Source organism: Pleurodeles waltl, chromosome 10 (assembly GCF_031143425.1).
Source record: "Pleurodeles waltl isolate 20211129_DDA chromosome 10, aPleWal1.hap1.20221129, whole genome shotgun sequence".
Taxonomy (NCBI): Eukaryota; Metazoa; Chordata; class Amphibia; order Caudata; family Salamandridae; genus Pleurodeles; species Pleurodeles waltl.
The window spans coordinates 940,755,228-940,827,316 of NC_090449.1; positions in this window are offsets into that span (position 1 = coordinate 940,755,228).

Below are 72,089 nucleotides of genomic sequence, written 5' to 3' on the forward strand. Positions count from 1 at the left end.
GGTCTGTCAGAAAGCAAACCTGGGAAGAAGCCTCATGTGATTTTTCTAAGCAGAATTACCAACTGGTAAAGTTCAGTGTTCCAAGACTAGAGAAAAGGGGTTGCAAGACAATTGGCCCATACCAAATCAGGTGAAACCGAATTTTGTGCGATAATTCTGCTCTACCTGCCCGTATGGTCTCTTAGACCTGTGATCCGTAGTGTGGTCTTCGCCTAAGCTTTTTGCCTTCATTCTTCCTAGCTTCTAAATTTGTTTTTGTTAGCTTTAGATCTCTTTGCACTTTACCACTGATAACCAGTGCTCGAGGTCTTGCGTTCTATCCCTAAAACATGGTTCTATTGGATTACACCTGGTTGGCATATTTAATTCACTTGTATGTCCCTGGTAAATGCTGCTACATATAACCATGCCCTGTAAATTAAATGCTACTAGTGGGACTGCACCACCTACTGTGCCACCCACTTAAGTAGCTCTTTAAAACATGTATCAGGCCTGCCGCTGAAGCCTAGAGTGCATTTGTAAAACTGCCAATTCGAACTGGCAAACTAAATATTTTGTCAGGTGTAAACCTTCCTTTTTAATACATATCATCACCCTAGGGTAGGCTCTAAACAGCCTCTAGGGCAGGGTGCATTGTATTTAAAAAATAGTACATGTTTTTCTAGGTGTTAAATGCTATGGTAGTAAAAAACTCTTAAGTTCATTTTCACTACTGCAAAACCCATCGCTCAAATTGGATAACATTGGGTTACCTTATTACATTTTATATGTGCTAACATTTGCGGGAACAAATAGGAATGTCAAGCAGTTTGAGGTCAAATGAATTGTAATTTAAACTGCTCTTTAATGGTAAAGTCAGATTTTAGGTCACACTTGTGAAAATGCCACTTTTAGAAAGTTGGCCGTTTCGTGCCCTAACAATTTGGTGCCTGCAACCTTTTTCAAGAGGGCAAGAGTTCAGCCTGAAACCCCATAGGACTGTCCTGCTGACTGAGTCCTGCCTTGCTGAAGGAGAATTGGACCATCTACTTGTTGCCAGGAAGATCTGGGTGAATCCAAGGGTCAGTTGGCTAACATCCTGTTCTGAGCTACAGGGACTCAACAAGCCCCAGAGGCCTCCCTGCAACTGCCCAGCAGACCGGATGCAATTGGACCTGCCTTAATCTGCAAATGGACCTGCTGGAGCCCTGCTAGCCTCTGCTAGAGTGAGTCACTGATCCTCAAGAGGTGCCTTCGTGCCGTGACTCTCCTGTCTGAAACGACTGGGAATGCAGAGCTCCAGTGAATCCAACTCTTCACACTATAGCAACTGTCAGTAACGACTGGCAATATGAAATCTGTACTTTGCTCTACATCAACAACAGTTCACGGTGACTGCAAACATGAAACTCCAGCAACGACCGTCTGTGAAATAAAACTGGATCTTTGCTCTACAGAGACTCTTCGCACTACAGAGATGACCATCCGGGATGCTCTCAGTGCTCCTAGTGGCCTCTTCCACTGCAAACTGGACTCTTTGCACCAGAGAAGGTAACTTTTTCAGCAGGACTAACCGGGTCCCACTGTCCGACCCTTGCTCCATCAGACCTGGCTGGAACTTGTGACTTTTGCCCGGTCTAGACACGATAAAATGACCACAAATGACGGTTTCTGTTTTTAGGTGCTATACTTCCCTAAAACTATGAAAATGCATATGCACGGTTCTACTTATTGTATTTTTCTCATTCTGGTATCAACTTATTTATTTAATTGTACTCTATTTTCCTAGAGTGGTGCAGGAATTTTCTTGGGTTGTATTTTCACTGTATTACTGTTTGTGTACTTCATGAACGCTAAACACAGTGCTTCTAAGTTAACCCTGGCTGCTATTGTGCCCACTACCAGAGAGTAGTGTGCTTAACCCAGGCTAATTTTGTGACTTTTGATGTTCTCCCTCACAAGGATTGTGGTTGTTGCTTTACATCTTCCTCAGTAAAAAACACACACAAAAAAAAATCTTCATGGTCCTATGTTGCCAAAACTGGGATGAGGTGAATCTTACAAACCACTCAGCCTTCTGCCTTCTGCCTTCAGCCTTGTGGTTTGTCACCAGAAACCTTCAATTGTAATATAGGCCCATAGTACGCAGTTACCCATTAAGCATTCTCTCTCTTCCTCTCTCTATTTCTCTTAGGACTTGAGAGATTTTATTTCTGCGTAAATAGCAGGGTTGCAGGTAAGCATAGACATTATCAAATCCAAATGCACACAATGAAATACAGACCTTTATATACCTATGTAAAAATGTATTTTCAAATTTAAACTATGCAAACCTCTTCTTATGGTATTTGTTTGAGAGTTACACAATGCAAAGGCCCTTCTAATTGGGCCTGTGACAGAATTATGCAAAAGTAGGACCAAAAAGCTTTAAGGGCCAACTGGACTCATCTGGTTGAGCTTGAACCATGCCTAGGTGCAAGTTAAGGCCAACTGCAATGAAGCCTGGGTCAGAAACAGAGACCAGGTTTGACCCAGTCTAAAGATTTACCTTTTGACTTAGTTTCTGAGATGGAAGTCAAAACTCCTCAACAGAGAAAGGCAGCAAGCTGTGGATGAGATGGGGTTCATGAGGTCAGACAGCCTTCGGACGAAGTCCCAGCGAAGCTGTTGACTTTTGGCCAGAATGTTCTGAGCAGGAGAAATAGAAAATCTGTTCCCAAGGTCCCTTGCCAGCTGGATTCTTTTGGCGCATCTGAGCAATAAAGATTTCTATCTTCAGACTTAGTAACTTATTTGGATCTCAGATTCGTCCAGTTGGGCAGGGTTGCGAGCTGTAGTGAAACAGGGTTCCACAAGCCTGGCTAGCCTCTGCAATGTCACTCTGAAACTGATTTGCTGCTGTGGAAATGCTATGAATAGGAGCAGCCTGAATCTTTAGACCACTGGCAATACTACTTTGTTGGACTGAATTGGCAGGTTTGTCCCAGTCTTCTGTCAGTTTTCAAGGCAAAAATCCTTTAAAATGTTTCTATGTTCCAGCTTGTAGGGATAGGCAGGAGGAGTACACTCTGATATGTATCTAGACCCAGGACCTTAGGGGCACCATTTATAGGTCAGGCATCACTCCAGTAGAAGCTACCAGCAGAGTCAATGTCAGGTCCAAATAGAGCTGGTCAAATGGGCTCTTCAGGAAAGTGCAGTTTTTTTGTCCCTAGCTTAACAGAGATCAGCCTAATGATGACCCTTGGAGTCCACTTACTTGTCCAGGGTACTGGGAGCTGGTCCATCCCTTTGAGTCTCTCTCTACACGTTCAAAAGCAAGTGCAGTTCTTCTTCTGTCTTCCACAGCTCCAGATGTATTCTGAAAAATGTTATCAAGGGGTGCCAAATGTATACCTGACACTAGCCTGTGGGGGGGGGGGGAGAGACTCCCTGACCAATAGGGAAAATGTTCCCCAGGGCCAACCCCAACCACTTTTGCATCATTTCTTGGGGGGTTGGCTTCAAACAATTCCACAGTACAAGGCTCTACAAAAATAAAACATGGCATAACCTTTCTTCCCCTTTGCAGTCTCTCGGCACACCCATGAGGTGTGTCTAGGAAAATTAATAACTCCCCCTGCAAACCAGTTCTGAAACAGGATTCCCCCACTGGATTGGTACCATCCCGGCTTCCTGGAAAAGGGAAAGGGTAGGCCTAGGTGAGAGTTACATCTGCTTGTGACAGGGAGTCAATGAGAGAGTCTGCCTTTCAGCAGTGAAAAACAACTTTGGAGATTTTTCTCTGCCAGGACAGGTGAAACATAAAATATCCATGTTCAGCTTTTTGATATCATGCGTCCTTCCCTAAAGGCCCTTAAGGCCTACCTTAGGGGTGATTTATAAACAGTAAAAAAAGAAGGTTTAGGCCTGCCAAAAAGTATATTTGACAGGTTGAAATGGCAGTTCAAAAACTGCCCAGCTAGGCTACAGTTTAAAGTTGTATTTTCACCTGCCACTTTAGTGGTGGCATAATAAGTGCTGCTGTTTGGTGGTGACATTTAGGTTAAAAGGATTGGCTTATTTGACATGCTTTTCATATACACTGGCCAATGGACAGCAGGGCCTGAGGGTGCAGAGTCCATACAACAGCAATAAAACTCAGAAAAAAGCCAGAAGTGACCACACAAAAAGAGCATTTTTTAACATGTTATAACTAAAGTGTAGAGTCAAAACCCAAAAACAAATAGCAGACATAGCACAAAAAGTTAAGATCTTGTCAAAGTCTAACTCAATTAGAATATTTTAGTCAACGTTCAAATACGCTTTCAATTCTGAATTCCAGTAATGGTGGCTCAGTTGACTCTTGACACATTAGTAGCTAAATGCTTTGTTGGAGATACTTATTTTAGTTTTAGTGGTAAGAAATTCTGAAACAGTTACCAGACTAAGGGCCTCATTCTGAGGCTGGCGGGCGGCGGTAGCCGCCCGACTGGCGGGAACCGCCAAATGGAGGACATTCTGGTTTTCCCGCTGGGCTGGCGGGCGACCGCCAGGAGGCCGCCCGCCAGCCCAGCGGGAAACCCCTTCCCACGAGGAAGCCGGCTCCGAATGGAGCCGGCGGAGTGGGAAGGTGCGACGGGTGCAGTTGCACCCGTCGCGTATTTCAGTGTCTGCAAAGCAGACACTGAAATTCAAAGTGGGGCCCTCTTACGGGGGCCCCTGCAGTGCCCATGCCACTGGCATGGGCACTGCAGGGGCCCCCAGGGGCCCCACGACACCCCTCACCGCCATCCTGTTCCTGGCGGTCGGAGCCGCCAGGAACAGGATGGCGGTGAGGGGGTCGGAATCCCCCATGGCGGCGCAGCAAGCTGCGCCGCCATGGGCGATTCCCAGGTCAACGGAAAACCAGCGGGAGACCGCCGGTTTTCCTCTTCTGACCGCGGCCAAACCGCCGCGGTCAGAATGCCCTGCGGGGCACCGCCAGCCTGTTGGCGGTGCTCCCGCATCCCCGGCCCCGGCGGTCCTTGACCGCCGGGGTCGGAATGACCCCCTAAATGTTTTAGTGGACAGCAACGTCGCTATTGGCATTCTTACCTAGTGCTGTGATGTGGCTGTTCTGGCTGTGGATGATTACAAACATGTCATATCATTCATGATTGCAAAAAGAACAGATGATGGACGGAATGCAGAGCAAATCAAACATTCACCCCAGTCACAAAGATCTGGGTTTAATCGATCGTTCTTTTGCTCACCACGCCACCCCAGTTTGGACCCAGCCATATGCAAATTAGTTTTGACCCTGTTCCTCATGGGAACAGTCCAGCCCGAACTGCCAAGCCAGGTCCTCCCAGGACCGGAAACAAGCGTCCTAGGACCGGTTTCAGGGCATCACCCTTCATCAGCTAGGCTAGCTTGAATCCAGTGGCGCAGTGAGCACGGGACCCACGTCTGGCCATACCCTTCCCACTTGGGGCACCAAATGCAAAAAGAACAGATGATGGACAGAATGCAGAGCAAATCAAACATTCACCCCCAAGTCACAAAGATCTGGGTTTAATCCAGCATTTTTTTGCTCACCACGCCACCCCAGTTGGACCCAGCCATATGCAAATCAGTCTTGACCCTGTTCCTCATGGGAACAGTCCAGCCTGAACTGCCAAGCCAGGTCCTCCCTGGACCGGAAACAAGCATCCTAGAACCGGTTTCAGGGTATCACCCTTCATCAGCTAGGCTAGCTTGAATTCAGTGGCACAGTGAGCACGGGCCCACATCTGGGCATACCCTTCCCACTTGGGGCAACAAATGCAAAAAGGACAGATGATGGACGGAATGTAGAGCAAATCAAACATTCACCCCCAGTCACAAAGATCTGTGTTTAATCCATTGTTTTTTTGCTCACCACGCCACCACAGTTTGGACCCAGCCATATGCAAATCAGTATTGACCCTGTTCCTCATAGGAACAGTCCAGCCCGAACTGCCAAGCCAGGTCTTCCCTGGACCGGAAACAAGCATCCTAGGACCAGTTTCAGGGTATCACCCTTCATCAACTAGGCTAGCTTGAATCCAGTGGCGCAGTGAGCATGGGACCCACATCTGAGCATACCCTTCCCACTTGGGGCAACAAATGCAAAAAAAACAGATGATGGACGGAATGCAGAGCAAATCAAACATTCACCCCCAGTCACAAAGATCTGGGTTTAATCAATCATTTTTTTGCCTACCACGCCACCCCAGTTTGGACCCAGCCATCTGCAAATCAGTCTTGACCCTGTTCCTCATGGGAACAGTCCAGCCCGAACTGCCAAGCTAGGTCCTCCCTGGACCGGAAACAAGCTTTGTTTGCTTTAGATAATTCATGATGGCTGTTTCCTGACCAATGCTCTGTAGATATGGCAATAGCCAATTCAATATAGATGGAATAGGTGAAACAAATGACCTAAACAAGGCTAAAGGAATTTATTGAGAAGTATATCAAAGGTAAGTTTCAAAACCATATTTGGTCTTCCTACGAAGCCTTGTTCTTACCATGTAGTGAATGTGAGTTCAACTCTGAACTTCCTTAGCCAGTATCTTCTCTGATGGTTGTCTTTTTTCTCTGTAATAGATTGCACTTAGTCATATTGTTTCACACCGAGCTCCTTAATCATCTTTGACTTGGGTGCTATATTTGGGCTTGAATAGATTTAACAGATGGGTTTCTTCTTTATTGGCTTCATATTTGATAGTACATTTGACTAAGGTGAAGCTCTACACCAGTTAAACACTCCAGAAGTACACTTTCAATACTAAATCTTTGTCTCATTTTTTGCAAGTGGTTCTCACTCATTTTACTTCTCCTGCTTCCACCGCACCCTTTGCAATTCTCTCTGAAATACAAGAATGGTGTGTCCTAAAATATCGACATTCAACAAGGTATTATAGTCTCTAATTTGTTAGGTCCAGTTAAAGACTTCAGTAATTTAAACCTGCGCTCAACCCTTGTCATCTATTGCTCTCAGCAGACTGACTTAACATAGAGAAAATGTGAAAGCATTTAGAAGTACCAAAACAGTTAAAAAGCCAAAGTAGAGTAATATTTATTGAACAAAAGGACACCAATGCCCTTATTATGACCCTGGCGATCTACTGACTGCCAGGGTCACGGTGGTGGTTTCACCAGCAGGCTGGCGGTGAAGACCGCCACATTATGAGTGTGGTGGGTTAGCCTCTGCCAACCTGCCACATCTCCGCTCAAACTGCCAGGGCGGTCAAACCCGCTGGGCCGGAGATGAGCATCTCCATCCCGGAGGTCCACAGAAGACCACCGGCGGTGGTAGCACTGCCACGAAAACCCTGGCGGAAAGGCTACTGGTGACAGGGAATTTCTTCCCTGTCACTGGCAGATGACTAGGAAGCACAATACTGCCCCACCTCCCCCCTCCCCCGCCAGGTACAGCACCCCCTTTTCTCCACCCCCCATCCAGGTACAGCGTCGACCACCCTCCTATACCCCCTCTGGGAACAGCGCCCCCCAAACCCTCCATCCTCCCCGCATACATGCACACACACCCACACGCATTCACTCACATGCATCCATACACGCATTCACTACATACACATTCATACTCATAGTCACCACAACACTCTTACACGCATACGCATACACACACATATGCACGCTTACATTCATACACGCACTCACCTCTACATACATACACTCATACAACCACACATACACACATACATGCAGACACGTGAGACCCACTCACACACAACACCCCACTCCCCTGTCGGACGATCGACTTACCTGGTCCGGGGAGGAGGTCGTCCAGCAGGGAACAGGCGCTTCCACCTTTGGCAGCACCCCGCCATCAGGACACCGCCAGGCCGTATAATAGCACATAATACGGCAGACGGAGTCCTTCTGACGGGGCGGGACAGAGGTGGGACCGCCCCAGCACCTCCACCCGCCAGTACGACTACTGCTGGATTTCCACCCAATATGTGGCGGAAATCCAGAAGTACTCGTAATATGATGGGAGGAAGACCACCAGCACCAGCGGTCATCTGGCACCCGTGGTTTTGGAGGTCTAGCTTAAAGACCACCAAAGTCATAATGAGGGCCCAAGACTCAAAAATCCAAAAAAGGATGTGGAGATATGAATTTTCCATGGCTTTCAGAAAAATTGTGCAAACATGCACAATGGTCATGGTAGGTCGGGACATAGGCATGATTTCAGGACAACTGCAATAGAGCACATTTGACATACACCAACCAGGTTTGACTATGATGAAAAGTTTTACCTTGGGGCTTAGGACCAGATTTAAGAGTGCAGTGCAGCGTCACTTTTCTTGTGCCCCTTAGTGGCACCCTAACGCCACTATGTGTGCACCATATTTAATATATGGTGCACCATGGCAGTTGTTAGGGAACTAGCATCAAAAATTTTGATGGTAGTTCGGAGCTTTGCAGCAATAGCATAAAAAATGTTGACGCTAATCCTGCAAAGCACCCGAGAACCATTAAAAACAAAGAGAGCAGCCGTTAAAAGTGTCAAAAAAATGATGCAAAGAAATCTCTCAGATTTCCTTGGACCATTTTTTTACCCCCCCATGGGGGAACGCCCCCTTTGCATAAATTATGCCTCATGCAGGCATAATGTAGCACAAAGGGTTACAAAGTGGGGCAAAGCATGCATTGCGCCACTTGGTAAATTTGGTGCAGTGATTTTGGCCTCGTTGGGTAACATTAGCATAAAAAAATGATGCTAATGTGGCACAAGGAGGCGCTAAGGGCACCTAAATCTGCCCCTTAGTCTCTTTTCTGGAAGACAAAATCCCTCAATGGGGCAAAGCAGCAGACAGTATGCAAGGACATCCTCATGAAGTCAGATAGTCATGGGACGAGGTACAGCTGAAGCCATTTTTTGGGGGAGCAAAGATCGGAGTGGGAGAAATTCAAATTTCGCACCCAGGGAAGATGTTGTTCCAGTCAGATATCTTTGGCACATTCACCTGTTCAAGACTTTTACTTTCAAACTTAGCCTCTTTTTTGAAGCTTGGGAAACTTCAACGGGGCAAGGCTGAGGCTGCATCCGACTCTGAGCTTGGCAACACAGGATACCTTCTCACTGAGTGTTCGCTGAATCATATTTGCTGCTGCTGGGAAACTTTGAGCAGGAGGATCCTGGTTTCTTAGCCCTGTGAAATCGCACCTTGGACGGATATGGTGAGGTGGTTTGTCCCAGCCCTCCGGATATCTTGAAATCCAAGCATTTTCTAAATCCTATGTTTTCAGAGATGGGAAAAGCCCAGTTATACAGAACCATGGTCTGAGGACCTTAGGAGCAGCACTTTGTGGTCATGAGTAACTCCAACAGAGGTCAACAGCAGGAACCAGGTCAGGTCCAAGTGCTAATGGTCAGCTGTGCATTTCATGAAAAGGCTTCTTACTGCTTTTTTGTAGCATTGTAGCAACACAAGAGGTCATCCAATTGATCCTTAGAGTCCACTTTTTGTCCTGGGCACAAGGGTGAGCGTGTCCAGTCCTTCAGGGCTGCCCTGTGGTCATAGTCATCAGGTCCAGTCCTCTTCTGGACTTCTGGAGATCCAGAAAGAGTTTTCAAGAGGGAACCTGGGAAGCCACATTTATTTCTGGCACTATCTACTGGGTGGGTGTGACTCCAAGCCTTTCTATAACCAATGTGGTAAAAAGTTCCTGTGGGTAACCCTACCCACTTTAGCAGCCGTTTCTGCTTGCCCTCCTGCAAACAATCTCACAAGACCCTCATTCGCAAAAACCGAGATGGAGAAATCCTTCTCCCCTTGTTCAGAGCCTGTGTGCACAACCAGAGGTGCTGCCAGACCATTGAGCAGTGGCCTCCTCTGTGTTTAAGGGGCAGTGTTCCCCCTGCAGGTTTGGTGCCTGCCTGACTGGGAGGACAAAGGTTTGTGCCTTTTCAGGTGTCACCTAACATTTGCCTGTTACAGGGATGCCCCCTTTGAAGTTAATTAAGTTCCTGGGTGTACCACATTTGGTCTTCTTGCCAGGAAAAGAGTAAACACCTCCCACACCTAAATCGTTGTATTTGCTCTCGGAGCAGTTTTGACACCTCACAAGAGCTAATTACTCACTGGGCTCCTGCTCTAAGCGATAATTCACATTAGCTTAAGAAGCTTCAGGTAGGGAAAAAGTAACTTTCTAAAACTTATTATACCATGACATTTATTAATAATTCGACTTCACCATTAAGTTGGCCTTTTAATAAGTATTAATCATAGATCTAGCTTGGCCAAATCCAAAGATATAAAAATTAATATTTAATCCTGCTTCCCATTGCTTCTCTATAGGCCGGCCAGACTTGCTACAGTGAAAATTGTTTTGGTTGCTCATCACTGTAAGGACATGTTAACTTCAAAATTCCACATTGTCCTACTTTTAAATATCATGTGCTCTGCTTTGTGGGCTGCAAGGTCTACATAAGGGTTACTTTTTAATATTTAAAAGGAAGGTTTCCTCCTATTAAAAAGGTTTTTGTTATTTTGACGTGTCAGGCTCCAGGTTTAAACTTGGTGGTTGGTGGTGAGCTCCGCTCCGCTGGCGGAGTTCAAAGATTTCTTGGCACTCTGCGTTCCAGTCGAACCACAGAGATTGGCAAAAACACTCCATCAGCCTGTGGTGGAGCGGAGTTCATGGGCCTACCCCTTACCCACCCTAGTAACAAATGATAGGCTTGAAGCTGCTCTGTTGTTGGTTTGCATGCTGCTTCCTCAACTGCTTTGCAGGAAACCGGGGGTGGGCCTCCAGACAGGGGGCATAACTCGGCTGCTGAATACATAGGTGAGGGGGCTGGGCCTGTGGCTCAGAGCATTGCCTTCCACCTCGAGAGACAGTGTCTGAGATGCTGCCAAAGCCGGGTTGTACACACAGGGTTGCCTCAACACCGAGCTGCAACACACACACACCAGCTGCAGGGCTCCAGGGATTATGTTGGCTCTGCGCAGAAGGTCTCAGCAAGACAGCAACCTCCCCGAGTGACTCTTCTGAAGGGATGCAATGGCAGTGCACTTTTCCCAGCCTACTTCGGAGGGTTATGTCTTTGGAACTATGTTTCAGAGACCTATGGTGCCCAGGGCTGACAGGTAAGGGGAGAGGTGCTTGAAGCTATCTACTATTGCACTCTGCAACCAGTGTTAGGGGTGGAGAGTTAGATATTACTTTAAAAACCGATTCCTATGGACAAGATAGTTGCTCACATGGGCAGTCTGTGAGACTCTTGCGTATGCGCTTACTAGCCTTCAAGCGCAAACTGATTGAAAAGCGCCCTAGCAGTGAGCAAAGCAAGTGATGTGCTCGGGAGCCTTTGTCATGCCACACACTGCCTCCCGGTGTCCACCCCCAGATGTCTACCTCGGGGCACCGCCACTCCCAACAGGTTCAACTCCACCTCTGTGTAGTGGATGTGGCCTCCTTCAGGCAACAAAACTACTTCTGCCCAGTAGCAACAGCTTGAACCTTGGCGGACTCTGCACATGCTTAAGAGTAGGACAGGACGGCACAAGTAATTAAGCATTCCGCTGCACGCAGAACTCTACGGAATTTCACCGAGTTTTTAGATAACTCCTCAGAATTCCACTGAGTCAGACTCAGCAAGCTCCACCCACCCCTAGTTTAAACCTTCAGCAGCCAGGCTACAATGGTAGGCCTGGAGTCCATGTTTGCCTGGTCACATTAGTGGATGAATCAGTAATGCTATAGTTGAAAGGTGACAATTAACTTTCGATGACAATGGGGTATTTTGGGCATGATGAACTATGACCTTCTAGGAAAGTTAAATATGACAATTAGGAGTTAAAGACTTTTACCATGTTTCAGGGGTCACAGCATATGCACTGGAGCCTGGTTAGCAGTGTCCCAGTGTACAGAGTGAAAAATACAGCAGCATGAGTCCGCAAAAATATGGAAGTGACAACACAAAAAGATGCACTTTGTTACACCTTGTTGTTACCTATGTTGTTGTGGAGCTACATGGTCTGCCCCCATCAATCCCAAGTGGAGAGGAGCAGGTGGCCATATGGCATGATCATTTTATGAATATCATTGAACATAAAGAAAGGACAAAACATTAGTAATTTATAGACTCAAAACATGCTAAAATTACAAGTATTTAATGATCAGATGATACAAGTACCAAACCCTTTATCAACATGTGTTTCAAATGTAACGCAACAACCTATGTGCAATTTGGAATGGTGTCATATTTTTGTGGCAAAATAACTGACAAATGTACTTCTTAGATAACTCCCAAATTAAAAATAATTACTCATTTTAATTTTCAACCATACATATGAGATTCTTGGGTGTTAATGTCAAACCATTAATGAAAGTGCAGAATGAGGTATCTGTTCATCACAGCCCAAGTCTAACATTTAATCATGCCACAGTGGGCCAATTTAATAATTGAAAAGTGTAGTTTCAATGTTGTTTGTTTTGTTCCAGGTTACTTATAATTGTGGCCACGTGGAACCTAAAAATAAATAAAAGAGGGGCAGGTGTTATTTCATTCATATTATCCTCATTATTACTGGCTTTAAAATATAATTAGAAAGGCATATGAAATCTCATCTTGTAACTAGCAGATTCAAAATAGTTTATTTAAATGGGTAATTAGTGACACATCCATATTGAATCCAATGATTCCACATGTGCCTTGGCTTAACTTATACCTGGATTCAAGTTGGTCTAGAAGTAGCTCTCTATTGACACCCCTTAATTTATTTATCACTTAAACAAATTTAAAGTATGTTAACTGATTTCCATCAGCCTCGTGCTTATGCTTGCGTTAAGTGTCTTGTGACAGGCTATGAGAGATCATTGTTAGTAATTGCTTCATTGCTCCTAAATTCTTTTCTGAACAGACTAACTGTATTTCCAATATAGTATTTTTATGTGAACATTCTAATATATTTTCCACATAGGGTATTGTACAATTTATAAATGTATTGCTTCCTATCACTTCTTTTGCAACAGGTAGCTTATATGTGAATTTATCAGCTCCATTATTACATGCTTTGCACTTACGGCATCTATGGTATTCTGCAACCACACCCACAAAGGTCACTGTTCTGTCACGGAGAAAGTAACTTTTTACAAAGGAGTCACTTAAAGATTTTGCTTTCCCATATGGAGGGATTGTTGCCAACAATGGAAAGTTATTTGCTGTTAGAGCACAATAGGCTGTGGCAGATAATGTCCACCATTCCAGATCACAAATATGTTGTCAATATATCTCAACTATAAAGCAATATTCTCAGTACATTTTGACATATCATATGACCAGACCACGTGCTACTCCCACCAGCCCATGAACAATTTGCATAACTTGGGATGAAGCAGGTGGCCATCGCAGTTTCCCTGACTTGCCAATTTAGCATCTCCTTGAAGATAAGTTGTTATTCTCTAAACAGAATTTCAGCATATGCATCAAATTTTCAATATGTTCCAAATACTGTAGAGATGTCATATGCAAGCAATATTTCAATGCAGCTATGCCATGGGTGCTCAAAAGAAGTATTAGGTGTAGTACCATCCATGGTAACCCTGTGGCACTAATTTTGCCAGGGAAGGAATATTATTGAGCTTAGATTAAAAATATCCATGATATCCCTCACATATGATGACAGGCCATGTATAAATGATGTGATGTGATGGTTAATGGATACCGATGTATTCTCTAACAAAATGTAATTAGACAAAACTACTATTCTACCAGGAGGACACCTAGCATTTTTATGGATCTTTGGAAGACAAAATGTCAGTGAAGCTTAGCGTGCACATTGTATGTGGTATGAATTACTAAAATTGCAACCTCTGCACTTCAAACACATAGAAGCAAAAGGTTTACAAGATAATAATCTCAGGGTTGTATGAATAGTGGGCAGGGAGGATACTGTAGAAAACTGGTAATATGTGAGCTAAAAATTCAGATAATATTTGGAATATGGTTGGACCTCCAGATGTAGATCACTTCAAAGTTGTGCTTTTGGTTTGAACCCCAGATGTGGCGTGGATGGCTTTAAAGTTGTGCTTTTCATGACCACTTGTCCAATCCCTTTTGTATCCTACTCTCCTGAAGTGAAGTGAACCAGTCATAGGTACAGCTGTGAAAATGCCCTTTCCTTGTGGTCTGACCCCCAGTATACCCTCATTTGTAGTAAAAGAATAACCTGCCACCTGATGTGACCCTCCAAACCATACATCCAGATCTTAGTCAAATAGACGGGTGGTATGACAGGCTTCACTTTTGCTACCCTAAAGTTATGATATGACTGATGATAGAAACATCACTAAACAATAGAGACAATCCCCTGGAGCATGCTAAGTGTGCTTATAAATTTTGTACATGTTGTGAAAATTGGAAATGCAAAGTTGGATAGTTAAAGAAAAAGTACTATTTGTTTGTTGATAGTACAATCATAGGTATGGCTTGCTTCTTACTAATAATAATGCAGACTTATACATAGCCTCAGCTCAGCTCATGAAAATTGCTTAATTGAGTAAACACAATAAATGTACAGTATTAATACTTGGAAACATAGGTATATCTGCAAATATTAAATATACAGAAGAGAAGCATGTATAAACAATGTAATTAAGTACAGTAAAAATGCAAAGAAAAGCAAGGCATGGTGGTTTAGAAACCTCCACACATCTAGGAAAATGATTACATGAAGAACAAAACAAAGAGTTTAGATAATTTGTAACAGGTAACCATAACATATCTCTTTTAATAGCAAGGGATAAGGGGGAAACATAAGCCCCACCCAACCTATGATTATAACATATTCCGTACCACCAGGCTTGAAAGGATAATTTAGAGGAGTCCTTCCAATTTTTCGTAATTTGTTGAAAAGCAACAGCAAATAATAAATCCAAGATCAAGATATTACTTTTTGGATAACAGGACCAATCATCTGCAAGACTGCCTAAAAAGATATTTGAAAAGGTTAAGGTAACATGAGTGTGAAAAATAGTGTTAATTTGATTCCATATTTTAACCCAAAATTAAAATGTAAATGGACAATCACAAAACATGTTTAAGTTCTGAGACTGGCCCATTACAAGTCCACCAAGAAGAAGAAAGAAGGTTAGAGTTTATTATATGTAAAGATGAAGGTGTAATTAATAACCTATTATATATAAAAAATAAAGTTTGAATTGCATTAGCTACTCTGGAGGATTTTTCGGAATTTAATCCACACTTTATTCCATAATATGAAAGTGAAATATCTAAATCTTTCTCCCATTGTATTTCTATTGCTGATTTAGGTCTATCCTTGGGAAGAGCTGTAATTGTTTGATAAATGCAAGAGGCTGATGTCGACTGTAATATCGTAGTCTTAATTGGAGAAGGACGGACCAGAGGTGCTTGCTGAACTGGAAAAGATTGATTTGAACTATTTACAACATGCATTAGAGCGTCATTTTTTTTATTAAAAGAGGTTGGAAACAAAAAAAGAAGTTGTGCCTGTACAAAAGAAAGAGAGGAATCATTTTCAAGCAATTGATGCACCCATCTTAACCCCTTCAAATACCACGATTTCCAGTAGATGGTTCTATTATATAACTTGATGTGTTTATTGTACCAAATTGACAAATTTAGAAATTGTACTCTGTCTTCATTGTATGAATCAAAAATAGGCTGCAGAATTCTGCATGAATGGTTCAAAATCAGGAGGGAGATAGATGTTGGTTTACTTGACAGAGTTAATACCTCCGGAAATGTAAAGGGAACAACAGATGACTTTTCAACATCAACCCGTAAAGGTGAAAAAGCAGAGTCATCTTCCTTAAATAAACAAGAAGCTTGCATAAGAGAAAAAGCCCTATGGTAAAAGCAGAGATTCGGAAAGTTAACACCTCTGCAGCTTTTTGCCTCATTAACATTTGGAGGGGCATTCTGGGTCTTTTAATATTCCATAAGAATTTAGTTAAAATAGAGTTCAGCTTCTTGAAATAAAAACAGGGAATATTTGATCAATAAAAGAGAATTACAGGAAGCAACATCATTTTAAGAGAAACTAATCTACCCCACCAGGATAAAGATAAAGGGTTCCATTTAGACATAAGACAATCAAGAACAGAAAATAATTGCAAAAAAATACATGAAATTGTATCTTTAAAAGAAGGTTTAAAACAAAGATCTAGGTATTTAATTTTATCACTGTTCCAGTGAAGATTTGAAGATTTAAAGTCTTCAGGAAAGCAGAATTTATTTAAAGGAAGTATTTCACTTTTATTTTTATTTAACTTATACCCTGAAATAGAAGCAAAATTCTGTACTTCGAATAGAAAGGAAGGAAGTGAAGATGTCCGATTTGATATAAAAAGTAAGATGTCATCAGCATAAGCCAAAAATGTTATATGTCTTTCCCCATATTAAAACCCATGTAAATTTGGATTAGCTCTAAGTTTCAATAAAAAGGGTTCCAAGGCAAGAACAAATAAAAGAGTTGACAACAGACATCCCTGATGGACTCCTCTATGGAGCGAGAACGAGGCAGAGATGAGACCATTTAGAAAAATAGGAGCCTTTGGAGAAGAGTATAATAATAACATTAGATTTATGAATTTAGTTCCAAAGCCATACCATGAAAGTGTTGAAAAAATAAAGAACCAATTAACACGATCAATAGCTTTTTCAGCATCTAGAGCAACTGCAGAAACAGAGTCCTTATACGTCACAGATTTACTTTTACACGCGTTTTTACTTTGATGGATTACTCATCGTTTTTCTGGTAGGTTTATCTTTGCCTTCCCCCTCACCGCATTTCAGTTGCATTACTATTAGATTAGAAATTCACATTAATAGTGCATATTGTCTCTGGGTCTCCTCCGCAGATATAGAATCACCTTTGGAGTGTTAACAGAAGTACTTTGGTTACTCAAATGGTAGTCTTTGAGGTAATTTAACGTTTCTACGGGCACCATTTTGTCTCACTTATACAGAGCATGTGCACAATACCATTATCCTTATTCTTGTGGTTAGCAAGCACCCTCCTCATTGCACCCAATTCTCTTGTGGTGGCTATTTACTTTCTTACTCACCACTAATAATTTTTCTCTCTCATTTCCTCCCTGTATTCACCGATATTTTATATAGAGTGATATTCTTTTGTGTGCAACATCTTAATACAATGGGTTATCTCTACTCTGACTATCCGTGCACGCCAAAGGGCTTATGCATTCTATGTAAAAATGTTTTCTTGCTGTTAATTTCAATTCTAAACTGACACATTATTTTTTATTGTACCTACCGGCTGGTAGTGACATTATTTGTGAAGAGTTCCAATTTGTCTTTGTTTCCGCCTTAATATATGAGTCTCTTGCAGCAGGGCAATATCAGCTCTCAATTTTAAAATATGTAATAAAACTCTTTGATGCTTTATTGAGGATCCCAAACCTTTAACATTCCATGAAACAACTCGAATTGTCATTTAATATATAGAATAAATAATATAACCATGACTTAATGCAAATAAAGCAAATAGCGTTATAGAAAAATTGAACCAGTAGAAATAATTTAACGTACAAAAAAAGAAGAATAGAACTATAAACAGGTGAAAATAGAAATAGAAAAAGGGAAGAAGGACAAAGTAGTAAAAGAAGAAAAATGGAAAGGAAAGAAGCAGACAAAATACAATACAGAGGTGAACATTAAAACTAGAGAAAAAACATGAACAAGGTTTAAAAACATACCTACAAGACAAAAACAATGCAAGGGTGGTGAAACCACAAAGGGAAGACAACGCAATGTTCACTTCACAACTGTAGACACGGAAGGGAAGATGGACATGGTCACTCAGGCTGCTACCACAAAAAACTGATACTTAAATAAAGGGAGATCTAAAAAACAGAGAGGAAAATAGGGAAATTAAAATCCCATAGATAATCTGTCACTCTTAAGAACAAATAAACCATGAATGGGCATAACCATTAAAATAGAGAAATAAAAAAGAAAAAGCAAGGAAAAATCAATACAATAGTTAAGTTCCCGATATTTTTGAAGTGTCCACCTTTTCACCTCTACAATAGTCAATAAATTGCTGAAGTAATATTGGGTCTCCAGATGTGGTGGTCTTATTATTGTAGGTCACCTTGAACAAACATGGATGGAAGAGACCATATTGAGCCTTAAGCGACTTAAATGCAGGACGCATATCCAGAAATTTCTTTAGTTTATCCGCCCGTCGACCTAGCATAATCCTGAGAAAAAAAGAGATTGGAACCTGACCACGTGACCCGACCTTTAGCCCTTGCTGCTCTGAGAACCTTTAGCAGGTCTACATATTCTAAAAAATAAAGTATTATTCCTCTTGGTTTCTTTGACGTTGAAGCCAAATGTGAAGGATGAGCAAGTCTATGTGCTCTTTGTATATTTAAAGCAGGAGAAGTAGGCAGATCTAGAAGTTTGGGCAGAAAGGACTGACAGAAAGATAATGAGTCTGAACCTTCAATTCCTTCGGTTCCAGTTTTCTATATCCTCTGCATGCTTCTTCAACATAACGACTTCTGATTGCAGAGACTGAATAGACACAACTGAGTCCTCAAGCTCTTCCACTCTTCGTTCCATAAGAGAAACTCTGTTCTCCACACGAGACCATTTGTCGTCCAAAATTTGTAGTTGTTTATTTTTATCTTCCATGTATGGTTTAAGAGCCCTAATTTCCTCAAGAAGTAACTACATAGCTATAGTATCTACAACTTTTTTAGGAGATGGAGGATCCTTTTTAGCTCTTTTTATTCGTAGTGGTCAAAATAGTTACTGGAAGCTTGGACGATATTTTATTAACAACAGTAGAGGAATAAACAGGCGTTGAAGGTGTAATATCAAGATTAGTAGCCCCAGTACTCTCCATATCTGACAAAGTAGCAAATGAGTTTGACAAAGGAATACTATTGGAACTTTTATGACTTTGTACTTTGATATTAGTCAGTTGAAGGTTCATAGATCTGCCCATAAGCAAAAGTATACATTTCTGCCCAATGTGTAGTAAATCTTGTGTTGTATGAAATAAAATTCACCTCAGAAATGACAGTAGACCAAAATACAAAATAAACCGGACAAAATCTGTCAAAAAGCAGGATACGAAGAGCAAAGAGCTTAAGCATACACTTTCTGGCCTAAAAAGTGCACACAGCAATATATACAGAAAAAGAAAAAACTGTGAGGTGAAAATAAAAAAACAAAATGGCGGTCACATTCGAATCCTCAGACGACCGCCATTTAAATCAATGAATTAGGGCATAAAAAATACTTTAAAAGCCATTCTAAAGGGAATAATGCACTCCTCTCAAAGGTGTTATAAAAAAATACCCTTGAAAAACGAGCCGGCAACCTCGCCTCCCGCCGCCGTCACGCAGATCCGAAGCCACGCCCCACTCAGTGATTGTTATGAGAGGACCATTCCCTCCCATGAATGCTGAACCCCTCTGTTAGTGAAGGTTAACAGCCCTCAACCTCACTCAGAGTTAAGTGATCCCCTTTAGGGAATTTTAGTAAAAAAGTGACAAGTTAGGGACATAGGTGGTCATTACGACCTTGGTGGTGTGGCCCGCTATGCCGGTGGTGGTGGGAAAACCGCCACATAAACAACATCATGAGGGCCGCCATCAGCAGGCCTCACTCACCGCCAGCCTGCCTCCGTCATGCGGCCTGGCTGTGGTCGGAATCATTACTTGACAGGGCAGCAGTGCTGCCCCTTGGATAATGATCCTTTATCCTCCAGCCTTTCGGAAAGGCTAGCGGACCCCGGGGCACCCCTGGGGGCACCTGCACTGCCCATGCCTGTGCCCCTGTGCAGTGCCCCATCACGCCGGTCACTGCCCGATTTTCGGGCAGTGATCTGCGTGACAGGTGCAACTGCACCTGCCGCACAGAGGCATTGGCGGCGGCTCCACATCAATGTCCCGGCTAGGCATTCCTCTGGGCCGGCGGGGGGAAACAATGTTTCCACCAGCCGGCCCAGAGGAATGTTCCTAATACGGCCTGCAGGGATCCGGGGGGCGCTGGCGGTCAGTAGTTTGACCGCCAGCATGAACACAGCAGTTTCGACCACAGTCTTCATAATAACGGCCATAGATTGGCACGTTCACTAAAGTGTATGTATATTCCTACCTCCAGCTGTGGGTAAGATGACAACCAAGTAAAACGTAAAAATCTATCTTTGCCTCTCCAGATGTCCCATCTTCTGTCTATAGCAGGACAACTCCAGCTTATTACCAGTGGGAGGAGATGTGAACCAAGACAACAACCTCCCTAATGTCCCACCTTCCACCAGTGGGACTCTTCCTCTCACACCCCATCGGATGGCCGCACCCCTTTTGAGTGTCTAATATGTAAAAGAATGAGTGCCAGTGTCAGAAGCTGTGCTAAGAAGCCCATGGCCAGTGCTATTAAATGTCAGTGAGCTGAATATTGCATCTGGGTAGTCAAGAATCCACCTCATACCTCTTTAATCCACTACCTGACACTCCTTGCCCCTTTATGTCACTCCTGCAGGTCCCTGCGTTCTCCCTTTGTGACGGTTTTACCGTCTTTCTCATGCTCCGTCTTTCCTTTTTGATTGTTTTCTCTCTCTCTTACTCTCAATGAATATGTGAAGCAGAAAAAGAAGTTCTGGTGGCCCCTACCAGCAGCCACCGGCTCAAGTTAAGAACTGGTGTCAGACATAAGTGGAAGCACCAAAAAACACACCAGTGTCGTCAGTGTCCGCTATGCAACGCTCACATTGTTTCTGGGCAGACCCTTCACGACCATGGTTATGCATAGTATACACCACTCTCACTGTTTACATTGCTCTTTGTCCACAACTGCTGCCCATTCATTCTTCTTTGCTGTCTCCCAATTGTGTGTTGCAGGCTTGATATGACTTGCTTTCCGATTTTGACTTTCCATCTGTGCGCACCACATGGAAGTAATGGGAGAGTCCCCCAAAACAATAAGCACCAAACCATCGCTGCTCCAACAGCACGAATGAATGAGTGCCTGGATGGATGAATGAGTCAAGGCTCTGGAAAGTAAGCAGCAAAGGCAAGCAGAGAGAACGGCCTCCAGGCAAAACCCTAAGTATGGCTATTCATGCGCTCCATTATCGTCTTACCCATTTATGCATCTATCCACTGATCTAATCATCAGCCCACAATCACCAAGATACACCTGTTCACATTACCCTGCATTCTGTGGCTCACCCATCCATGGAATTCAGCACACATAAACTCGCCCATTAAATTGCTAAGCTCTTTAACTAATACAAAGCCAGACCTCTTTTTTCACAAACAAGTGTTTTCGGAAAGATGAAGGCAGCCTTTCCCTCTTATAAAGTGCAGAAATGTTGCCATGCCACAAAAGTTTATTTCGCCGTGGACAACTGGGCAAAAACTCTCTTAATTGCCCATTGGAGCACTCAGGATTTCTTGAATGTCGTGTAGGACACTTTTCAGTTTTTTGTAATTTTTTGGCGTGCGCATTAAGGGCCAAATTTACAAAGCCTTAGCGCCACACTAGTCTCATTTTCTTTAAGTTAATGTGGCATTAAGGAGGCCTATCTCCTTCGCCATATTGCACATGCATGCATTGCGACACTTTGTAATCCCTTGCGCCACATCATGACTGACCCAAGCATAATGTATGCAAGGGGGGTGTTTCCACGTAAGGAGGCCCGTAAAAATGGCGTTCAACATTTCACTGCGCCATTCTTAACACCTGCCTAAGGCAGGCGTTAAAATGACGCATCCATTACTTTCAATGGGTCTCCTTTTACTTTGCAGGATTAGCACCACAATTTATGGCTCTAATCCTGCAAAGTAGCAGAATAGTGTAAAAAATGTTTGACGCTATTGTCCTAACGTGCGTCATGGTGGGCCATTTTGTAAATAAGGCAGACACATCGTGTCATTAGGGGGCGCATGAAAAGTGTTGCATCAGAGGTAATGCCACTTTCTTGTAAATATGCCCCTTAGTATTATGATTCACATTTTCAGTTTATTACGGCCACCTGAAATTCTGCTCCTTTCCACGGAGTCAATGGCAAGTCAATTCTCATTTAAGAGCAGCGAATAGACGATCTTTCATTGCTTGGACCTGCGTGCGCTCGTTTGTTTGTGGTTGGGTTTAGGAGGTACTTGGAAAAGTAAACACCAAGCAAATAGACTGTTGCTAAACTTAAATAGATGGTATCAAATGTCTGATATTTTGCCTGGTCAACTTTAAAGGGAAGGCAACGTTTCCGTTTAAAAAATTGTCAAAGAATCAAGGAAAAGACACTCTTGAAACCCTATTTTTTGGTTTCATAAAGCATTCGGTTGGGCTCAGCCAATAAATACACGGAAAAAGCTGGTAACTCAAAGCATTGCTTATCAATTACACTGGGCCTGATTCACAAGGCGTCTTTATGAGCAGCTTTGAATTCCTCTAGTGATACTCTTAACTTGCTCCTGAATCTTCCTGAGTAAGTCGCGCCTAATGCCAGAAGACAGTGCTTGATGGGTCCACAATATTTTGATGAGCTCAAACTAAAGATTTTTGACTACTACTGTGCCCTGACTATCGATGAAAGAATTGTTGTACTTGTTGTTCTTTACCTATTTGTAATCCTCCTTTCTTCCCCACCACAATCACTTTGAAATTTTCTCTCTGTTCTGTCACTCCAAAAACAGACCTATAATATTAAGACTAATAAATATAATAACTATAATAGAGATAATAGTATTAAAGATACCTACAATAAATATAATAATAAGAATAATATGAATAAGAAGTGCTATTATTAAGCAACCACTGCTATTAATAATTACAAATGTATTAAAATAAAATATTATTAGTCTTAGAATTGGCATTACTGCTAAATATTACTACTGCATTAATAAGAACAACAAAACTGTTCTATTAAAAGTAATAAAGCAGTAACATAATTATAAAAACAATACCAATGATAATAACACCACTAGTAATAATAATATTTATTATTATTATTCGTATTATTAATATTGGTATTAGTATTACAGTGGTGACGATGATGATAAAAACAATAATAATAATAATAATGATGATGATAATAATAATAATAATAATAATAATAGCTATAATATTAACAGCACTATTCATAACAATAATAATAATCAATAGTATTATTAATCATATTGATGCTATTGTTAACATCGATATTATTATCATAATTATTTCTATACTTCCGACAATAATAATAATAATAATGATAGAAGATGATGAAGAAGCAGAAGCAAAAGAACAACAGCAAGAACAAAAACAAGAGCAATAATTCAGTAGTAAAATCATTCCCTTAGTGATGAGGATGATTATGATAGTCTAGTCTGTTGGGATATATAAATTTATCATTTATATCGTTGCAGAGGTCAGGGAACAGGAAGAGGCAATAACACATAAACGCATAGTAAAATAGAAAGAAATACTAATTTTATGTGTGACTTCCTACATTGAGTTTATACTTAAAAATGCATCGTTGTTTCATATGCTTATGTTCGGCCTATATTTCCAAAGAAACGATGCTCCACTTTAAGGCCATCCCATGATGATGTTATATTTACACTAGAAGCAGAATTGTCATTTCTTCTCTTAAAATCAGAGCGCACCAATTCCAAATATCGGTAATAAATAAATCACAGTTATGCAGGTATCTATACGTGTTTGCATTTATTTATAAATCATGATTTTGACGTCATTTGTTCACTTTAAGTGTGCCTTGCTGTGCAGATTTATAGATTTATATTCATTCCTAATATTAAAAAATGGTGCAATAAACTCGAGCCACAGCGCTACACAAAATAGCCGACGATTGAACCTCATAAATGTATATTTGGCTTTTTGAACGGGAAGAGTGAATCGTAATTTTTTTGCTTTCTAGTCGTGTTAAATCTTGATGATGTGTTGAAATAAGGTTGACCTGTATGTATGTTTGTATGTATATAGGTATGTATTTATGTATATATTTATTTATTCTTTAATCAATTTAATAACGCGCTTCATGTCATCTATGGCACTTCAGAGCAATGTAGTAAAAGCAAACAAATCACAGCAGTTATGAAAGCAAAGGAGTTAGTTCTCTAGAAATGAAATGACAAGCAGAAGACAGAACGTATTGATCAAGGCCAATGCACTAAAAGCTGTTATAATCACAGTCTGCTAGCCAGTACCATGCTTTTCTCAAGGCAATGTGCAATGTCATTGATTTCTGAACAAGACATGCTTTTTGTCTGGGCTTGAAAGAAACCAGACGAGCACTGCAAGGTTACCCATAATGGTGACACCACTCTTCTCATTGCCACATGTTGGGAACTTGCCTTCATGCTTCCGCCTTCTATCTACAGTGCACATCTGAGGGATTTCGCTATAGTTCTTGCACTTGGCATATTTCAGTCCTCTTTAGAACAGCAACACCATCAATCACATAATATGGGGCGGACCAGCTGTATGAACCCTGGCTGTCACACAAAGGTTATTTGTCATCTGGGCATGTTTGTTTGGCTTATTACACTCCACCAGCTCTAGACGAATTTTTGTTTTCTAAAAATATTCCCTTCGATTCAGGAAACACGTGATTAATAAAGGAGAAGAGTTTAAAGATGGGGGTCAAGGTTAGGGTCCTTAACAAAACAAGTGCACTGCTCACAAATGTTTGCCTCAGCAATCAGAAGCTCACTTGGCCAGAATTTCTTACTGGTTATTAGTTGTAGCTTGTTCTATTAAAACAAGCATTTGGCCATGCCAATAGATATAGCTATATTTTGCTACACCATGCCTTCACAGAGGCACACCAACCCTGCACTCAAAGACACAACCTGCACTCAGACAGGCACACCCCGAATGCACACAGACAGCAGAGTTCCAGCAACCACACAGGCACCCCATTCAACAACACAAGCACCTTGCTTGAAATGTACTTATAGAGGAAATATCGCTAAGCCTGCACGCAAACTCACAGGTTTACCACCCAGCATGCGTGTGAGCACACACACACACACAAACCTTGCAGTCACACAGGCACACCCAGCAAACACACAAGCACACAACCTACCCTGCTCTTAACCAGTTCTACCCTGCAGTAACACAGGCACACTTCTCAAACAACACTCACACAGGCACACCCTACAGTCCCAAGACCCAGGTACACTGCTTACTATATATTGACACATGTACAACTCACACTACACTTATACAGCTACACCCGTTCCACTTCACTCACACAGGTATACCATTAATGTTGAACTTTGACAGGCACTCCCCTCATTGATTCTTCCAGGTAGCTGTAGTTTAGGGTGACCAGACGTTAAAAAGCCTAAAACACAGATATTTCATAAACATAAAAGTAAGACTACAAATTGACACTCTCCAAGGGACATAGAATTTACTTGATTGATACTTCTCACCTACATAGAAAACAGACAATAACGTGCTACTGGGAAATTAAAATTATCAACTGCAGAAACTAAGCTGCGTTTTGCTAGGGGCTACTAACTAATTTTGTACTGGAACACATTAAAATGTGCCCCCCTGTGTGTTTCATAAACTCATTCTAAAAACCGTAACACGTGCTAAATTTATTGAAAAGTGCCAGGACAAATTCAGGTCGGCTGGCCACCTTACTCCAATTGTCTATGTCATTGTTGATGTTGTTTTTGGAGCACAGGCTCACCCAGGCCTGCACCAGGAAAACACTGACAATCTTGAAACCTTTTGCCCCATAAACTGGAGTGGAGGCTCTGGAGCCACCAATGGCATGTTTAGGCGCAGTTAATTCCCAGATGGGGCTCCCCTATTGCTGCCTCTCTGGGGCACTGCGAGTGCTAGCTGTGTAACCTTTGCTGCAGCGCCACGGAATCCTTGCTGTTATTTATACTATATAGTGGATTCTGCGCCAGAGGTCAATGGATCGAAGAGACATAGGTGTGAGGGGATGTCATCAATGTGTAATGTACGCATCTACAATAATCAGCATAGTCAATGATATTAAACCTCAAACAATAACCACACCAGTTTTTTAAGCAGAATCATAACATTTATTTCTCTAGATTAACAATGCTAAGGTTACGAAAATAACTGTCAACCACAAATTGTAACCATATAAAATTAATAAGGGTTGATTAAAATGTCTTATATATCTAAGTTTAATCAAAACAACCAAACAAATAATCTCCAGAAGAATTACATTTATTAATAATACCAGAACTGGTAATAATGGCAAAGTACACATTAGTACAACACTCAAAAGATGTCAGTGTAAATCATGAGCATTTCAAGTTAATACCCTCTCTAACCACGAATTAGCATTAACATGTTGGGCTTCACGAAAAAAGAATTTAGAAACACAAATTACGAAAAACTCTTTTAACTCAGGTTATTATTCAAAATATTATTTATATGCAGCAATCAAATTATAAGTTGAAGCTGCTACCTAGAAAGCAAAAGAGACACATATAACATTACAACATCATACTTTACCCCAAAAGATATCAACAAGCAGTCTACTTCAACAAGGGGACACCATCAGGTATGTCTTCAGAAGAATCGGGCCTAACATCAGCTAAACCAACACTGCTATTATGACTTGAACCATCAACAGGAATACTGGAAACTAATGACTTTAATCTCTCCCGATAAAATCTGCAATCTGCCTAAAGAAGAATCCTACTCAAGTTGTTATACTAATCTTTAAAAAGTTTATGATTGGTCAGTTCATGGGGTGGTTATGTTTCAACCAATAGAATATTTAATTGATAACCTAAAATACAACAACATTACGTTAACTAAAACATTTTCTCAACAATAACCTTTCCTTTTCCGTCTCGTCTGTAGCTCATGTTCTGCTTTCCTGCTCTTATCTCATAACGAGCTTACAGAACCTCTCTGGAATGCACTTCTGAGTTTAAAGAACACATTTATTGTTATTATTACTTCACCATGAGGTTCCTGAGAGGTGAAATTAGTAGGTTAGAAGCACACGTTCAAAAGTAGTCGCAGCAACGAAAGCAAAATATATCAAAGTACTTCTCAGTTGCAATGTACACAGCAAATACATGTGATTATATTATAGCATAACTTCAAAGCAAATCATAAAAGTCAAAATTACATCACCGTGGGGCAAGGCTGTAGGGCCTATAACTCAGCTTCATCTTTCTGGGACCTGCAAGTTGATGACTCCGTTCAACTGTGAGAAAGAGATTTTCTACCCAAACGGGAGACAGGCAACTGACGTCTCCGTTCCTGTCTGAAGTCAAAGCAGATTCAATCTAACTCTGCTGTCGTCTAGAGCCACCCTTAAAAGCAAACTCAGTGTGAGAACCGAAGAAACTTGGAGAGTGGCCAATTCTCTGAGCCTCACTTGTTCTCAAACTGGATTGAGAGGTAAACACAAAATCTACGTGCTCTTATCAGCTAGGGTCTGGTGTGAAAAACACAGCTTGGTCTACCATGTGGAAAAACACAGCTTGGAAAAACACAGCTCATCTGCAATGTCTCAACTGCAATGTCTAACTCCACGTTAAAGCCAATAGGCAGCTAACCTAAATACCAAATGTACTGTCTAATGCCATGTCAAAGCCAATAGGCAGCTAAACTGAATACAGAATGTAATGGCTAATGCCATGTCAAAGCCAATAGGCAGCTAAACTGCACAACACATATAATGTGCTACTGGTGAACACTGAGCAACTAATATGTGCAGTGGTGAAACACAAAGTCATTGGTCAAACACAATTAATAGCATCACAGCTCCATTGTTCCATCTTGACTAAACTTCTCTTTCCAGTAAGAAACTTTTACAGTTGCAACCTTCACTTCCATCCTCAAGGAAGAAATCACATATTAGTAACATTCTCAAACAATAGAACATTCAAATACACTTTTATGTAAGCTTTGAATTTAACCACAAACTTTAGTTAGAAGTTTCTCAATCAGGAACAGAAAATGAACTGCGGTGACCATTTTCAAAAGTCACCCGTTTTACACGTTAATTCATTATACATTTAGTATACCAAAATCATTAATAAACATGTTAGAAAATTCACACTCTCACACCTTCTTCACCTCAAGTGGGGTGCTCTGATAATAAAGGTGAAATAGTGTCTTCTTTTAAAAGGTTTATTCGCAAGAAGATCTATGTGATGCCCCTGAAAGGCCAGCAGAATAAACTGTTCCCATATCAATCTCATATGAGGAAAACTGCATAAATAATTCCACATCAACAATTTGCACAGTCTTAAAGCCATAATACATCTCCCTCCCTCAAACATGAGGAAATGTGAAACTGCAAAATAATTAAGGAAAAATTAGAAGTAACTATACCTCACAATATAAACAGTCAATACAACTTCAAAAGGTTAAAACAGAGTAAATATGCATCAATAGTTTATCTGACAAAGTCCCTGAAGCAGACTGGGAACTTTCTTGACCTATGAAACTCACAATGCTCAAACTGCTCCCCATGTAGTGTACTTTCACTGCCCTCATGGTGGTCTGATACCTGGGCATCTCTATCCCCATAAACTGATGCATTTATATTGCCATCAACTCAATGGTCACTTCTCACATGGCATACTCCTCATGTCTCCTTCTCGTCTGCCATTAACATCCAACCATCACACTTGTGATCTTCATCTGCTACTTGTTCTTCATGTACCATGACTTTCTTTTGATACAAGGCTACTTGATTCAAATGCTATCTTTCCCCATTCGCAAGTGCCACACATCTATCAGAGGGTACCCATCTGTCAGAGGGCATCTTTATTTTGTACAGATGCCCTAAAGCATAGTAGAACGTCTCCTATACTTGATCTTAACCCAATCTCAAGCCTCAATAAACCCAGAACATACCTCATCTTTCACCTCTCCTCATTCACAATTGGCTCTCGACAATAAGTCTTTCAACCAACTGTATCAAATTTTAACCTGCCCCTCTCTCTTCCGTACAAAAGAAGGGAGATACTGCAATTATTTTACATTTACTGTGGGGGTAATGTCCACACCATGTCCCGCACTGCTTCCTCAACATCTAAAAAAGCTGCGGGCCCTGCTAAATAGGGGAAGTGCACTGCCAGGCCTGCTGAGAGTGCAGCAGCAGCAGGTGAATGTAAATTAATAAAATGGGAGCCGGATGACTTTCCAGTGTGGAGTGCGCACGTCAGATTGGCCATCTGCCTTGGGACAGCCAGCCTGACATGCACATTTCAAACCTCACCAATCCCAGCAGTGTTAAACTGCTGAAGGATTGCAGGTACAGGCCCCTAGCCTCAAAATGAGTGCTGGGTTAGATTGCTCAAACCAATCATGGTGCATCTCTCATGCTGAAAACGGCATGAGAGCAGCTCCAGATTCATTAGGTTCATGCTGCCACTCCTCAAAGCCCACACCAAAACTGACTCTCCCAGTCTCTGCTGAAGCAGAGGAGAGAAGCCGTCAATGGTATGTGCAAAATTGATTTAAAACACAGCAGCAATTGCCTGACCTGGTGGTATTTATAAACTAAAATCTTGATGATCTGAGACAAATATGTTTACAGAATTGATTCATGTGTATCATGATGCCGCTTGTTTTCTTCATTTAATTTAAAAGTACATTACGTGAAAGAGAGAGGACCCGCCAGGACCTATAGCTGCAATCACCTTGAGCACCTCCCCCTCCAAACCATTAATGTTTTCTATTGAGCGCAACAGCATACAGCCAAACCTTAAACGCAGCCCCATGGGTGCTCTTTAACCCCAATCCTTCCTTACTTTATGCATGGAAGGGTTTAAAATAGGCATAACTCAGAGCCATTAACTCCTTTGAGTGATTACTCTTTGATCAGTAGTCTTTTCTGACATTCAGAAAGGTCTATTATGTTAAGTGGTGAAAGAATATGCTTGTCTTCTTTAATCAGGTGAAATATATGAGAGCACAAAACAAAATATTACGCTTTCATATTGGGAGAGCAGCATTTTATTATAAAGGTTTTTTGGTACATAGGTGGTCATTCCAACCCTGGCGGTCCATGACCGCCGGGTTGGAGGACCGCGGGAGCACCGCCGACAGGCCGGCGGTGCTCCAATGGGCATTCCGACTGCGGCGGTAAAGCCGCGGTCGGACCGGCAACACCCTAGGTTAGAAGGTGTATAAGAGAGAGTTGCCCAGGTCACTCGTTTGACCTTTAGGCTCTTTTCTCTGTAGCAACACCCTCTTTTTGCTACCACATTTGGGCAACTCTCTCTTATACACCTTCTAACCTAGGGTTAATGGGACAGTTGTCTACTGGTTCTCAGCACTTCTTTAGATTTGGGTGCCTTGGTACACACTGTTGTTTATGTTTCTATTCAAATTCCTAGCCATGTCCTTAGGTACATGTATTTGTTTTTCCTAGCTTCTCTGATCTTGTCACCCCTTACGTACAGATTTTTGTATACAATATCACTTGTTTGTCACATATAATCGTGTAATGTGCTGATCTGCTACATTTGCTTCAGGTACATATGTATATGTTTATTTACAGCCTTGAAAAAGTCACTGGTGTGACGAAACACGTGTTGGCTGTTTGCTTTGGAAAGATGCTCTCTGTTTCACTTCGTTCAGAATAAATGAACTCTTCTCTGGAGGCAAGATTTGAATACCGATGTGCTTGATTTTCTCATTCATTTCTACCTCACAACGATAAAATGTTTTGATCCTCTTTTGTGTTTTACTTTGCATATTGTGTGCTGTGATCTCTTTTTGCGTAACACTACAGCATTGCTGCTGGCTCTATTATGAGCTGGAGACAATGCTGTAGGCCGTTTCCCACTTGACCAACGGGCAGAAACCTTGGTTTCAACCCACTGACCCAGCATGAAATTCATAATGGGCCTGGTGGGGAGGCTGCCACAATGGTGGCAGCCTACCCGTCGGGATTTTGGTGGATGGGCTCTTCCGTCTTCAGAAATCATAATAAGCCTCACAGTGTTTGCTCAGACCACCCATTGTCAATCTGCACATGACAATGAGCCAGGAGTCTTTGTGAGCACAGTCAGACTGAAGCTGTGCACATGAACCTTAAGGCTGTTGCATCCTTTTGGGTTGTGAACCAGCATCCAAGCCAGCCCCAGCAAGGAGTTGATACACAGTAATGAAAACATCTTCTCACCAAATGGCCTGGTCATAGGTCCGTCAGTCAACTGTAGACTCTCTGCCTTTCCTACTTTAATCTAGACTCTTCTTTGGGCCTCGCAGCACTTAAGTCTTGTATGGTGACTGCTACCCGTCTGCACCCGTCCGCACCAGGCCGGGCCCAGGGACAGGAAATGCTACTAGCTTAGTCCCTGAATCACTAATCTAGTCCAGGCAATCTGTTATTGCCCTTAACAATAATACAACAAACCCCTGCCAATACCGGCCTAATTCTCATCCTCCTCCAAACATCTGTAATTCCTGGCAACTGACTCCTCATTCTATACTCCCTGCGAATATAAGACTGGAGAAAGAACAGACTATCAGATTACTTTTGCTCAATTGTTGCTCCCTACCTGCACACAAATTACATTTCTATTCACTGTTAAACGAAGATATCCCAGAGCTCTTATTTTTAACAGAAACTTGGCTGTCTGAGCACTCCGTTCCTGATGTAATGATGGCCCTTCCCTCAAATTAATCTATACAGCGCCTAGATAGACCCCAGGGAAGAGGAGGAGGGGTGGAATAATCCACAAAAATTCTATTCATTGTCACATCCACCCTCTCTGTATTCCGGATTGTGAACGCTTGGCCTTTTCATAGGCAATTAATGCCACTTTCACTTTTTCTGGTATCTTAATTCATCATCTTCCAGGCCCCTATGGAGGGTTTCAGCAGGCTCTGCCTGATTATGTGGCAGAGTTTGCTTGCAAATATTCCAATTGTACTATTTTAGGTGATTTTAATATTCAGGTAGATGAACCTCACAACGCCTCTGCTAAAGCCCTACTCACAGACTTAGCAGCCTTGGATTTGACACAATTGATATCTGGTGTGGTACTGAAAATTCTGGACCCGTGTTATAAACATCGTCGTATCACAACGATTTTGGTATCAGCAGACCGAGAATGATTAGAATAGTATGCACAAGCATTGTATTCATATTCGGGTAACGAAATCACCCGAATATCAGAGTTTCCGTCCTGAACCCTCGGGTTCCATTTAAACGACAGCCATTTTGTGATTGCCCTCACATAGGCCAATGACTAAATGCCGAAAACGAGTCTGAAGGACACGTACATCTTTGCTGACTCCTCTGTGACCTGGGCAAGTTGACTCCACTGCCTGAAGCCAAACCTGTTCGGCCAGTTTCTTTCCCAGTGGCCGAATGAAATTAGTATCAAGGCACAACACATCATAAAACCTTTCATCACACACAAACCATGCCTAATCTTACATGCACCTGTCCCTGTTTCTTTCTTTATGACTTGCTTTACAAGGAGGAGGTGCCTGTTTATATTGGGGGTCCGTCGATATCTGATGAAAGTACTGAGCCTTGCCGGGTAATTGATTGAGGGCTGGACAAACTGAAATATGGGCTTGTCATCATAACCCTGTTATTTCTTTGTAGTGAAAATATGTGACTGGTCAACTGTAAAATAAGGAATGTTTGCCCAAAGCATAATCTTTTGTATAAAAGAGAAGGTTAGCTTTGCAAGAGCAGCAGTCTCCTGAGAATATACACCGTGTTGTACTTCTAGGATACCTGTTACTGGCTGCAGCCAATAAACAAGATCTTTGACTTCACCAAGAAGACTCTGTGTTTCTGTAGTCTGAAACAGGAAGGACTCGAAGTCTTAGGGTGTGTTCCCTGGCACCACTGGGTTCTGAAAAACCCAGTACTTCAGTTGGCGCCCAACGTGGGGCGATTTCAGCAGTACCAGTCCAAGCCAGAGGTTCGTGAGGAGCTTCGTGTGAAAATTCTGGAGGGAGGCCGCCACTTCATCGACCCCTGTATGTCGACGTGGTGCGAAAGTCTTTGCTGCGAGGTTCCCCGCTTCCCGACGGCTACGAAGGACTGCTGCCCTGACTATCGCCCTGTTTTGGACCCTTGATGATTTGGTAGAGCGAAACGATAAACGAGTCTTCTGGTGACGTCATCGATACCTCAGTTAAGTATAAGTGGAGCGTCTCCCAGTCCTTAGTTTGGTTCTTAGTTTGGTATCCCCTTGGGATCTTTGATTTGGAACTTGCAAATACCAAAGCCGAGGGATTCGTGTATTCACGAGGCTATCGTATTCGATAATCCCTTGAAGTTTGAAGCTAGACTGGAGAGCGAAGATGCCTGGTCTTAGCAGACATGGAAATTTGTTTGGTCTTGGTTATAATAGGGATTCCCGATTGGAGGACTCGTGTCCGGTTCCTCCGATTGGAACTCCAACCTATGAACTATATGTGAAACATGGCATAGGCCCCCTCACATATAATGAAGTATGGATCCGATACACCAGGAAAGATGGTGTTTTAAAATGGCCCCAATATGGTAGTTTTGACACAGAGATTCTGGATAATCTGGAGGTTAAACTTTTTAAGAAGAAAGCCCGGCCAGCGATGTTTGACTCTTTCCGCCTATGGCGTAAGGAAGCAAAACAGGAGGAAATTAAATTAGCAAAGAGAAATAAGAGGGAAGAGGGTATCTCGATAATGCAAGCTGCCATGCAGTTTAAAGATGATGAAGAAGAACAGATGAATGAGCAGTTGCACAGGCAACGTAAATTGGTGACCGATAAATGTTATCCAGTTTTTCTGCTTCTTCAGCAAGATGCAGCAAAAGAACTTGAGAAAGATCCTTTAATGTCACACTTGTTGAGTTCGCCACCCCCTTATGCGCAGAATGCTACAGCACCTCCGCAACCTTTAGCTGTGCAACTTCCGGTTATTGTGCCTCAGGTTCTTCCACAGCCGCCAGCTCCTCTTCAGTTGGCTCCTACTACTATGGCACAGCCCCTTCAAGGGCCGCCGACTTCGCTACCTGCTCCATCTGTACCTCCTGCGACTTTATGTACTACATCGACTGCCTCTTCTGGTGTTCTTCCTGATACTGCCTCTGCGTCTGCTTCTGCGTCTGCCTTGCCTCCCTCTGTTTTTCCTCCTGTTCTTTCATCAACTTCTCCTTCTGTCTGACAGAGAATGACAGATACTGTTGCCAGCCTTATATTTCCTCTCTTTGGGTCGTCTGGTGTGACCCCAGATTCGGAGCGTAAACAGTCGCGTAGTCAACTGCCTAATTCTCAAGAGAGAGAAATGTTTGACCCTATGGCGCGTAAATGGGTTGTTTACCCTTTAAGATACGATGTAGAGTCTGTTATGGATGTCTTCCATCAATGGGGAGCACCGAAACAAAGATACGTTTTTGAGAAAATGTGTGCTTTCCTTTGTGAGGAATTGGAGGATAATGATTTGGGAACAAATCCGCCTGATTTGTGCCGTGTACGGTTTGAGTTTGAAAAAGGCACGATTGTGGGTCCCGATGTTGAGAAAGCAGTTGCGACGTTGTTGTCCTTTAGGAATAAGGATCCTTCTCAGTCATTGTTCCAACATGACTCCTCGAGTAAAAAAAAGGTGTGACAGTACCCAATGAGAGAAGTCCCTCCGGTATGGAAGGACGCCGTTGCGGCTGATGTTGCTAATCAAATTGATGCTGTCCCAGCTCATTTTCAGCGTGTTTGGGTACATGTTCCGTGGAAGCGAGCTGAAGTTTTAACCCTTAAGCAGACTTTGCCTGATCCCCGTAAAAACCCTGCAGGGTATTATAAGGAATTATCACAGACTGCAGACTCATGCATTATGAATTTAGCCGACATAGACATGTTATTTGGGAATGTTGTTCCACAGCCTTTGTGGGGATTGATTCGTCATACAGATCATGCACAATCTGTTAGGTGACTCATGGGCTAATATTAGTGCTGCAAATGATAGACAAGTTGGTGGTGCCAAGCCTGAGCCTTTGGTAGCAGAACTGCCTGCTAGGATCATTACTTACATGAAGACTTTAATGCCTGCGATGCGTGTGAATTGGGATAAATTGTCTGCGTGTAAGCGGAAGAAAGATGAAACAGTGTCTGATTTCTTCACCAGGTTTGAGGAAACGTTTATCGACCACAGTGGTCAAGATATGAGTACAGAAGGTGGTCATTGGTTGTTCGTCGACAAGTTTGTGCACAATTTGCTTGCCGAGCTGTGTAAGAAATTGAAGGATTCAGAGAGTTCTTGGGCCGTTTCCTCTTCCGCACAAATATTGGCTACTTCACAGTACTACGAAAATAGGGATAAAGATGAGAAGGATAGAGCAGACAAGAAAACTAAAGAATTAAAGACGAAGGTTCTTTTACAACAGGCGTATCCGCCACGTGGTGGTCAGAGTAACTATCAGCAACCTCAACAGTTCCAGAGAAACTCGCAAAGGTTCGAGTTTTCTCAACCACGTGTTCCTGTAGGTCCCAATCAGTGTTCATATTGTAAAGAAGAGGGTCATTTCAAGTATAGTTGTCCTATTTTGTTACAGCTTACGAATGGTGCTTCTGGCACAAGAGGTCGAGGTGTTCAACAAGCTCCTAGAAGTAGAGGACGTGGAAGTTTCCCCCAGAACACGCGTTCCTTTCCGTCTCAAAACTCAATGAATAGTTTTGACCAGCAACATAACGCGTCTGGTAGGACGGCTCAGTACTATGCTGACGACTACTATGCAGAAGATGAGAACTTGGGAGGTAATAATTGCTAGGACAGCCATAGATGAAGAGAGGGAGTTTTTTTAGTTCCAGTAGATCAGAATGGACCTTATGTTAAGGTGATTACCTCAGGTGTGTCGGAGCCTTTTCTGTTGGATACTGGTGCTACAAAGAGTTCTATTATGTACTCAAAACTCCCTGGCGCACCTTTGTCTGGCGAGATGAATGTTTCAGTAGGTTTTTCTGGCGCCCCGGTTAGGAACCCGATTTCTAGTCCTATGTTCCTTTCTGTTGGACCTTGTGAATTGGAAGCACCCCTTATTCTGACGACAGGTTGTGGTGAAAACTTGTTAGGATTGGATTTGTTGAAAAGATTGTATGCGACATTATATTGTTCTCCTTCGGGAGTACAACTTACACTGGGTAGGAAAATGGTCTCTCCAATGTATTTGTCGAAGGATAAACTTCTGACCGAATTGTCGTTTCTTCCTGATACCATTTGGGCTACTGGTCCTAATGACGTGGGTCTTTTGGAAATACCGCCTTATGTTGTGACATTGAAAGCCAATGTTAAATTACCACGCATTCAACAATACAAGATCTCTAGTGAAGGTGAAAAGGCGTTGCTAGCGATCATTTATGATTTAATTGAAAAAGATGTAATTGAAGAGACAAGAGGCAATGTTTGTAATAGTCCTGTTCTGCCTGTTTTGAAACGTACTGACCCCTCTAAGCCACCTGTTTACAGGCTCGTGATTGATCTTAGAGAGGTAAATAAAATAGTTGTGCCACAGTTTCCAGTTGTTCCTAATATCACTGCCCTATTGACTATGATTCCAGCTTCCGCCACCTGGTTCTCAGTGATTGACTTAAAGAATGCTTTCTTCAGCATCCCGATTGCAAAGGAGAGCAGGGATATTTTTGGCTTCAGTTTAGGAGGCCGAAGTTTCCGCTTCAAACGCGCTCCACAAGGCTACTGTGAAAGTCCATCAATATATAGTCAGGCTTTAAAAACACAGCTTGATGCAATTGTTTTACCTGACGGCGCTACCCTTATTCAGTACGTCGATGATTTGCTAGTCGCTACAGATACTGAAGAGATTTGTAAAGAAGCCACCTTGTCGTTGTTGCGTCATTTATCTGATTTACATCACAAAGTGTCCCTTTCAAAACTGCAATATTGTCGACAAGAAGTGACCTACTTAGGTCATCTCTTATCGAAGGAGGGAAGGAAACTGACCTCAGAAAGAATTCAGGCAATTGCAAAATTGAGTGTGCCAAGGACACAGAGAGAAGTACGTGCTTTCTTGGGCATTACATCATACTGCAGACAATGGATACCGAATTTTTCTTTGCTGGCCAAACCTTTGGTAGCATTGACCTATAAAGATACACCAAACCCCGTTCCGTGGTCTGAAGATTGTCAGAAAAGTTTTTCCGAATTGCGTAATGCATTGTGTTAGGCTCCTGTGTTGGGTACCCCCGACTACAGTAAGCCCTTTACACTGTATGTCCATGAGAAAGAGGGTTGTGCATTGTCAGTGCTGACACAGTCTTTTGGAGACAAGCAGCGCCCATGCGCATATTTTTCGTCAACTTTGGATCCGGTAGCTAAAGCATTGCCGAGTTGCTTGAGAGCCACAGCATCAGCAGCTGTTTCTATTCAACAGTCTGCTGGGTTAGTGATGAATAATATGTTGATTGTGATGGTTCCACATGCAGTGGACACGTTGTTAAACAGGACCAAGACACAGCATTTAACTAGTGCTCGATTGTCAGGTTACGAGTTGACACTGTTAGCGAGTCATGTGCACATAAAGAGGTGCAATACGTTGAATCCAGCCACGTTATTGCCGATTTCAGTAGAGACAGATGATGCTGAACAACATGATTGTTTTCTTAGGACAGAAGAAGAAGCGAAAGGAAGAGTAGATCTTAAAGATACTCCTCTTGTAAAGTGTGATGGTACCTTATGGGTGGATGGTTCATGCTTCAAGCTTCCGAATGGTGATACGACTGCAGCATATGCTGTCACAACTTTGCATACGATTGTTGAAGCTGCACGTATACCACATAATTCAGCTCAAGCAGCAGAACTGATTGCACTTACGAGAGCGTGTGTGTTATCGAAAGGAATGAAAGTGACCATATATACCGACAGCCAGTATGCGTTTGGTGTGGCCCATAGTTTTGGACGATTGTGGAAAGAACGTGGGTTCCTGACTTCGCATGGAGCTAAAATTCAGCATGGTCAGTTGGTGAATGAGCTTCTTGAGTCACTGACCTTGCCATTACAAGTTGCGATTGTGAAATGCAGTGCACACAGGAAGGTTACTGATGATGTCGGTCGTGGCAATGCATTTGCTGACGAAATCGCAAAAGAAACAGCAAAAGATGTGATGAATTGAATGTATGTTGCAGGCCCCGCAAGATCGGTTGGTGACATTGGAATATGTGAAGATACGATAGAGGGTGTGAAGTCTCTTCAAGCTGAAGCTTCAGAGAAAGAGTTGAGTGTGTGGAAAGAAAGTACGGGTAAATTGGATGAAAATGGTTGTTGGGTTGACTTGTCAGAACATCAGCGATGGTTGTTACCCGATGCCTATGTGCTTGCAGTGGTGACAATGGCTCATGGAATGGCCCATATCAGTGTGAAAGGGATTTGTAAGTTGTTGGCTCCAGTATGGCAAAATGCTGGAATTCCTAAATGTGCAGAGAATGTGGTCAAGAATTGCATGGTGTGTCTGAAATACAATCCTGGTAGGGGAACCCCAACTCCAGCTGGTCATTTTGCGCCTCCAACGTATCCGTTCGAGGTTTTGCAGCTAGATTTCATCCACATGGAAAGGTGCAACAATCTGAAATACGTACTCGTTGTTGTTTGTGCTTTTTCAAGATGGGTAGAAGCACATCCCTTAAAAGACAACACTGCCTTATCCACAGCTAAAGCCCTTGCCAAAGAATTCTACCCTAGGTTTGGAATGCCGAGAATGGTCTGGAGTGATAATGGGAGTGAATTTGTGGGTCGAGTGATGAAAAAAGTATGTGAGGGGCTAGGTATCCAGCAAAAATTCCACGCTGCAAATCACCCCCAATCAGCTGGACTAGTAGAGTGCTATAATGGCACGCTAAAACTGAAGTTGGCAAAGATACAAGCGAGCTCTGGTCTTAAATGGCCTGACGCTCTGCCTCTAGCACTCCTATCAACAAGAATGACTGTGCATTCGCGAGTGGGACTTAGTCCCTATGAAATTGTGTTCGGCCGCCTGGCCAACATATGGGGAGTGCCAAGACCAACAAAATTCAGTGAGATCGAACACCCTGTACTGCTTGATTATTTGTATGAATTGACGGCTAAATTGCATGTTCTACACCAACAGGTTCACGATACTCTGCCTCAGGTCTCTGAAGCTCCAGGACATCTTATCGATCCTGGATCATGGGTGCTGGTCAAGAACTTCCAGCGGACAAAGAATGACCAGCCCCGTTGGACCGGCCCCCATCTCGTCCTTCTCTCAACAAGATCAGCTGTTCGAGTGGAAGGGAAAAAGAACTGGATCCACGGCGTACACTGCAAGAGGGTCCCTTTTCCTCTACCGTACGACCGATGGGTCCAGGAGGGGATCGCTGACTCTGAGACTGAGACTGTGCCTCGTTTTTTGCCATTTAGCGATGCACGTGTAAAAGGAACAATTTCTGAACGAGAAAGTGACAATAATTTGCAAGAAGCTGTGCCACCGTCAATTCGATTGAACACTACAGAGCCTGAACTCTTGTTCCAGAACCAGACAGTACCTGGAAAAAGCTGTTATAATTTGAGACCAAGAACTAAGGACAAATTATTTTTGTTTTTTTCTTTTCGAACCGCCATCCGGGTTCAGCTGTAGGGTCGTGGTTGCCCAAGTCTTTGGAGTGCAGCTGAAGACGTTAGGTTGACAGTTCTGGTCGGTCTAAGGGAGTTGCCCTGGACTGACAGAAGCATTCCCTAGCATAGAACACCCTACCACCACGAGCAGCAATTAGAGAGGATGGAGTTTTTCAAGAATGAGAGACCTTCCAGACAGATGGACTTTAAAGCCAGAATGTGTATAATAATGACAAAGAAACAATTTTTGATATTATGTATTTTCATGTTGCTTAGTGTAATGACGTTTTTAATAGGATATGTTTTATTCTCTTTTCAAGTGACATTTGCACCCATTACACAGCCCATACCTCCTTCTACTGTTTCTCGCATTCTTTTCACCCCCTGCCTGAACACGAGTCTGCCAGAAGATTAGAATTTGTCAACAATTCATTCATTCAGCTTCTACACCAACACCAATTAGTAGTGAACACAACTAACTGTTGGGTGGGTGGTCTTATGCCTCATACTACTCATAAAGGTATCCCTTATCTGGTCCTGCCTTTCAGCCATAATGGTTCTGTATGGGCATATAGAACGGTGTTCATATACGTGTATGAAGCCAACCCCCTACGTTCTGTGAAAGATAATCCTAAGAATAGTGCTCTAGCTAAGGGTATAGTAGATATGATTAGGGAAGATATTTCCTATGAGACTATCCCGAGAGATGAGACACTAGCATATATTGGATGGAACATAACAGAATATGGAGTTACTCTGAGTGGGAACCAGCGAGCAAAGAGATCCTCCCCGATTTGGATTGTACCCCATCAGGGTCACCTATGTCTGCAAGATAATAGCAAGAATCCCAGAGCTCAGTTAGGGAAAAGTATCTGCACTGAAACATATGTTTTTGCGTCTCAGACTTCTCCTTCGTTCTTAGCAGCTAAGGGTACCTATTTCATCTGCCATAATAGAGCCTATACATGGTTGCCCCCTGACTTCTCAGGCACATGTTTTGTTTCGTTCCTGTTACCTCCCACCTACACGGCCGCAGCAGATTACCATAAGACAAGGATAGTTAGAGGTGTCATAAGTAAAGAAGACACTACAGGACAAGAATTTGGAAATTTCGTAAAGGGTATTCTGCCATTTTGGGGTCCTATGGTTAACAGCAGGAACATAAGGCAATTGACAAAGGTGGTTGAATCCACGGTAGTTGAAACCGCCGGTGCCCTTGGTAATTTGACTGCTGAGCTCCAGTCGGATCGCCTCATGACTCTTCAGAACAGGGTCGCATTAGACGTCATACTTGCAGACCGAGGTGGGGTATGTAAAGTGATCCAATCAAGTTGCTATGTTTTCATCCCAGATAACGCTCCGACAGTCTACCAGGCCATTTCCAAACTGCATAAGATCTCCGAGTCTATTCACGTGGATAAAGGAGATTGGTCATTGATGGGGTGGTTCTGGGAGCTGATATCCGCCTGGGGATGGAAGACTCTGGTAGTCATTGGGATGATCTTAGCCATTCTTTTCCTGTGTGCTCCTGCAATATGTGGCCTCTGTGCTACATCGTGTGTAAGGAAACCTGTATCAAGGGACGAGCTAGGTAATAGGATGATGCTACAGCAACATCTCAACGACTTTATGAATATAGACCTGGACTCAGATTAGCGTGAGTAAAGGTTATTGCCTATGTAAGGGCAAAAGGAGGGTCTGTGGTACTGAAAATTCTGGACGCGTGTTATAAACATCGTCGTATCACAACGATTTTGGTATCAGCAGACCGACAATGATTAGAATAGTATGCACAAGCATTGTATTCATATTCGGGTAACGAAATCACCCGAATATCAGAGTTTCCGTCCTGAACCCTCGGGTTACATTTAAACGACAGCCATTTTGTGATTGCCCTCACATAGGCCAATGACTAAATGCCGAAAACGAGTCTGAAGGACACGTACATCTTTGCTGACTCCTCTGTGACCTGGGCAAGCTGACTCCACTGCCTGAAGCCAAACCTGTTCGGCCAGTTTCTTTCCCAGTGGCCGAATGAGATTAGTATCAAGGCACAACACATCATAAAACCTTTCATCACACACAAACCATGCCTAATCCTACACGCACCTGTCCCTGTTTCTTTCTTTATGACTTGCTTTACAAGGAGGAGGTGCCTGTTTATATTGGGGGTCCGTCGATATCTGATGAAAGTACTGAGCCTTGCCGGGTAATTGATTGAGGGCTGGACAAACTGAAATATGGGCTTGTCATCATAACCCTGTTATTTCTTTGTAGTGAAAATATGTGAATGGACAACTGTAAAATAAGGAATGTTTGCCCAAAGCATAATATTTTGTATAAAAGAGAAGGTTAGCTTTGCAAGAGCAGAAGTCTCCTGAGAATATACACTGTGTTGTACTTCTAGGATACCTGTTACTGGCTGCAGCCAATAAACAAGATCTTTGACTTCACCAAGAAGACTCTGTGTTTCTGTAGTCTGAAACAGGAAGGACTCGAAGTCTTAGTGTGTGTTCCCTGGCACCACTGGGTTCTGAAAAACCCAGTACTTCACTGGCCCCACTCATCTTCATGGTCACACAATTGACTTAGCTTTAGTAATCTCCTTAATCTAACAGCCCAAGCTCCTCTTCCTTTAGCTTGGTCGGATCACTTTTTCATTGTACTTACATTCCCCACCCAACTTCCTATAGACCAACAGCCCGCGCTAAACTAACTGTACGTCAATGGTCAAAGTTTAAGAAAAATTATTGGATTGCTACATTAACAAACCAGTATGCTTCCTCTTCTTTTCGTCAAACTTATACAGCAGATGACTTTGAAAAATGGATTTCTAAGTCTTTAAACATAATTTTACCTGCCAAAACTATTATTAAGACCACTCGGAAAAAAAACTCATGTTGGTTTAATCCTCATTTGCTGGATCTAAAAAAAGAATGTAAGCGGATGGAGAGGAAGTGGAGGAAATCATATGACCCTGGCCTCAAAAGAGAATATAGGAATATGATTCGATCCTTCCACCTGGAATTCAAGGCTGCACAAGCTTCCTACTATACCTCCAGGACTGAACGATCCTCCCATCTCCTAGAGAGATTTTCTTTACTTTTGAGGAAATGACTAAGCTTCCTTCCTCATCTTCTGCTGTGGTCTTCTGCACTCTGTTTCTTCGTTTTTTGTATCTTCCTCCGTGTTCTTCTGTGTTCTTCTGTCTTCCTCTGTGTTCTTCTGTCTTCCTCTGTGTTCTTCTGTCTTCCTCGGTGTTCTTCTGTCTTCCTCGGTGTTCTTCTGTCTTCCTCTGTGTTCTTCTGTCTTCCTCGGTGTTCTTCTGTCTTCCTCTGTGTTCTTCTGTCTTCCTCTGTGTTCTCCTTTCTTCCTCGGTGTTCTCCTTTCTTCCTCTGTGTTCTTCTGTCTTCCTCTGTGTTCTTCTGTATTCTTCTCTGTTCTTCTGTCTTCCTCGGTGTTCTTCTGTATTCCTCTCTGTTCTTCTGTGTTCTTCTGTGTTTCTTCTGTTCTTCCGGTCTTCTGCTCTTCCGGTCTTCAGTCCTTCCGGTCTTCTGTTCTTCTTTTCTTCTGTTCTTCTGTTCTTCTTGTCTTCTTGTCTTCTGCCTTCGGCTCTTCTGCCTCCTCCGTCCTCTTCTCCCCGCGCCTGCCCTCCTGCTCCTGCCTCATCCCCCTCCCCCACTCGCATCCCCCATCTATCTCCCCTATCTAACCCGTTCACTTTCTACCTCCCTCACTCCTCCTATCTACCTATCTCTCCATCTCTCTATCCCACTATCCAACTCCCTCACTCTCCACCTCCTCCTATCTTCCTATCTCTCTATCTTTTTCCCTATCTATCGATTTCTCTATCTACCTTTTCTCTCTACCTATTTCTCTATCTCTCCCCCCCTCCCGCCGCCCCCTCTATTACCTATCTTCCTATCCCCTCACTCTACCTCTCACCCTCACCCACCTCTACAACCCCCCCTCCCCTATCTTCACAACCCTACACCTATCTTTCTCCCTAATCTCCTAAACCTCCTAACACTCTCCCCCCTCCACCCTTAAACCCCCCTCCCCCAGCTCTTCTCACTCTACCTGTCCCCCCCTCGCTCGCGCTTTCCCGCCGTGACCTCCTGCACGCCCCGCCCCCAGCTCCCATTCTCCCCCAGCTGACCCCTCCACCCCCCTCCTACCTCATATGGCGGCCGCTGCGCGACAGTGGTAGCGACCCTTGACCCAAGGGTAGGTCGCTCCCCCTGCCGCTGCAGCTCCTCCAGGTTCCTGAGACCCACCTCACAGTAAGTACCCCCCCACCTCCCAGCCCCTCGTTCTGCCCCGCGCTACTCACCCTCTCTCCTGCTCCTGCTTCTTTTCCTCTTTTCTTCTTCTCTGTTCTTCCTCCTCTCTCCTCGTCTGTATTCTTCTTCTGTACTTCTCTTCTCCCCGTCTTCTCTCCTCTTCTCTTCTTCCTCATCTTCTGCTGTGGTCTTCTGCACTCTGTTTCTTCGTTTTTTGTATCTTCCTCCGTGTTCTTCTGTGTTCTTCTGTCTTCCTCTGTCTTCTTCTGTCTTCCTCTGTGTTCTTCTGTCTTCCTCGGTGTTCTTCTGTCTTCCTCTGTGTTCTTCTGTCTTCCTCTGTGTTCTTCTGTCTTCCTCTGTGTTCTCCTTTCTTCCTCGGTGTTCTCCTTTCTTCCTCTGTGTTCTTCTGTCTTCCTCTGTGTTCTTCTGTATTCTTCTCTGTTCTTCTGTCTTCCTCGGTGTTCTTCTGTATTCCTCTCTGTTCTTCTGTGTTCTTCTGTGTTTCTTCTGTTCTTCCGGTCTTCTGCTCTTCCGGTCTTCAGTCCTTCCGGTCTTCTGTTCTTCTTTTCTTCTGTTCTTCTGTTCTTCTTGTCTTCTTGTCTTCTGCCTTCGGCTCTTCTGCCTCCTCCGTCCTCTTCTCCCCGCGCCTGCCCTCCTGCTCCTGCCTCATCCCCCTCCCCCACTCGCATCCCCCATCTATCTCCCCTATCTAACCCGTTCACTTTCTACCTCCCTCACTCCTCCTATCTACCTATCTCTCCATCTCTCTATCCCACTATCCAACTCCCTCACTCTCCACCTCCTCCTATCTTCCTATCTCTCTATCTTTTTCCCTATCTATCGATTTCTCTATCTACCTTTTCTCTCTACCTATTTCTCTATCTCTCCCCCCTCCCGCCACCCCCTCTATTACCTATATTCCTATCCCCTCACTCTACCTCTCACCCTCACCCACCTCTACAACCCCCCCTCCCCTATCTTCACAACCCTACACCTATCTTTCTCCCTAATCTCCTAAACCTCCTAACACTCTCCCCCCTCCACCCTTAAACCCCACTCCCCCAGCTCTTCTCACTCTACCTGTCCCCCCCTCCCTCGCGCTTTCCCGCCGCGACCTCCTGCACGCCCCCGCCACCCAGCTCCCATTCGCCCCCAGCTGACCCCTCCCCCCCCATCCTACCTCATAAGGCGGCCGCTGCGCGACAGTGGTAGCGACCCTTGACCCAAGGGTAGGTCGCTCCCCCTGCCGCTGCAGCTCCTCCAGGTTCCTGAGTTCCTGAGACCCACCTCACAGTAAGTACCCCCCCACCTCCCAGCCCCTCGTTCTGCCCTGCGCTACTCACCCTCTCTCCTGCTTCTTTTCCTCTTTTCTTCTTCTCTGTTCTTCCTCCTCTCTCCTCGTCTGTATTCTTCTTCTGTACTTCTCTTCTCCCCGTCTTCTCTCCTCTTCTCTTCTTCCTCATCTTCTGCTGTGGTCTTCTGCACTCTGTTTCTTCGTTTTTTGTATCTTCCTCCGTGTTCTTCTGTGTTCTTCTGTCTTCCTCTGTCTTCTTCTGTCTTCCTCTGTGTTCTTCTGTCTTCCTCTGTGTTCTTCTGTCTTCCTCGGTGTTCTTCTGTCTTCCTCGGTGTTCTTCTGTCTTCCTCTGTGTTCTTCTGTATTCTTCTCTGTTCTTCTGTCTTCCTCGGTGTTCTTCTGTATTCCTCTCTGTTCTTCTGTGTTCTTCTGTGTTTCTTCTGTTCTTCCGGTCTTCTGCTCTTCCGGTCTTCAGTCCTTCCGGTCTTCTGTTCTTCTTTTCTTCTGTTCTTCTGTTCTTCTAGTCTTCTTGTCTTCTGCCTTCGGCTCTTCTGCCTCCTCCGTCCTCTTCTCCCCGCGCCTGCCCTGCTGCTCCTGCCTCATCCCCCTCCCCCACTCGCATCCCCCATCTATCTCCCCTATCTAACCCGTTCACTTTCTACCTCCCTCACTCCTCCTATCTACCTATCTCTCCATCTCTCTATCCCACTATCCAACTCCCTCACTCTCCACCTCCTCCTATCTTCCTATCTCTCTATCTTTTTCCCTATCTATCGATTTCTCTATCTACCTTTTCTCTCTACCTATTTCTCTATCTCTCCCCCCCTCCCGCCACCCCCTCTATTACCTATCTTCCTATCCCCTCACTCTACCTCTCACCCTCACCCACCTCTACAACCCCCCCTCCCCTATCTTCACAACCCTACACCTATCTTTCTCCCTAATCTCCTAAACCTCCTAACACTCTCCCCCCTCCACCCTTAAACTCCCCTCCCCCAGCTCTTCTCACTCTACCTGTCCCCCCCTCCCTTGCGCTTTCCCGCCACGACCTCCTGCACGCCCCCGCCCCCCAGCTCCCATTCGCCCCCAGCTGACCCCTCCCCCCCCTCCTACCTCATATGGCGGCCGCTGCGCGACAGTGGTAGCGACCCTTGACCCAAGGGTAGGTCGCTCCCCCTGCCGCTGCAGCTCCTCCAGGTTCCTGAGTTCCTGAGACCCACCTCACAGTAAGTACCCCCCCACCTCCCAGCCCCTCGTTCTGCCCCGCGCTACTCACCCTCTCTCCTGCTCCTGCTTCTTTTCCTCTTTTCTTCTTCTCTGTTCTTCCTCCTCTCTCCTCGTCTGTATTCTTCTTCTGTACTTCTCTTCTCCCCGTCTTCTCTCCTCTTCTCTTCTTCCTCATCTTCTGCTGTGGTCTTCTGCACTCTGTTTCTTCGTTTTTTGTATCTTCCTCCGTGTTCTTCTGTGTTCTTCTGTCTTCCTCTGTCTTCTTCTGTCTTCCTCTGTGTTCTTCTGTCTTCCTCTGTGTTCTTCTGTCTTCCTCGGTGTTCTTCTGTCTTCCTCTGTGTTCTTCTGTCTTCCTCTGTGTTCTCCTTTCTTCCTCAGTGTTCTCCTTTCTTCCTCTGTGTTCTTCTGTCTTCCTCTGTGTTCTTCTGTATTCTTCTCTGTTCTTCTGTCTTCCTCGGTGTTCTTCTGTATTCCTCTCTGTTCTTCTGTCTTCCTCGGTGTTCTTCTGTATTCCTCTCTGTTCTTCTGTGTTCTTCTGTGTTTCTTCTGTTCTTCCGGTCTTCTGCTCTTCCGGTCTTCAGTCCTTCCGGTCTTCTGTTCTTCTTTTCTTCTGTTCTTCTGTTCTTCTTGTCTTCTTGTCTTCTGCCTTCGGCTCTTCTGCCTCCTCCGTCCTCTTCTCCCCGCGCCTGCCCTCCTGCTCCTGCCTCATCTCGTTCCCCCACTCGCATCCCCCATCTATCTCCCCTATCTAACCCGTTCACTTTCTACCTCCCTCACTCCTCCTATCTACCTATCTCTCCATCTCTCTATCCCACTATCCAACTCCCTCACTCTCCACCTCCTCCTATCTTCCTATCTCTCTATCTTTTTCCCTATCTATCGATTTCTCTATCTACCTTTTCTCTCTACCTATTTCTCTATCTCTCCCCCCCTCCCGCCACCCCCTCTATTACCTATATTCCTATCCCCTCACTCTACCTCTCACCCTCACCCACCTCTACAACCCCCCCTCCCCTATCTTCACAACCCTACACCTATCTTTCTCCCTAATCTCCTAAACCTCCTAACACTCTCCCCCCTCCACCCTTAAACCCCCCTCCCCCAGCTCTTCTCACTCTACCTGTACCCCCCTCCCTCGCGCTTTCCCGCCGCGACCTCCTGCACGCCCCCGCCCCCCAGCTCCCATTCGCCCCCAGCTGACCCCTCCCCCCATCCTACCTCATATGGCGGCCGCTGCGCGACAGTGGTAGCGACCCTTGACCCAAGGGTAGGTCGCTCCCCCTGCCGCTGCAGCTCCTCCAGGTTCCTGAGTTCCTGGGACCCACCTCACAGTAAGTACCCCCCACCTCCCAGCCCCTCGTTCTGCCCTGCGCTACTCACCCTCTCTCCTGCTTCTTTTCCTCTTTTCTTCTTCTCTGTTCTTCCTCCTCTCTCCTCGTCTGTATTCTTCTTCTGTACTTCTCTTCTCCCCGTCTTCTCTCCTCTTCTCTTCTTCCTCATCTTCTGCTGTGGTCTTCTGCACTCTGTATCTTCATTTTTTGTATCTTCCTCCGTGTTCTTCTGTGTTCTTCTGTCTTCCTCTGTCTTCTTCTGTCTTCCTCTGTGTTCTTCTGTCTTCCTCTGTGTTCTTCTGTCTTCCTCGGTGTTCTTCTGTCTTCCTCGGTGTTCTTCTGTCTTCCTCTGTGTTCTTCTGTATTCTTCTCTGTTCTTCTGTCTTCCTCGGTGTTCTTCTGTATTCCTCTCTGTTCTTCTGTGTTCTTCTGTGTTTCTTCTGTTCTTCTGTTCTTCCGGTCTTCTGCTCTTCAGTCCTTCCGGTCTTCTGTTCTTCTTTTCTTCTGTTCTTCTGTTCTTCTTGTCTTCTTGTCTTCTGCCTTCGGCTCTTCTGCCTCCTCCGTCCTCTTCTCCCCGCGCCTGCCCTGCTGCTCCTGCGTCATCCCCCTCCCCCACTCGCATCCCCCATCTATCTCCCCTATCTAACCCGTTCACTTTCTACCTCCCTCACTCCTCCTATCTACCTATCTCTCCATCTCTCTATCCCACTATCCAACTCCCTCACTCTCCACCTCCTCCTATCTTCCTATCTCTCTATCTTTTTCCCTATCTATCGATTTCTCTATCTACCTTTTCTCTCTACCTATTTCTCTATCTCTCCCCCCCTCCCGCCACCCCCTCTATTACCTATCTTCCTATCCCCTCACTCTACCTCTCACCCTCACCCACCTCTACAACCCCCCCTCCCCTATCTTCACAACCCTACACCTATCTTTCTCCCTAATCTCCTAAACCTCCTAACACTCTCCCCCCTCCACCCTTAAACTCCCCTCCCCCAGCTCTTCTCACTCTACCTGTCCCCCCCTCCCTCGCGCTTTCCCGCCGCGACCTCCTGCACGCCCCCGCCCCCCAGCTCCCATTCGCCCCCAGCTGATCCCTCCCCCCCCTCCTACCTCATATGGCGGCCGCTGCGCGACAGTGGTAGCGACCCTTGACCCAAGGGTAGGTCGCTCCCCCTGCCGCTGCAGCTCCTCCAGGTTCCTGAGACCCACCTCACAGTAAGTACCCCCCACCTCCCAGCCCCTCGTTCTGCCCCGCGCTACTCACCCTCTCTCCTGCTCATGCTTCTTTTCCTCTTTTCTTCTTCTCTGTTCTTCCTCCTCTCTCCTCGTCTGCATTCTTCTTCTGTACTTCTCTTCTCCCCGTCTTCTCTCCTCTTCTCTTCTTCCTCATCTTCTGCTGTGGTCTTCTGCACTCTGTTTCTTCGTTTTTTGTATCTTCCTCCGTGTTCTTCTGTGTTCTTCTGTCTTCCTCTGTCTTCTTCTGTCTTCCTCTGTGTTCTTCTGTCTTCCTCGGTGTTCTTCTGTCTTCCTCTGTGTTCTTCTGTCTTCCTCTGTGTTCTTCTGTCTTCCTCTGTGTTCTCCTTTCTTCCTCGGTGTTCTCCTTTCTTCCTCTGTGTTCTTCTGTCTTCCTCTGTGTTCTTCTGTATTCTTCTCTGTTCTTCTGTCTTCCTCGGTGTTCTTCTGTATTCCTCTCTGTTCTTCTGTGTTCTTCTGTGTTTCTTCTGTTCTTCCGGTCTTCTGCTCTTCCGGTCTTTAGTCCTTCCGGTCTTCTGTTCTTCTTTTCTTCTGTTCTTCTGTTCTTCTTGTCTTCTTGTCTTCTGCCTTCGGCTCTTCTGCCTCCTCCGTCCTCTTCTCCCCGCGCCTGCCCTCCTGCTCCTGCCTCATCCCCCTCCCCCACTCGCATCCCCCATCTATCTCCCCTATCTAACCCGTTCACTTTCTACCTCCCTCACTCCTCCTATCTACCTATCTCTCCATCTCTCTATCCCACTATCCAACTCCCTCACTCTCCACCTCCTCCTGTCTTCCTATCTCTCTATCTTTTTCCTATCTATCGATTTCTCTATCTACCTTTTCTCTCTACCTATTTCTCTATCTCTCCCCCCCTCCCGCCACCCCCTCTATTACCTATCTTCCTATCCCCTCACTCTACCTCTCACCCTCACCCACCTCTACAACCCCCCCTCCCCTATCTTCACAACCCTACACCTATCTTTCTCCCTAATCTCCTAAACCTCCTAACACTCTCCCCCCTCCACCCTTAAACCCCCCTCCCCCAGCTCTTCTCACTCTACCTGTCCCCCCCCTCCCTCGCGCTTTCCCGCCGCGACCTCCTGCACGCCCCCGCCCCCCAGCTCCCATTCGCCCCCAGCTGACCCCTCCCCCCCCCCCTACCTCATATGGCGGCTGCTGCCCGTCTGTGCCCGTCCGCGCCTGGCCCGCGCCTGGCCCGCGCCTGGCCCGCAACTGGCCCGCGACTGGCCCACGCCCAGCGCCACGACCCCTGGTCCCCAGCTCTCCCAAGCCCCGCTGATCCGCTACGACCCCACCACCCTCCATGCCCTCAACCCAGGACGCTCCAACACCTGCTTCCAAGCTCACCCCAAACGCACCCATGGACCCTTCACCTGCAACTCCTGCAAACGCATCTTCCACCACGCAACAACTACGACCACAAGCCCACGCGCCATCAACCACCTCAAATGCATCCTAGTCAACGCTCGCTCCGTTCACAAACACGCCGTTGAACTCTGGGACCTCCTAGACTCCACAGCACCGGACGTCACCTTCATCACGGAGACCTGGATGAACGCCTCCTCTGCTCCAGACATCGCCACCCGCCATCCCCGAAGGCTACAAGATCTCCAGGAAAGACCGCACCAACCAAGTAGGAGGAGGTATCGCCATCGTCTTCAAAGACTCCATCAGCGTCACCACCTCCACTGAAGACTCCCCTCTCGCCGCTGAACACCTGCATTTTCAGATTCGCACCGACCCGAGGACCACCCTCAGAGGATCCCTCGTCTACCGTCCTCCCGGACCTCGCGCCCCTTTCAGCGACGCCATCGCCGACTTCATCTCCCCGCACGCCCTCGCCTCACCGGACTACATCCTCCTAGGCGACCTCAACTTCCATCTGGAACAAAACAATGACCCCAACACCACCATCCTGCTCGACAACCTCGACAACCTCGGCCTCAAACAACTGGTGAACACTGCCACCCACATCGCCGGACACACACTCGACCCTATCTTCTCCGCCAGCAAACACGTCTTCTTCAGCCACGCCTCTGCCCTTCATTGGACCGACCACAGCTGCGTCCACTTCACATTCCGACGCGAGACCCGCCACCTCCGCACTCAACCCATCCCTCGCCGACAGTGGAACAAGATCCCTAAAGAGCAACTCTTCTCCGCACTCGCCGCCAACCAACCCACCCTCACTACCGACCCCAACGACGCAGCCCTCAACCTCACAAACTGGATCTCCAACTGCGCAGACAACCTTGCTCCCCTCAAACGCTCGCAGCGACAGAACAACACCAAGAAACCCCTCTGGTTCTCTGACACCCTCAAAGAATCAAAGAAAACTTGTCGCGCACTTGAGAAAGCCTGGCGCAAGGACCGCACCGCTGACCACATGACCGCCCTCAAGAACGCTACCCGCGAACACCACCACCTGATCCGCGCTGCCAAAAGGAATTTTTTCACCGACAGACTGGACAAAAACAGCCACAACAGCAGAGAACTCTTCAGCATCGTCAAGGAGTTCTCCAATCCTAGCGCCAACGCCAACGCCGTCACGCCCTTACATGATCTATGCGAATCCCTCGCCACTTTCTTCCATCGCAAGATCAGCGACCTCCACGACAGCTTCGGACACCAGACCCAACCAAACACCACAGAACCCACATCCCCGACCATCACCCTCAACAACTGGACCCACATCAGCACGGAAGAAACCAAATCCATCATGAACTCTATCCACTCCGCCGCCCCTTCGGACCCCTGCCCGCACTTCATCTTTAACAAAGCCGACGACATCATCGCCCCGCACCTCCAGACCGTCATCAACTCTTCTTTTTCTTCTGCTACCTTCCCCGAATGCTGGAAACACGCCGAAGTCAACGCCCTACTAAAGAAACTTACGGCTGACCCGAGCGACCTTAAAAACTTCCGCCCCATCTCCCTTTTGCCTTTCCCAGCCAAAGTAATAGAGAAGACCGTCAACAAACAGCTGACCACCTTCCTGGAAGACAACAACCTGCTCGACCCCTCACAGACCGGATTCCGAACCAACCACAGCACTGAAACCGCCCTCATCTCAGTCACAGACGACATCAGAACCCTGATGGACAACGGTGAAACAGTCGCCCTCATTCTTCTCGACCTCTCGGCTGCCTTTGACACCGTCTGTCACCGCACCCTAATCACCCGCCTCTGCTCCACCGGGATCCAAGACCAGGCCCTGGACTGGATCGCCTCCTTCCTCGCAAACCGCTCCCAAAGAGTCTACCTCCCTCCGTTTCGCTCAGAACCCACTGAGATCATCTGCGGCGTACCTCAAGGCTCATCACTCAGCCCGACACTCTTCAATGTCTACATGAGCCCCCTCGCCAACATCGTACGCAAGCACGACATCATCATCACCTCCTACGCCGACGACACCCAACTTATACTCTCCCTCACCAAGGACCCCGCCAGCGCCAAGACCAACCTACAAGAGGGTATGAAGGACGTCGCAGATTGGATGAGGCTCAGCCGCCTAAAGCTGAACTCTGAAAAAACTGAAGTCCTCATCCTCGGCAACACCCCGTCCGCCTGGGACGACTCCTGGTGGCCCACGGCCCTCGGCACCGCACCGACCCCGCAACCTCGGCTTCATCTTGGACCCTCTTCTCACCATGACCAAGCAAGTCAACGCCGTGTCCTCCGCCTGCTTCCTCACCCTCCGCATGCTCCACAAGATCTTCCGCTGGATCCCCGCCGACACCAGAAAAACCGTGACCCACGCCCTCGTCACGAGCCGCCTGGACTACGGCAACACCCTCTACGCCGGGACCACAGCCAAACTCCAAAATCGCCTACAACGCATTCAAAACGCCTCGGCCCGCCTCATCCTCGACATACCCCGCAGCAGCCACATCTCCGCACACCTGAGACACCTGCATTGGCTCCCAGTCAGCAAAAGGATCACCTTCCGACTTCTCACCCACGCACACAAAGCCCTCCACGACAAGGGACCGGAATACCTCAACAGACGCCTCAACTTCTACGTCCCCACCCGCCCCCTCCGCTCCTCTGGCCTCGCACTCGCCGCCGTCCCTCGCATCCGACGCTCCACGGCGGGTGGGAGATCTTTCTCCTTCCTGGCGGCCAAGACCTGGAACTCCCTCCCCACCAGCCTCAGGACCACCCAGGACCACTCCGCTTTCCGGAGACTCCTAAAGACCTGGCTGTTCGAGCAGCGATAACCACCCCCTTTGTCCCTAGCGCCTTGAGACCTGCACGGGTGAGTAGCGCGCTTTATAAATGCTAATGATTTGATTTGATTTTGATTTGAATAACATAGTAGAAGGGTCTCAAGCACATAGTAATGAACTAGCCTGTTTTTTCCAAAAGAAAATTTCCGATATTCAGGCAACTCTTCCCAGGAATCTCTTCAATGAGGATGAGTTTGTCTTTTTTCCTGACGTTCAGGCTCCTCGAGTCTCACTTTTAGTTTTCCAGCCTCTGACTAAAGAATTAGTAGACAATCATCTTGGCTCTATAAAATCCGGATCTTCTTTGGAACCCGCCCCTCCGTCTATTTTAGCTCTAGGATCAGAAGTTATTTGCCTGTGCTAACTGGCATTCTTAATGACCCATTGTTACATGGGTATATTCCGCAACATTGCAAATGTGCAGTAGTCAATCCTTTTCTAAAAAAAACTAATTTTGATACAGCTTTACTTTCCAACTATAGACCAATTGCTCTTCTTCCCATTGCATCAAAAATAACAGAGAAACATTAATTCTCAGGTGTCAGGTTTTCTTGAGGAACATAATCTTCTTCATAATACTCAAATGGGATTTAAACCACTCCACAGTAGTGAAACAGCCTTGTTGGCTATTACCGAAGACACTAGACGACGTGTGGATGCTGGCAGATATGCAATAATCATTCAACTTGCTCTGAATGCCGTCTTTGATACAGTAGATCATAAGGTTCTTCTTCACAGAGATTCCCAAATAGGAATCAAGGGCACCTGCCTTAATTGGCTTTCTTCATATTTGAGTCAAAGAACTTTTCAAGTTCTTGATCAAACATATTATTCTCATATGTTTCTACTGACCTGTGGGGTTCCACAACATTCGTCCTTGATCCCTATGCTTTTTAATATTTATATGGCTCCCCTGGCAAAGGTCGTGGAACCCCATTGGTTGTCCCTTGTGTCCTATGCCGATGTTGCCCAATCGTTTTTTTTCTTTTTCTACTGGCACCAGCTCAGTACACGCCACTCTCTTTTCTTGTCTGTCTGATGTTGCTAGATGGATGGCGAACTGCAAACTCAAGTTAAATGATGAAAAAACTGAGGTTTTGTTGGTAGGAAGTTTCTCCTGTTTGAAGTCCTCTGCCTCAGTTTCAGGAGGGCTAAATGGTCTTCCCTCGCCTAAGGATGACATAAAGAGTTTAGGTGTTTTGCTTAACTCCCGTCTCACATTGGAATGCCACTCAAAGAAATTGGCGGCTACCTGTTTTTATTTATTGAGGACCTGTAGGAAAAAAAATGTATTTCTTCCCTTTGCAGCTAAAAGGCTTATTGTCCAGGCTCTCATACTGTCTCGCCTGAACTATGGGAATGTTTTATTTTTTAGTTCCCCTTTTTAATTTTTAGAGAGATTGCAGGTGGCGCAAAATGCTGGCGCCCACCTTTTAATGGGTACCCCATGGCACCATTCTTCCAAAGCTGCTCTGGTTTCCCTTCACTGGCTCCCCATTGAACAGCGTATTAATTTCAAAGCTGCCTGCTATGTGCACCGAGCACTCCATAACAGGGGACCGGCCTTTCTTAGGTGTATTATAACCCCCTACATCCCCCAGAGATCACTTAGATCTTCTTGCGCTTCTTTGATTAATACATTTTGGTCTAACAAAGCAAGATGGGGAGCAGGTCTTTTGCCTTCAAAGCAGGCCTCCTGTGGAATTCTTTACTGCTGGAGCTTCGACTAGAGAACTCAGAACTTCAGTTTCGTAAAAAGCTTAAGACTTTTCTCTTTTCCTTATAGTTGATCAGCTTTGTCTGTTTAATGGTCCTGCATTAGCGCTGGGAGGCCTTTGGGTAGCCATGTACTCTATAAATCTATAATCATAATAATAATAATAATATCACTTTGCAGGACACATTTCAAGTAGAGATATTGTAAGAGGTTTGTTGGGACTGGAAGACTATTAGTAACAGAACACATTTTTTGTTGTTTCATTCCATTACCATCTGCTCTAAATCAGTCCCTGTTAAAATATATATCTAGGCTGGCTGAATAAGGTGCTGATCTAGTATGATAAATATGATATACATATTTGAGTTCCAAAACCTTTATCACCTCCTGGAGAAAGTTTTGTCTGCTCGCTATTCTGCCATTGGAGAGACAAGTTTCCAAAAGGAATAACACTTAAACATATAAAATGAAATAGTCTTAAGTTTTGAAACAGCAATCGTAAATAATGTTATACACCAAAGATGAAGCCAATTAATTAATCACCTATTGCCCCTGACCTAAAGAAAAGGTCTCACAATATACTTAATTTTTTTTCCTTTTACAGAAAAGTATTGTGGGACATTTATTTAAGAAAAATGCAGCAGAGAAATCCCAGACAACATGGAGAAGTTTTGAACCAGTTGAAGGCTTTTTGAGCAGAGAAACAATCACAGCTTGTTTAGTTTCTACATTGGTAGGAATGGATAGCAAGCAAGATATTGCAAAGGGAGGTGATGGTAGAATCTATGATCTATAGATCTCCGATCAGGACATGTGCAGGGCAGGTTCCCACTGAGAGTGACATTTAATAAAAAGGTCAAGAGAAGTAATAAATTAGACAGAGAGCAGGCTGAAATTTATCAGACACATTGAGGATGGGTCAAGATCACAACGCCTTGTGAAGATAAACTGATTTAGATATTGGCGGACGGGTTACTCCATCACAACCTTGCAATAAGGTCAAACATACACTTATTCTCTTAAGAATCATTTCCCTTTACCTTTTTCAGTATTTCATCCTTTTCCATTGCAGCTACTCACTCATTCCTCATGACTGCTCGATATAATCCTTCATTGGCATCGGATAAGTAACCATCACCTAATCAATTTTAAAGTCCACAGCAACCTCACTCTCATCAGGTAAGCAGGAAAGGAAGTCTGCTACTCAGGTTTGCCAGTCAGAAATATACTCCATTGTGTAGTTAAAGTCCTGCAATGTAGCAGAAAATCTTGCTGGCCTGGAAATCCATTGTCCTGGTTTCCATATATCTAACAAAGGTTTAGGGTTTGCTCTTAAAATGATATTTGTTCCCCACAAATAGTTTCTGAAATAGTGCATACCTGTGCCACTAATGCCGCTTTCTCTATGTCTAGGTTCAACTTTGACAAATATTTCCCTCCCTTCATTTTAACCACCATTTAATTGATGTGCAGAAAACAGTCAGTTGATGACTTGATTATGCAACCTCCAGTCTATGCAAAATTGCAAGGTTCTTTAGCTTTTTTGGTCAATATTATGACAGAAAGCCACTCTGAGGCCTCTATTGGTTCAATTACTCCATTCCTCGCCATCTAGCAAAGGATATCCTTGTTTTCTTGTTTACCCAGAACCAACATCCCCCTAACTTTTTGCTTAGTAGGCAACATATTTTCTTTCAACATACATTTGTGCTTGTAACCCTTGACTGTGCCCAACTTACCTTCAAAAACATTGTGAACACTCACTAGTACCTCTGTACTATCATAGTTTGTTTTCGGGTTTATAATTATGCTAGGATCATATTAGTGCACCCACCCCAAAATTGCTGGACTGAGTCTTGCTACTATACCATATAGAAACGTCATGCTCTTATCCTGGAAAACAATAATCTAGAGAAAATTGCCCCACATTGATTTGGTATGAGTATTTTTCTAATTGATAGTTGGATTTCGACTATGTTGGGTGGGACTTTGTTGGCACTTTCGAGAATGTATGTTGGTTAGTGATGTTTCCTTTGTGTATCCATTTTTAAAGTGACATGGCTGTGTATTGTCTGATATATTTAGATGCACAAAGAGATAACACACACAGGTGCACATAAAGATGCACAATACAGAGGGGAACAGACAGGCCCACTGAAACACAACATCAAACAGCACTCATGTTGGCAGAAAACTAACACATAGGCAGATTCACTTTAGACACAAACCACTACAAACCTAATCAGACTTCGTTCTACTATGGCAAAAACAGAACAGTTTGAAAAGATATCCCTGTCTATCAAAAGCATTGCTATGTCATACCAATTGCAGACTGTATGCTATAACAACAGGTCCAGATTGGCCATTTATTCCATCTGGCATGTTGTCAGTGGACTGGAGGCATTGGAGGCTGTTTTTGAGTGCTGAAGGCCACTGCCTTTGTCTCCAGCTCCCCTTTCATTAAGGCAGGAGGTACATCAGGCAAAGGTGAGAGAGACAATGCAAGAGAGACAAAGATTGGAAAGTGAGAAACAGAAAAGAAAGAGACAGGAAGAGATGGGGACTAGTTTCATCACTTTAGCCAGGGCTGCTTGTGGTTTCCAGTCTGGCCCTGTATCCAAGTGTAAACTAACTGTAGCTTGCATGCACAGGTCAGGTGTGGATGTATAATTGGATGGAGTGATGATTTTGCAGGCATATACATGGATTAATTTATGAGTGGATAGATGGCTATGATTGCATCAGATGGGAGTTTGGCAGATCATTGGGCGTGGGTATGCAGCTGGATAGATGCAACTTTGGATGTAGGTGAAAGGATGGATAAATTAATTTATGAAGACTTGCATGTGGTGGTTGAAGTTTGATTATTGGGCAGCTTGAAGGCAAAGCAGAATATGTGTAGACAATGCATTTTGTCTTTGTCAATGATTTATGTTGATCTATATTGCTTAAAAATGCAGCCATCATGCTGTTTAATCACAGCCATTTTTAATGCCTGTGTTATACTCTGCACTGTATTCACATCTCTGACATATTCAACAACTTTGTGTATTGACACTTGTAAGCAAGGATTCACAGATTACCAACTCAGCATCTGAGAAATGTATATTATCTTATCCTTTGAGCTCTTCTTGAACCTTCTTGTGAAAGAGCCCTGCTGAAACTCCAACTGTCCTGACTTCTGTTTTTTTTCACATATATTAATTCTATTGTTGCTTATGAGGCAAAAAACAATAAAAAAAACTGATGTATTGTAGGAAGGATCAGCATTCTATGCTCAGTACCTGGAAAGGTGAGGCGCTGTCTCAATGAGGGCTTATTTTTGATATTTTTGCCTTAATAAATTTGCCTTGTACTTTAAGTAGAGATGAAGGAATTTATTTTCTGACACACGTGGACATGAAAGAAATAGCATAAGCAGAAGTAGTCTGTGGTTGGTGTTCATATAAATGCTGAATAAAATCTAGTGTGGGGCACAGGAGAATAAGTTCGGCATCAATGTCTCTAGGCTTAGCCTCTACATTGCCACAAAATCGATCCTCCAGATCATCCAATGCATCTGCAGAGGTTTCCGCTGCTGGGCATCACAAACTACACAGGCAGCAGAACAAGCACACAGGTCAGGTAGCAAAAGTGCAAGTTTTCTTTGCTGTCTAGTGCATCAGGCATGTCAATTTCAAACAAGGATTTAGTATGTAAAGGTTGAATTCTGCTCTACTGGATGACATTTGTTAAGTCTGGCGTTAGCTCAGATCTTTTAATTTTAATAAAGGTGCATTTATAATATACTTACTTATATGCACTTTTAGCCAGCCCTCTTGCTCCATTGGTCTGTTATAGTATCATTCACATTTTATTTCCTCCCGCTGCTGTATAATGCATGAGGCAACAATTCAGCCCACTTTAGCAACTGGATAGCTTCACTGCAGAGTGTTGGCATTTTTCCCTTTCACGTGGAGCAAATCCACACATAAAGCAGTTCCCTTCAGTTTTTGTGTTTGGCAAGGGCCCAGCAACAATAAAGGTTTGCAAAAACTATGGCAAAACAGAACAAGCATTGACAAAGCCAAAAGGCTGGCACTCAACAGCAGGCATATTGACTTTGCCAATTCTTGTTTAAAAACTAAGGGGATTCAGCCCTGTTTTTCTAGTCAAAAGCATATTGTGTGTTGACCAGGCAGATCTGACTGAATATCTCATACATGAGGTGACTTGATTGGGTGTCCAGTCCTCATGTACTCACTTTTATCTTCACAAAGCATCATTCTCATGATTGAGGTGGGGCTACCTGCCGACCTAAAGACTGAATTCAGTCTCAACAGCACCAGTGGTTTCATCAGCCTGATATGTGGAGAGCTGCATGTTAGACTGGAGAAAGGTGTTCCTACTAATCAGGTAAAACAATGGCTCAAGTTGAGGATGCACTGTTTACTTTGCAGCTTGACATTCCGGATGCAATGGACCTTTGATCACATTTGTGCTGCCTATCATTGCCGTAGAGAACCTCTAAGGAAAACCTGGACAAGCAGCAGCAATAAATAAATGTGAGAGCAGTACAGTTTAGAAATGAAGTGCTAGCAATTTACTGATATGCCACAAGAAAAACCCAATACATGCCAAATAAGTACACTGGTTAGATAATATTAAATAGAGGCCACAAGGATTGATTGTAAGGCATTGCAGGTGCTCTGGTCTGTGCTGTAACATGAAGGCTGCAGGTTACTCTCCCCTAGCAGAGGCAATTCCCTCTAGCAGGTAGGTGAGACATCCCAACGTTATACCCCCCGAAGTTGTGAATGGGATTCACATGCAATGTTCTTCACTGGTTCTCCATTTAATTTTCCAACCAACAACAGTTTGTTCATATGTGGAGTTCCCTAGGGTTACATACTGCCGCCTTTCATCTTCAACCTTTAAATGGAGCTGCTTAGTGCTCTACTCACACACAACAGCATTTACATTCACCAATATGCAGATAATACACAGCTGTACTTGAAAGTCTCCCCTGTTTCAGACAGCCAAAAGCTCGAACACTGCTTGCACATCAACCATACCAGCATATCCAGCACCTCCCTGAAGCTCAAACTAACCAAGACAGAGGAAGTCCAATTATATCCCAATTAGAACTAATGAGATACAGGAAAACCTGGTTCAATGACATAAACCTTAACAGCTCTGAACGCCACTTCTCACAAAATGAAAAATCACCTGGATTCACCCTGGACACCAATCTCTTCTTCAAAGAGCACATTGCCAAACAACATAGATGACCTGGTACAAGTTCTCTCTTCTAAAGAAAGACAAACCATTTCTTCCCAAAAGCAACTTCAGAACTGCTGCATAAGCTCTTGTCCTCTCACACCTGGATAGTAGAAGTGCCCTATCCAGGGCCTCCCAGACTCCACACTGGCACCACCTATGGGCATCTTTTATGCTGCAGCACGTCTCATCCAGGGCCTGAAGAAATGTGATCACATCACCCTCACTCTGATGGAACTCCATAGGCTCCGCTTGCCAGCCAGCACATCTTCAAAACCATCTGTTTCATTCTATCCTGAAAATTTTCAGGACTCACAGAGAATTAGTTATCAATTACACAGAACATGACAGAAGGGCAATACTATAAAAAAGTATTGTATATTATGAAATTATCTCCACTCAAATGACCGAGAGACTCACAGCCAGGGGCTACAATCGGAAATTCCTGAATACAACAAAGGATAAATTGAGTGATATGGATCGTAAGAAGATGCTTTACCAACCCCACCAGCCTAGAAAGAATTCAGTCATCTGTTTCATAACTGAGTTTCACAATGGCCACCATCTCATCCGGAAACATTTGAGAAAAAACTGGTACTTACTACAGAACAACTCATCTATTAACAAATATATAACCAATTATCCGCAAGTAGGCTTCCGACGAGCTCCTAATCTTAGGAACAAATTATGTTCATCTTTCTTCCAAGTCAAGCCCCCCAGCACTTTTCTACCTTCAAAACCAAAAGGCTTTTATACTTGCAGCAAATGTTCTATTTGCAAATTGGGTCTCTCAAAATCTAAAATGATTACAATTAACAACCAACGTCACCTAATCCATGATTTTATAAACTGTGAAAGTATCAATGTTGTGTACGTAGTATGGTGCCCCTGCCACCAAGCCTATATAGGCAGTACCATTCGATCACTTAAAACCAGGATCCAAAAACATTACCGCAACATTCAAAAATCGGATGCCAGGGCACCACTTGTAGAACATTTTCATGAATTTCATCCCAATGAACGTACTTTTACTTTCTGTTGTCTTCGATGTTTTATATCATCTCCCAGGGGTGGCAATTTACCACTGCGTCTGCATCATGAGGAAAGTCGTCTGATAATTCTATATGATACAGTTAATCATGGACTCAATAAAGACCACTAGTGGCACTACTGGTTGATGTAATGTGCCAATTAAGTACTTATACCACTAGGTTGATGCAATGTGTCAGAAAGGATAAACACTGTCTTACGTAAAGAACATTTACCAAGGCTGGTGCAAAACACTAAAGTATGCCTATGTTTCTCTTGGCAAATAGTTACTATTCGACTCTCGAATTGGCTCATATTCTGACAGATGTTATTCCTCCGTTTATTGTGTTATTTGGTGGGGGAGATATGCGTTGTTATGTGTACATTGAATACTTCTGAAGATCGTATATATTATATCGTATAGTATATCCCATTTAATCAGAACCCTGTTCCGCGATCTCCCTTCATCTTTAAAAGAGGTTATATAGTTATTTTTATATTAGCAGCTACGCTCCTTATTTCTAGTTTGCTTGCTGTACAATATCACCATATTTAGCCGTTTCTTTTGGATAGTGTATTAGCTCTGCCTTTAAAAAGGACGTGAGTTACATCTTTATAAGATGGCGCCGCCCGCTTATGATATGGAGTTTGACGGTGCTTTCTGTGTTTATCCCTTTTTAGTGTCCTTTTCATCACACTAACATCAAAGTAGGATGAACACCATACCGGTTTCTAATGTATCGCCATCTAATTCCTTCTTTTGGATAATGTACTAGCCCTTTGTCTATGATAAGGACGCTAGTTACACCATTGATAAGATGGCGCCGCCCATATGTGCCATAGAGTTTAACGGTGCTTCCGTGTTTAGCCATTTTTCATTGTCCCTTCCTCTTTAATAAGTTCGAGGTAGGACTTACACCATACCGGTTACAAATAAAATATCCTACATCCAGCTGGCGCGTCCATTTAAAATGGCGATGGTCGCGAACGAATATTAACTTGATTTACCAACACTAAATAGGTGAGAACCAATAGTAAATTATTGCCCTCCTGTCATGTTCTGTGTAATTGATAACTGTTTCTCAGTGTGTCCTGGATATTCTACGGATAGCTTTGCAATCTCTATGTCACTCGTACTCATTTTATAACAAGTACCATGCTCACGCCAGCCACTGAAAAATGAGCACAACAATATGATTGACTCTCCCCTAGTAGATATACAATACTTTTTTTATATTATTGCCCTTCTGTCATGTTCTGTGTAATTGATAACTAATTCTCTGTGAGTCCTGAAAATTTTCAGGATAGCCTTGCAATCTCGAGGTCACTCGAACTCATTACATAACATGTACCATGTTCACGTCAGCCACTGAAAACGAGCACAACAACATGATTGTTTATCCAATTTTATCCAATTTTGTCTATCTTAGGTACTTTTAATTTAAAAATGTTACATGTCTATTCCACACTTTTATTTACAGATTATCTGTTGAATCAGTGATTTTACAGCTGAATGTTTGAAGCATAATATTGCTCATATAGCATGGTATGTTGCAATAACTTGTCATTTCTAATTTGTTTCTTCACGTTGTTTGTCCTCTGTACATTATTAACTAGCACAATTATATAGTCCTCTCATGCTCATCTAGAATTCAGGTCCGGCACCGTCAATGAGTTCATAGATTAACCTTCACCTAACCTACTCATCCTTTTTCTCCTTTTCTCGGCTACACCTTCAACAATTCCTTGGTCCACAGGTTACTTTTCACTTTTCTTAGTTATACAATTCTCAGTCTGGAACGGATTCACGCAATATCGTCTGTAATGCATGGACTTATGCCTCACTAACTATGCCTTACTATCCTTACTCCTATGGATCACCAATTGTTTTGGGAATGTCTTTTCTCAGAGTTAAGGACAGTGAATGAGGTGGACGGTCCTCCTCACGTACCTTGGGTTTTCACTCCTTGGTGTTTTTTCCTAACACTTCTCTTATTCTCTTATGATTATAAACCCATGACTTATTTTGCTTCTTTCTTACAGCCTTGAGAAAGCCCTGGCGTATGCGCCATGTGGGGCGAAACGCGTATTGGCTGAGCTTCTGCTTTACTCTGTGATCTATCTATTTGAATTACAACTTGGAGTCACTTACCTTCCAACAATAAAACTTGAATTGGAGCATTCTTTCTCAAAGCCCTTCTTTATGAACTTTACTGAACTCAAGGCAATTGGATGCCCTAAATCATTCCTATAGTGGGACCTTACCATATACTAGTAGTGTAACATTCAGATCGTGACAGATTGCAACGCCAAAAAAGTCTGCGTTGCCCTGAAGCCACGGACGTCCCACCTGATGATGTCATGGAAACTGCACAGTCTATGCTTCATACTACACAACAACAGACACAGGAATTACAACAACTGCGTACCGAGAATACAGCTCTGAGACAAGCATTGGTGTCACGGTCCAGTGATGTACCTGCTATTTCTGTCTCCACACCTCATTATTCTGGAGATCCAAACAAGTTAAAGGAATTTCTGGACTCCTTAACGGTATACTTTGCATTTCGATCCTCTTAGTTTACCCAGGATAGGACCAAGGTTGGTTATCTGATAAACTCCTTGTATGGCGCAGCCCTAGCTTGGGCAACCCCTTTGGTAGCTGCCAATGATCCGATAATATCCAATTATTCAGGCTTTCTGCAAGCCTTTGAACAGATATTCTAACAAACTGGATTGGAAGCTGATGCAGAAGAGGCAGTATGTGAGATACAACAAGGGAATCAGCATGTTCTGACTTACATAACCCGATTTAAACAACTAGCTGCTGAAACTAGTGGGCTGAACGCACTTTTGTGACTCTTTCTCGTTGATGGTTACCAGACGAAATAAAGGATGAACTGGTGTATTCTAATCCAGTAGAATCATTGAAGGCACTGATGGAACTGCCCCTTAATATTGAGTACCGTTTACGGGAACGTAGATTAGAGAATCAAAGATTCAGGGTCCAGTCTCAGACAGTGGCTATTTGCCCGTCTACACGTCGTCCTGAAGAAAACTGATCAGAACACTCAGCTTTTATGGAAGAAGAACCCATGCAAATAGACTTTGCTTGTGGTCTGTTATCAGAAGCAGAACGAGAGAACCAATGACGTAAAGGCTTATGTCTTTAATGTGGCAGTACAGGTCATTTAATTTGAATGTGTTCTATCCGTCCCATCAGTCCATCGGGAAACGCCAACTCCCACCCCCTGTGAGAAGGAAGGGGACAGGAGGTATTGAAATTCCTTCAAACTGCTACTCAAGAGAAGACAACTTCGCTCTTTTTATCATCTCAGTGATTCTTCAGTGCCCGAACCAGGAAGAACAAGTCTTTGCGTTATTGGATTGTGGAGCCTGTGGTATGTTTTTAGATGAGAAATGGGCTAAAGAAAAAGGAATACCTCGTGTTCCTAAAGGAATCCCAGAACACGTCCAAACGGTAGATGGCTCCCTTCTAACTTCTTGACCAGTGGTTGATGCCACGCTCAACCTCTGCCTGCAATTCGGAAGACATAAGGAACATGTGGCTTTCGACCTGATATCTTCCCCTAACCATACTATGATTTGGGGTATTCCTTGGCTGGCAAGAAACAATCCATATATAAACTGGAAGACACAGGTTATATCACTGTCCTCTCACTTTTGTTAGTTACATTGCTATTTTACTGATTCCTATTGGTCACCTAAAGGATCCATGTTTTCCTCACAAAGCAAGCAATACCATTAATGTAATTCAAGGAGTACCCAGATGCTATCAGGGGTACTCTGATGCATTCCAGAAACCTCACAGACCCATTTTGCCTCCTCATAGGGACTATTCCTTTGATACTTGGGGAAGTTGTCCCATTTGGAAGAATGTATTCCCTATCAGAACAGAAAAAGAAGCTACTCAAGGAATACATAGAGGAAAACCTACAAAGTGGATTGATTGCTTCCTCTTCATCACCTGCTGGGACTCCTCTCATCTTTGTACCTAAGAAGACTAAAGATCTCCACCTCTGTATAGACTTTCAAGAGTTAAATAAGATTACCATCAAGGACAGGTATCCCTTAGCCCTTATGAAGGATGTTTTGGAAGCAGTCCAAGGAGCTAGAATATTCACTAAGCTAGACCTAAGGTATGCCTATCATCTCTTATGAATTAAGGAAGGTGATGAATGGAAGACTGCTTTTCGTATCCCATTGGGCCACTTTGATTATTGTGTCATGCCTTTTGGTCTTACCAACGCATCTTCCATATTCCAACGATTTATAGATTCGGTTTTCTCAGATCTTTTGAACCAGAGTGTTGTAGTCTATCTAGATGACATTGTAATATATTCTTGTAGTCCCGAACAACACACTCAACATGTTCTTCAAGTTTTGGAAAGACTCCAACAAAATAATTTGTGCTGACGTGTGAGTTTAACAAAACCAAAGTTCAATATCTAGGTTTTCTTCTCAGTATGAATCGTCATGAACGCAGAAAAGGTACGAGCTATACTAGATTGGCCTTCTTCCACTTCTGTCAAAGAAACACAGTGCTTCATAGGGTTGTCCAATTTCTATAGGCAATTTATAAAGGACTTTGTCCAACAACAAGGATGTATAACCCAGACCATCAAAAAAGAAGGCCGAAAGAAGGGGTTCATTTGGACAGAAGAAGCGGAAAAGGCTTTTCAGACTCTAAAGCGTGCCTTTACCCAATCCCAGATACTCCGTCATCCTGATACTACTACAAAATTTTTTGTGGTCACGGACGCTTCAGATCGAGCCATTGGAGCTGTGTTACTTAAAAAACAAGACGATGATATCCTTGAACATCCAATTTTTTATCTATCCCACGTGTTATCCGATGCAGAACGAAACTATTCTGTATTGGAAAGAGAATTACTGGCATTAAAGGCTGCCTGCAAGGAATGGAGGTATTTACTAATGGGTTCTCAGGAGACTTTTGAAGTAGGAACTGATCATTGCAATCTACAATGCCTGTCCAGTTTTCAATGCCGGAATAGTCATCAAGCCAGGTGAGCTTTCTTTTTTAGTCAATACGATTTCATTGTTACTTACATTCCTGGATCTGAAAATATTCTGGCAGATGCTTTATCCTGCTGATATCCAGAGAGCAATATTTCCATTTCTCCACACATCATTGAGCCATGTCACATTGTGGGACTAGTTCAATATTTTCTTGACCGGGTGAAGACCGAGTATCAGAAGTTATCCATGGAAGAATGGAACACTTTAAGTCCCCATTTACACAAGCATCAGGAATATTACTTTCATAAAAACACGATATTTTTGCCTACTAAGAAAATACAGACAGAAGCTTTGCAAATGTGTCATGACTCTTCTATTGCTGGACAGTGCGGAATTAAGAACACACAGGAACTACTCCTTCACTCTTTTTGGTGGCCCACGTTAAAGTCTGATGCCGAAGCATATGCAAGATCTTGCCCAATGTGTGATCAAACTAAAACACCTCGGACTAAACCAGCAGGTCTATTGATGCCCTTACCAGTACCATCCGTACTATGGCTTATGTTAACCACAGATTTTATATGTTCTTTGCCATCTTCTGCAGGTTATCAGGTCCTAATGGTTACAGTGGACTCCTTTACTAAGATGGCTCATTTTTCAGCCCTCAAGAAATTACCCACCGCTAAAGAAATTATTCAAGTCTCTATACAAGATATATTTCAATTGCATGGTCTTCCTCAAGTAATTATTCCTGATCAGGGGCCTCAATATGTATCCCATTTTTGGAGAGAGTTTTGTAAATTTTTACATCATATTGATGTGGCCCTATCTTCCGGTTTCCATCTGCAGACCAAGGTCAAACAGAATGCCTAAACCAAGGACTCCAACAATATTTGCACTGTTTTTGTAATGCAACTCAAAATAATTGGTCTTCTTACCTACCATTGGCTGAGTTTTCTTATAACAATACAGTCCATAGTGCAACTAAGTCTACACCTTTCTTTTGCACTTATGGTTTTCACCCTACTGCTTTTCCTAATGTCACTCCTAAGGACTCCCCTGTGCCTGCAGTTACCTTATTTGTTCATCATCTCCATCAGGTCCAGAACCTGATAGGTGCCAATCTCTTGGCCACAAAACGATATATGAAGGTAGCTGATGCTCGGCGTGATACTGCTCCATCTTTTCAGCCCGGGGACAAGGTCTGGCTTTCTTTTAAATTTCTGCCTTTTAGCTTATCTCAGAACAAGTTCAAACCTCGTTACTTTGGGTCTTTTTGAGTTTTGCATGTGATTAATGCAGTCTCTGTTCGACTTTGTCTGCCATTGACTTGGAAAGTGCATCCTGTTTTTCACGTATCCCAACTCAAGCCTTTTGTTCATGATCCCTACCAGAGAACTGCCCATAGTCCTCCTCCTCTTTTGGTTGAATGTCATCCTTAGTATGAAGTACATGAGATATGTGATTTGCGCATTTTTCAGAATCGCCTCCAGTTTTTGATTCACTGGAAGGGCTATCCCATTAGTGACGGTTCTTGGGAAGATGCCTCTGTCCATGCTCCTCGCTTGGTCCGTACCTTTTTTCAGCCTTTTCCGGACAAGCCTAGGACTTCGGGGAGGGGACCTACTGTGATGCCTCGAGGACCTGCGGCGCCCCACTTGCGGACCGCGGTCAGATCGGAGTTCCGTGTCCTGGATGGCTGTTTCTGCCGATGGCCACGTTTTGAGCCATGTTTAGGGCCGCTGCCTATTTTTTGGTCCACAGTGCGACCGGTACATCTTTCTTTGGGCTCTGCTTCAGCTTCACCCGCCTTTTGTCCTTATAATCCCTCTTACCTATTTTTTTTGTCTTTTTTCTTGTTTTCTCTTTCTTTGTGGTTTCCCACATAGCCATCTTTTCTTCTCCCCAGGAGTCTGTGTTTCCTTCCCTGCATTCTTTGCTTCCTCTTATACACCATGGCTATTTTTCCATTCACTCTTATGTGGCTTTTCCCAATTCAAGATGGTGTCTTCGGAACTTCCTGTGTGTCACTTCCTGTTGGCAACACAAAAGGATGATGGGCGGAGTGCTGAACAATGCAAACACTCACCCTCAGTCACGGATCTGGGTTTAATCCATTGTTCTTTTGCTCACTATGCCACCCCAGTTTGGACCCAGCCATATGCAAATCAGTCTTGACTCTGTTCCTCATGGGAACAGTCCAGCCTGAACTGCCAAGCCAGGTCCTCCCTGGATCAGAAACAAGCATCCTGGGACCGGTTTCAGAATATCACCCTTCATCAGCCAGGCTAGCTTGAATACAGTGGCACAGTGAGCAAGGGACCCATTTAGGGCATACCCTTCCCACTTAGGGCAACTTTAGCAACACAAAAGGATGATGGATGGAGTGATGAACAATGCAAACACTCACCCTCAGTCACAGATCTGGGTTTAATCCATCGTTCTTTTGCTCACCATGCCACCCCAGTTTGGACCCAGCCATATGCAAATCAGTCTTGACCCTGTTCCTCATGGGAACAGTCCAGCCTGAACTGCCAAGCTAGGTCCAGAAACAAGCATCCTGGGACCGGTTTCAGGGTATCACCCTTCATCAGCCAGGCTAGCTTGAATCCAGTGGCACAGTGAGCAAGGGACCCACTTCCTGTTTGCCAGTATATAAGCAGAGTTGGTCTTCTGTTCCTTGTGTTGCAAACACTTCAGTTCTGGTGGTGCTCCTCACTCCTGTATCCGATCATTTTTTGGACTTCTGTTTTTTCTTGTCTGCAGTTTTTGCTGTTTCCAGTTCATAATACGCTTCTCTTTTTTTCTTGCTTCTTTTTCAGGAGTTCCTTGCTTCTGAAGTTTTTCTCAGGATTGTTTTTTTTTCCTCTGGGACTCCTTCTGGAGGTCACAGTCTGCCTGGTGTTACACTATTGGCAGAATCGTGGCTACTGGAAAGGGTCCCCCTTACCTTGGTCAGTCCAGAACCAGCAAGAGACCAAGTGGTGCCTCGAGACTGACAGATTACTGCGGTAAGAAGCATTCAGATAGTGACAGTTCACGATACATGAGCAAAAACTCCAGGTAAAGGTATTGCTGCATAAATATCTAGTTCCAAATTCATTAATTTAGAATACTGTTGATAAAACATGTCTTTAAATGCCTGGAACAAGTATTCTTCTCTTCGGTGATGTTAAAACAAAGTCACCAAAAGACTTTATTTAAATAGTACTAACCTCTTACTAAAATACAATGCTCTTGGTGTAATTTGCCTTCAAATATGGTATATAATGTACTACGTTAGTTTTACAAAAATAATATGCCTATTTCTGTGTAATCTACTTTTTATTTTAAACATGCTTGAATGGAATGCTTGAGGCTACTTATTTTACAACAGGGAATTGTGTTTTTTTCAAATGAATACAATTTGTTATTTTTAAAAAAGCAATCTCTTTTAAGAAAAACGATAAATAGCCTTCATTTTGGCTAATAAAACCGCCAGGAATATTGAATGATAATTTCGGCAACTGCTAAATTCTCTGCTGCACTTCAGAGTGAAATATTTTCGAGGATCCAAGAACAGAGATCCTTTGGTGATGAAATGGCAATGTGCTACGAACAGGTACCAGCAGATGACTGGAAAAAATAAAGAGTATTGTAAGATCAGAGCTGGTCTGTATATTTCTGCAAAACGTATATGATTGCATCTTTCAAATGCGATCGTCCAAAAAGAGAGAGAAAAAATCTGAAAACAGTGTACATACATGCACCTGTAAAAGCTAGCATCAACAGCGGAAACAGTGCAACTGGGTGTTTTAAAAAATGTGTGTAGTAGTAATAAAGAGAATTGTGTTGCCCCTATACAATTCTTAATCCCAGGCCAGATGGCTCAGTGAGCTAAATGCTCGACACAGAGAAATATGGTGATCTGCAGCTCTTGTTACCATAACTTTTTGTTATCGTACATAAGAATCTTCTGAGGTTCGTAAACTAATTATATTAAACTTGGATAACAGTTATTTACACAACTTAGAAATGAGAGAAATGAAACATAGCGAGCTATATAAACACATGTTAGCATACCCTGGCACACTTTAAACCCTGATGCGAGAGAATTCTCTTACTTCTCACTCCCACATGTGCCCGGACCGAAAACCACCCGACCGTACTGTCTCGGGTACGGTTTTAAATGCTGAATACTTAGGGAAAAAATTATCTGACCACAACCCTCTTCAGTTACACTTAAATTGGGGCAATCCACATCCATCCACCCCTTCATAGGGCCTGAAGTTGGCTATGTTGGAGAACCCAGTCTTTCATAACATGACCCATGAGGCACTGTCCCATTACCTAATGGAGAGCTACCACTAGGTCCACAGAATGGGAGACATTGAAGGTCGTGCTCCAGGGACAGTGCATCAATGAGATAGTGGGTGTGAGAGCGCACCTCCATTAGGAACTGGTCCGGGCAGAGGCATCCCTAGGCACACTAGAAACAGGCACATGAAGACCCTTGCATTCGACAGACACTGTCAACAGCTAAAGAGCAGCATGCCCAATTAATCGAACAACTTACGTGCCTCGACTTCAGGGCCTACCAGGCAAAAATGCACTCAGAGGGGGACAAGCATGGCCACCTATTTCAGCATTCACTACCCACTGTCAAACCCTACATGATCCTCACTCAGTAAATTGTGCAGCCCACGTCCCAGACTTTCTAGACAAAATCACACTACCGATGTTTGACCCCGTAGTTTGTAAGGAAGTAAACACACCTAGGGTTCTCCCACGTGCAAAACACCAGGACTGGATGAACTCCCAGTTGTGTTCTTCAAAGCCTACGAGAACCTCCTAGTCCCTAAAGTGCTTGAATTGTATCAGAGGGCACTACTGGAAGGTTGATTTCCACTGACACTCTGTGAATCCATAATCATCTCTCTCTTAAAGCCCAAGAAGGACCTCTTGGAAGTGACATCTTATCATCCACTGTCCATGCTGGGAACTGATTTTGAAAGTCTCAGTAAGATTATTGCAGGGCGACTTCTCAAATGTCTTCCTTCTCTGGTACACAAAGACCTGAATGACTTCATCCCCAGGAGATCGGCCAATCTCAACAAACGCACGCTCCATACAGTGTTGGAACTCACACCTGTCCAATGGCCATATGCAACTTGTTTAGTACTGGACCTAGAGAAAGCATTCAATACAGTTGACTGGGAGTTTATGTTTGTGACATTATCATCCATGGGTATTGCCTGCAGCCTCCAGTGTCTCATTAAACTCTCTACACAAATCCATCAGCCCGTGTGAGGGTCGGAAGGTGCATCATTGACCCTATACAGATAAGAAGAGGAGCACGCCAGGGATGTCCGCTAACTCCTCTCCTCTTTGCTTTGACAATGGCACCAGTGGCACAGCAGCTCAGACAACAAGGGCGTAGGTGGGGCATTCCGATTGATGAGGAAAATCACATCTTCTTCCTCTATGTAGACGATGTACCCATCTATATCCCAGACATACGCAGCAAGATAGCGGATGTTAGACGCATCCTAATGGAGTTCCAGGCAGTATCGGGCATATGTGTGAACTGGTGTAAGTCATGCCTGTTCCCACTTAGTTCCGATTGCCCACTGCAACACTTGACTGTGGACATGCATCTTCGTTGCGCGCTCTCTCTGATACATAGGCATTCGGATATACCACACCACACATGACATAATTGATGGGAACCTCACCCGAGCTATTGCTTCCCTTCACCCCTAACTGGTGTTTTGGAGCACACTCCCCCTCACTGTCCAAGGCAGAGTATCACTGGCTAAAATAGTGATGCTTCCGTGCCTGCTATATTTTTTCCATAACCTTCCAGTGCACAGTACATTCCACACCTCGTATAACATTATTTATACAAGCAGGCCACAGCACACAGAATGTAAAGTTCAATAGTGTTGCAGGGATAGGTA